This window comes from Entelurus aequoreus, linkage group LG07, assembly GCF_033978785.1.
Source record: "Entelurus aequoreus isolate RoL-2023_Sb linkage group LG07, RoL_Eaeq_v1.1, whole genome shotgun sequence".
NCBI lineage: Eukaryota > Metazoa > Chordata > Actinopteri > Syngnathiformes > Syngnathidae > Entelurus > Entelurus aequoreus.
Window position 1 is genome coordinate 82736516 of NC_084737.1, and position 72089 is coordinate 82808604.

Sequence of the window (72089 nt, forward strand, 5' to 3'; positions counted from 1 at the left end):
ACCGATACCGATATCAACCGATATATGCAGTCGTGGAATTAACACATTATTATGCCTAATTTGGACAACCAGGTATGGTGAAGATAAGGTACTTTTAAAAAAAATTAGTAAAATAAGATAAATAAATAAAAAACATTTTCTTGAATAAAAAAGAAAGTACAACAATATAAAAACAGTTACATAGAAACTAGTAATGAATGAAAATGAGTCAAATGAAGTGTTAAAGGTTAGTACTATTAGTGGAGCAGCAGCACGCACAATCATGTGTGCTTACGGACTGTATCCCTTGCAGACTGTATTGATATATATTGATATATAATGTAGGAAGCAGAATATTAATAACAGAAAGAAACAACCCTTTTGTGTGAATGAGTGTAAATGGGGGAGGGAGGTTTTTTGGCTTGGTGCACTAATTGTAAGTGTATCTTGTGTTTTTTATGTGTTTTGAAAAAAACGATATCGATATTTTCCGATATTACATTTTAAAGCATTTATCGGCTGATAATATCGGACATCTCTAAATTGATTGTCTGCTCTATCCCCCAGTGAGCAATGCACAAGACTTACTTACAACAAGCACATATAAAGTAACGATACAGAATGCTGTATTTACACTTTTGTCACTCCGGTTTGGACTACACCTGCCAACATTCACCTTATTTAGTTTTGCAAATCATTTAGAACCCATTTCCTTTTCTACAAGCCACGACGTCAGCACAAAGCGCTCCATTTGCACCGTGTCAGCAGTGGGCAAAATGGCTTTAAGCTTGAATAGTCAGCATCGGTGTAGGTTCTATTGGAGAGGGGGGTGTTTATTCATTCAATTTTCTGTCCCTTATCGTTAGAAAAAAAAAAAAAAGCTGACGAAAGCCTGATAAAAGACACAAAAATAGATAGAAGCCCATCCAGTGGGCCAAGGTGCGGTGAAGGCCCAAAGGTGATGTTTAGTGCCGCATGAGCACACTGCCAACATCTAAACACACCTCCCAGAGATGTTTTTGGAGGAAGCCAGCAAGTGAATGTGTGGAGATGTGTTATTTTTATTCCCTCCATCGCTCCCTTCCTGTCTTCCCCAGAAGTGGAGTGAGACTATAAATATTAGCCGGTGTCTACCGGGGCCATCACAAGGAATTTACTGAAGTTGGCTCAACGGTCGCATGAGATTAAAGTGGGCAAATCTCCCAGTAACGTCACACTGAATTTTCCAGCCCATTAGAAGACTGAAAAAGTGTGCAGGGAAGGACGTTAGCGTGTAGGGATTTAGATTTTTTTTTTTTCCTTCCCCCAAAATGTTACATCTTAAAAGTAACTCTCATGGATACTCTTTAGTGCTTGTCTTCGCCTCCTGGTTGTCCATCATACTTCTTTTCAGCAATGGATGCACAGAAGCCTCCATATATCACATAAAAGGTACGTATTGCTGTTTTTTGTCTACAACAGGGGTCGGCAACCCAAAATGTTGAAAGAGCCATATTGGACCAACAATACAAAAACAAATGTGTCTGGAGCCGCAAAAAATTAAAAGCCATATTACATACAGATAGTGTGTCATGAGATATAAATTGAATTGAGATGACTCAAAGGAAACTAAATGAGCTCAAATATAGCTACAAATGAGGCATGATGATGCAATATGTACATATAGCTAGCCTAAATAGCATGTTAGCATCGATTAGCTTGCAGTCATGCAGTGACCAAATATGTCTGATTAGCACTCCACACAAGTCAATAACATCAACAAAACTCACCTTTGTGCATTCACGCACAACGTTAAAAGTGTGGTGGACAAAATGAGACAGAAAAAGAAGTGGCATAAAACACGTCCTAGAAAGTCGGAGAAAGTTATACATGTAAACAAACTAAGGTGAGTTCAAGGACCGTCAAAATTAGTAGGACAAAACGGCGCTCGCCAAATACTGGAATCAGTGAAGCATGTTTAATATAAACAGTGTGCTTTATAACAATTAGGGAGGTTTGTGTCATGTTTGTCCTCATACAGAAACCATATTAAAACAAAAAATATATTTTTTTTTCCCATCATCTTTTTCCATTTTTCATACATTTTTGAAAAAGCTTCAGAGAGCCACTAGGGCGGCGCTAAAGAGCCGCATGCGGGTTGCCGACCCCTGGTCTAGAATGATCAAATACATTCTACTACTTTTTCATCTTCCTGGTCATGAAAACTAACTTTACTTCTGTCATGATCTGTGGTTTGGATCATGTTTTATGCTATTTTCGGTTTAAGACTCCATAAGTTCCTGTCTTTGCGCACTCTTGTTTTGTCACCATGACGACCGATTAGTTGCACCTGTTTTCACGTTCGGACTCACACACCTGTTGTCAATCATGTCTGCGTTATTTAAGCCCATTGTTTTCAGTTAGTCTGCCTGGCGACATCACACTTTATCATCACTCTGCGTCATGCCATGTTCACAGTTCCATGCCAAGTAAGTTTTTGTTTCATGGTCATAGTTTTTTTGCCTTTGTGCAAGTCTTTTGTTTTCATTTAATGTCAGGACTAGGTCCTTGGGGTAGTGATGGGTTGATGAGGCGTCATGAAGCGTTTCGACACATTGCAAAACTGTATTGATACTGTGTTGATACTGTGTCACTAAATACTGACATCTGCTGGACATTAAAAATCCCTACAGGCAACCTATGGACCGACTCAACTGACCCTGATTTTATGACCTAGTACAGTGGTCCCCAACCACCGGGCCATGGCCCGGTACCGGTCTGCGGCCGTACAACAAATTTATTTGTTTATTTTATTTATTTTTTTAATTTTATTTTTTTATTAAATCAACATAAAAAACACAATACATACATTATGTATCAATATAAATCAATACAGTCTGCAGGGATGCAGTCCGTAAGCACACATGGTTGTATTTCTTTATGACAAAAAAAAAAAAAAATTACTACCCCTCGCCCCCCCGGTCCGTGGGACAAATTTTCAAGCATTGACCGGTCCGCAAGTACAAAAAGGTTGGGGACCACTGACCTAGTATATACAATAATATAAACCAAGTCATTGTATTTCATTTAGGATTATTTCATATCTTAATTTAAATAAAAATATATTTTTATCTTTTTTAGATACAGTCAATAAATAATGTGAACATGTATCGTGACCAGGATGGTAGAAGGTGGGGATTGAACCCTAGTAACCAGCAACCCTCCGATTGTTGGCACAGCCACTCTACCAACTTCGCCCCGCCGTAATTCCTGCTACTTTCTCTAGTAACAGCATTTCATGATTAATATCAATAAATTGACATTAATAATAAATGACAGAAAAATAAGCACACGTATGACTGAGGAGTCATAGTGTAACTTTGTGTGGTGTTTGAGTTGTCCGACTTTTTCTGAGGCCATAAACGCACCAGTGGCTTAGTGGTATGCGTGTTGTTGACGAACAGCGTTAGGGCCGCTTGTTGTCACTGTCACTCAAAGTTGCATTTCAAAATTACACAGAATAAATGTGTTTATTTTGTTTAGAATTCAGATGGGTTTGATCTGGTGCGCGGCATATATTTGCTGTGCGCAGAGGACGCTTGAGCAGTGCGCAATTGCGCAGGCACGCACTTTAGAGGGAACGTTGCTCACAGGGCACAGAGGAGGCGATACAGTTCACGTATCGGTCACGTGACTTTCTAAAAGCGGTACGCGCACCGACACAGGGTATCGCTCTATGAGCTCGACGCATCTGTGTTGCCGGACCCATCACTGTAGGTTTGTTTTCCCGGAAGGCAACGGAAAGTTGGCGCGGGCAAGACGTGAATGTGAGTACATTTTTTAATTAATCTATCAAAAAAGGAACAAACAAAAAGCGCTCACAGCGGAGGTGCAAAACTTGGCTAATAAAAACAAAAGACTTGCACAAAGGCAAAAAAAACTATGAACATGAAACAAAAACTTACTTGGCATGGAACTGTGAACATGGCATGAAGCAGAGTGGTGATAAAGTGTGATGTCGCCAGGCAGACTAACGGAAAACAATGGGCTTAAATAATACAGAGATGATTGACAACAGGTGTGTGAGTCCGAACGTGAAAACGGGTGCAACTAATCGGTCGTCATGGTGACAAAACAAGAGTGCACAAAGACAGGAACTTATGGAGTCTTAAACGGAAAATAACATAAAACATGATCCAAACCACAAATGAAACTATACGTAGAGAGCAAACAAAACATATTGGAGGAGGAAAAGAAAGTGAAATATGAGGAAAACAGTTATAATCATGCAAGCAACATTTTGATTGATAAAAGTGATTTTATTTATTTTTTAATAATTTGTAATTTTACAAAAAAAAATCTAAACATTAGGAAGAAGTTTGATCATCATAAGACACAACCTGCACTATAATATGGATTACATTTACTTTTTTTAAACCACAACGACATCCTCGGCTCAGATCAAATGTAAATTAAAAATGTTCTTAAAGTGGTAAAATTATAAGAAAACAATGTAGTTTTATAACAGTATATATGTACATTTACAACACTTAACATTTACTACAATTTCATTTTACCACAATAATAAAGACAGATAATTAGGAAAAAACTGTACATAAGCTTTGAATTTTAAAGTTATTATATTACATTATCTTAATTTTAGATGAAAAGTAAAGGTTACTTTTACAAAAAAACAATGTGTATAATTTTACCAGAAAAAATATGCAATTTCATTTGACAAAAGGAGATTTTGTAAAAATAAAAAAAAATATTGGTTTTACACAAATACATGTGTAATTTGACGTAAATTAAGTCATAATTAAATTGTAATATTATGGTTAAAAAAAATAATAATTTAACTATAATAAAGTTGTATGGCAAAGGTACACAAATATTACATGAATAGTCATAATATTATGGAGGGGGAAAAAAAACCTAGCAATTTCAGGAAAATAAAGTGGAAATATTGCGTGACATAAAATATGGTTATCCATACAGGTTTGCTTTTTGGGCGTTTGGAGTTCAGACCAAGGAATGTCGTTGAGTTTTGTGCAGCCCTTCGAGGCACTTGTGACTAAGGCAGTGGTTCTTAACCTTGTTGGAGGTATTGAACCCCACCAGTTTCATATGCGCATTCACCCAACCCTTCTTTAGTGAAAAATAAAATGTTTTTTTTCTTAATTTAATCTTAATTTACAAATATTAATCATGAAATTATGTTATTATATTAAAGAAATACTAATAAAGATATATTTTACAAACAGAAAGTTACAGGAATGTACACATGATCCCATGTTTACATCTCATTGTGCAACATGTGAATGTTTTAGTGGGAACTAAATGCGATATCGGAAAGGGGTACAAATTATTTCCAAAGCAGGACCCCCCACCCGGACATACAATACTAGTGCATAGCTCATGAAAAACAATATGTTGTGTTACAGTCATTGTAAATGGGCCAAAACACTTATTTTAGAAAATAATCCCATGGAAAAGACTGCTGTCATTTGATTATAGTACTAAAACATTAAACTTTGTATTTAGTCAGGTTTGGAACGGGTGTGCTGCTGGTGTGGCCACAGTGTGCACATCTAGTACCAATGATTGTCACACACACACACTAGGTGTGGTGAAATTTGTCCTACGCATTTGACCCATCACCCTTGTTCACCCCCTGGGAGGTGAGGGGACCCCCCAATTCCAACCCTTGATGCTGAGTGCCAAGCAGGGAGGTAATGGCTCCCATTTTTAAAGTCTTTGGTATGACTCGGCCGGGGTTTGAACTCACAATCGGTAGGTTAAAGTTAAGTTAAAGTTAAAGTGTGACAATCATTGGTACTTTAACTTTAACTTAACTTTAACCTACCGATCTCACGGCGGACACTAACCACTCATCATCGGCAGTCACTCGTAGTCGAGTATGACTGTCCTCAGAATGGATGGATTCCCATTCGGGAGGACGCCTGCAGCCACCACACGGTCCTTGGCAGAGAGGGGCCTTGATCCAGTGGCATGGGTCCATGACGACTGGAGACCACCCTCTGTTGCAGCCTTCATCCGCCTTCAGTGCCGTTGTGACATGCGGTGTCATCCTCCGCCACTTCCACCGTTGAGGTCTTTGAAATGCTATTCAACCCATAGCTGGGACCCTGACAGGTACTACCACCCTGGGTCAGAGTGGACCTGGGAGCAATGATGACTGAGGGGTAACTCCACCTTCCCCAAAACTCCAGGGGCCGTACTTATCAAGCTTCTTAGAATGACTCCTAAGAAGTCTGCTAAGAGTTGACTTAAGAGTAAATAAATTCTTGGCTGAAAGCTGCACTTAAAAGTTAGTTATCAAGCGTCTTACTCACACTTTCAGCGAAGTGTAGGACTGAATCTTAAGTGTCACACTCAGAGCTGAATTACGACATTACTATGTGCCGTAAACGCAATTTTAGGTGACGTCATTTCTGTGTCCATAGAAATGACCAATCACGGAAGGGAATCCGTTGTCTAAGAATAAAGAAATATCTTGGAAATATTTAAGTGGACAATGGGAGTGTATATTTTGACAATAAACTACAAAATAATACAAAACAAACTAGTCCCCGCCGGCACTCACGCTACCGCTCCCTCTCTTCTCTCGCCCACACACTCACTGACGTCACTCACCTCACGGCCACACACATACGCTACTGTCATAACATTTTCTTTCCAATTCATTAATTAGGCAACTAATTTGAAACTGGTGTGGGTGGCTCTATATATACTAGCCCACTGCAGACACATGCAGAAATCAACAAGGAATCGAAAAGTATTAAATCTGTGACGAAAATAATATCCGCTCTGTCTAAACGATACCGTTTGATCAGCTGCTCGTCATCAAAAAAAAAACAACATTGTTCCGTTCCCTGAACGTTCGCGCACGTCTCTCTCGCCTCAGTGCCATCCCCTGCTGGCAACTCCTAACCACTTAAGACACCTCTGAAGGTCTCTTAAATATCGTGGAGAGTAGGAGTGATTCTTAGACTTAAGAACGTTGATAAAAAGCTTTTATTCTTAAGTTTGAGAGTAGGACTACATTTCGCAAATTCTCAGGACTTAAGTGTAAAATGGCACTCTAAGAAGCTTGATAAGTATGGCCCCAGAACTCCCGAACTGAAGCCTCATCACCGGATGCAGTTTTGAGTCATACCCAGGACTAACCACTAGGCCACTGAGTAGGTCCACGCATATGGAAAATTAAAGGGAACATTGTTTGGGGGTATCCATAATACGTCGATAGGGAGAAGTTTTTATTTACACGATGAGTCGGGTGTGTCTTGACCTCCGCGGCGAACCCCTGAGGCCGAATCGCCGAACCCCTAGGGTTCGATCGAACCCAGGTTAAGAACCACTGGACTAAGGGCTATAAAAATAAGCTTTGATTGACTGATAGCAAATTAGGTTTCCCCTTTGGATTTTGGCATTAACATTCTGGCCTTTATTTGCTGCAGGAGCTCAGGATTGGAATTCAAATGTTGGCATATTTTTGGTCCAAATCCAACATTTACCTACAGCTGCTTTTAAATTGTGGAAGAGACAGAAGAGTCATTCTGTCGTATCGTTGCCAGGTCTGTGCACGTTTAAGGACAAGTACTACAAGCCCGGGGATTGGTACAGGATAGGCTGTGACAAGTGTTTCTGCCACGACTTTGGTGCTTACTGCTTTGCGTGAGTACATCCTTCACTTCAGGTCATATTCATTGATTGCACTTACGTAATCTAGTCTTGCCCAGGGCCATTCTGTCATTAAGCATGTTTCTCATACTTCTTTCTGCTCCGTCCTCCGACCGTGACCCACCTTGTTCCTGCCAGGCCGATGAAGCCCACCTCGTGGCCCAGGAAGTGCCGTCGAATCAGGACCGAGTGCGGTTACAAGGTGGTCTACAGAGAAAGTCCTCTGGTGGCGTGCCAAGCGTACAGCTGGATAGGATGAAGAACACATACTTTGTTCATACATTACATCAAGTATACATTGACAAGGCCGTCTTAAGGCTGATTTTTTTTTTTTTTTTTTACATACCATATAGGTAAAGTTACGGAGCCCCTAAAGCAGGGGTCACCAACGCGGTGCCCGCGGGCACCAGGTAGCCCGTAAGGACCAGATGAGTAGCCCGCTGGCCTGTTCTAAAAATAGCTCAAATAGCAGCACTTACCAGTGAGCTGCCTCTATTTTTTAAATTGTATTTATTTACTAGCAAGCTGGTCTCGCTTTGCTCGACATTTTTAATTCTAAGAGAGACAAAACTCAAATAGAATTTGAAAATCCAAGAAAATATTTTAAAGACTTGGTCTTCACTTGTTTAAATAAATTCATGATTTTTTTTACTTTGCTTCTTATAACTTTCAGAAAGACAATTTTAGAGAAAAAATACAACCTTAAAAATAATTTTAGGATTTTTAAACACATATACCTTTTTACCTTTTAAATTCCTTCCTCTTATTTCCTGACAATTTAAATCAATGTTCAAGTAAAAAAAAAATGTTTTATTGTAAAGAATAACAAATACATTTTAATTTTATTCTTCATTTTAGCTTCTGTTTTTTCGATGAAGAATATTTGTGAAATATTTCTTCAAATTTATCAAGATTAAAATTCAAAAAAATTATTCTGGCAAATCTAGAAAATCTGTAGAATCAAATTTAAATCTTATTTCAAAGTCTTTTGAATTGAAAAAAAAAATTTTGTTCTGGAAAATCTAGAAGAAATAATGATTTGTCTTTGTTAGAAATATAGCTTGGTCCAATTTGTTATATATTCTAACAAATTGCAGATTAGATTTTAACCTATTTAAAACATGTCATCCAAATTTTAAAATTAATCTTAATCAGGAAAAATTATTAATGATGTTCCATAAATTATTTTTTTAATTTTTTCAAAAAGATTCGAATTAGCTAGTTTTTCTCCTTTTTTTCGGTTGAATTTTGAATTTTAAAGAGTCGTAATTGAAGATAAACTATGTTTCAAAATTTAATTGTCATTTTTTTTCGTGTTTTCTCCTCTTTTAAACCGTTCAATTAAGTGTAAATATCATTCATTATTAATAATAACATAGAGTTAAAGGTAAATTGAGCAAATTGGCTATTTCTGACAATGTATTTAAGTGTGTATCAAACTGGTAGCCCTTCGCATTAATCACTACCCAAGAAGTAGCTCTTGCTTTCAAAAAGGTTGGTGACCCCTGCCCTAAAGGGACATGGCCAAAAAAAAATGATATATATATATATATATATATATATATATATATATATATATATATATATATATATATATATATATATATATATATATATATATATATATATATTTTATTTTATTTATTTTTTTTTATTTTTATTTTTTTTTTTAGACATGTATGTCGTGCGCATGAGAAACTTTTCATAAAGTTATAAAAAAAAAATGTATAATTTTAGGAGATACAAGTCTAAAAAAAAAAAAAAATTATAAAAAAAAAAAATTCCCCCATGTCCCTTTAGGGGCTCCGTATAAAATCATGCTACTTTATTAATAATGTGTTTGTAGTATAATTTGTTCTGTTTAAAGGCTGCAATTTAATCTCCCCATGATGAGCATCAATAAACCAAACCATTTGGTGCAAACAAGAACCAGCACTTATTTTATAAACTTGCTACATGTACACAACATTCAAGGGAATAAATGCATAATTTTATAAGGGGGGTAAAGACTTTTTTTTTCTAATTGTATCAAGCTTGAAAATGAGGAGAATTGGCGATTTTTCAGAAGGTTGTAATATTCAAGGAGATAATAATGTATTTTGCAATATATTTTCATTTTTTTTACATTGTAATTTTACACCCACATCATTTCAAGACAATACATTTGTGATTGAAAACTTGTAATTAAAAAGTGATACAATTATTAAATATCAAGTAGGATTCAAATAAAAAGTCACACTAAAAAAATAAATATAAATCATCCATCCATCCATTCATCTTCTTCCGCTTATCCGAGGTCGGGTCGCGGGGGCAGCAGCCTAAGTAGGGAAGCCCAGACTTCCCTCTCCCCAGCCACTTCGTCCAGCTCCTCCCGGGGGATCCCGAGGCGTTCCCAGGCCAGCCGGGAGACATAGTCTTCCCAACGTGTCCTGGGTCTTCCCCGTGGCCTAATCAATAAATATAAATCTCGGGTCCAGAAGATGTGACGGTTACCTGTGTGATTAGGGGTCCTAGGAACTTGGACATAATCTGTTCGGGGAGAATGTATTCTTTTACCTTAAAAGAAATCAATCAGAAACTACACTTTTTGTCCATCACAAAACATGTAAATACTGTACAAATGTATTTAAAGTAACATTTTGCATAGTTATGTCATGTACAGTCGCGGTCAAAAGTTTACACACACTTGGTTTCACTGCAATAAGGTACTTTTGGTAGCCATCCACAAGCTTCTGCTGCAAATTTTTGACCACTCTTCTTGACAAAATTGGTGCAGTTCAGCTAAATGTGTTGCTTTTCTGACATGGACTTGTTTCTTCAGCATTGTCCACACCTTTAAGTCAGGACTTTGGGAAGGCCATTCTAAAACCTCCATTCTAGCCTGATTTAGCCATTCCTTTGCCACTTTTGACGTGTGTTTGGGGTCATTGTCCTGTTGGAACACCCAACTGCACCCAAGACCCAACCTCCGGGCTGATGATTTTAGCTTGTCCTGGAGAATTTGGAGGTAATCCTCCTTTTTCATTGTCCAATTTACTCTCTGTAAAGCACCAGTTGCATTGGCAGCAAAACAGGCCCAGAGCATAATGCTACCACCACCATGCTTGGCGGTAGGAATGGTGTTCCTGGGATTTTGCTGGGTATTGTGGCCAAACAGCTCCATTTTTGTGTCATCTGACCACAGAACTTTCCTGTCAATGTGATGTCAAGAAACTCAAGACAGCCATGACTTTATGTTCTTTACGAATGTAAGTAAACTTTTGACCACGACTGTAAGTAGAACACGTAATTCAAAAACTTACCTTAGGGGTTGTTTTCCTGAAAATGAATTTTTAACTTTGATTGCCATAGCTAAAATGTTATTTGGTTTATCATCATTTATACACATGTCAAACATACACACATCAAAAGACTTTATCAGTATTGGAGGTCATTTATTGAAAAATGCCTTCAAAACATAACTTTAGCATTGTGTCAGAACATATTCTTCCAACAAGTGAATAATAAGTGAACATGTGAATCCCTATTTTAAGGTTAGTGCAGGTAAATAACTGTAGCCCTACTGTATACATCATGAAGTGTCTGATTTGACACATCTGCAAGTTGAATAATAGCTGCACAAACTTTCACACTATTTCACTTTTGTCAGGCCAAAACATTTTTATATGAGTGGAAATATTGATGGGAAAAAATAATAATAATAATGCACTATAATTACCGTATTTTTCGGACTATAAGTCGCTTTTTTTTCATAGTTTGGCCGGGGGTGCGACTTATACTCAGGAGCGACTTATGTGTGAAATGATGAACACATTAGCGTAAAATGTCAAATAATATTGTTTAGCTCATTGACGTAAGAGACTAGACGTATAAGATTTCATGGGATTTAGCGATTAGGAGTGACAGATTGTTTGGTAAACGTATAGCATGTTCTATATCAGGGGTGTCCAAACTTTTTCCAATGAGGGCCGCATTCTGAAAAATCAAAGCAAGCAGGGGCCATTTTTATATTTTTTATTTTAAAAACCAAATACAATATATGTATAAAAAATATACATTTAGGCCTCCACTCAGGCTTGATCCCGGGGACCCCAAAGGGTTTTGGTCAAAAAAATATTAAAAATGTGTCATTATTCAGTATTATTATTTGTATTATTATTCAAGTTTTAAATCTCTAGATCAACATTAGGTCTATCCTGTGAGGAACTCGCATGGCTGCTGTTTGTGTGTCCCCAAGATGCAAGAACCCGGAGGAGGATGTGCAGGTAAGATGATTTTAATTAACATAAAGAGAAAATAAAGCGGTCTTGCAGAATTGTTCCAAACATAGAAGTCTGTCATCGAGCCCTGAGGAGCGCTCGAGAGAAAACATAAATAGACATATGTTGATTGGCAGCAGGTGTGGACCGGCTGCCAATCAACGGCAGGTGAGGAGAAAACAGGAAATATAACAAAATAAGAGCACTGACAGGAAGTAATACAAAAACCAGGAAACAAACTGAAATGAAGTGACCGATCGTCACATATCTGTCAATATAACGCTTTTAAAGATTTAAGTCGTATGCTCTTGTTGTCAAAGAAAACCCTGTTTTTTTATGGAAAAAATACTAAATATGCAATATTTTCACACAGTAAAATTTTTAAGTGGAATATTTGAGATTATATAATTAATTGGAGCCTTAAAAAATCATAACACTCATAACAACATTGATTTTAATTCATTATTATTTTTTGAGCAATGACACTTAAAAACAAATCACACTAAAATGATTGGGGATCCAAATAATTATAGTGTTAAATTAATTCTATTTTTTTTACTGTTTACTTTTAACACAATAATCTCGAGATCTATCCGTCGATTATACGTTTTATTGTTGTTTATGTTTTTCGTTTGTTCGTTTTAAGCCCTTCTTTATAAAAAAAAAAAACAGCTCATTTTTTTATATGGCAAACACAAAATATGCAACATTTTCCCCCCAAATACCTCAGATGTGACGTAATTGGAGCCTTGAATAGGTCAATAATTCATAATGACATTGAAGAAAGAAACAGCCTGCATGGCAGCTTTGTGTTATTACAGTAAACATTGCGACATTTTCTTCTTACATTTCACCTGTTTGCTCTTTTATACCACTTATCATGTTTTTAATTGTTTTCAATCGTATTTTTAAAATGTGCCGTGGGGCCGTTAAAAAATGACCTGCGGGCCACAAATGGCCCCCGGGCCGCACTTTGGACACCCCTGTTCTATATGTTATAGTTATTTGAATGACTCTTACCATAATATGTTACGTTAACATACCAGTTGGTTATTTATGCCTCGTATAACGTACACTTATTCAGCCTGTTGTTCACTATTCTTTAGACATTTTAAATTGCTTTCAAATGTCTATTCTTGCTGTTGGCTTCTAGCAAATACATTTCCCCCAAAAAATGCGACTTATACTCCAGTGCGACTTATATATGATTTTTTCCTTCTATATTATGCATTTGCGACTTATACTCCGGAGCGATTTATACTCCGAAAAATACGGTAATAGAAAACTGATTGTTAGTATTAGAGCCGCAATATAAAAGGAAAGGAAAGAAAAAGTGTCAGAATGAGGGGAAAACATGTACCAAATCAATCCAACAAAAAGGTATTTGATAACATGTTTTAACAGTGTTGCCCTCAATATGCTGTAAATTTGGTGGTGTAAAACATATAAAAAAAATTGTTTAAGTTTTATAGATTTTATAGATGAAGAAAAAAAATACATTTTGGGAAGTTACTTACAAGAAATAAATGTTATTGAATTAGTTAATGTTAGTGATATTAAAGGCCTACTGAAATGATTTTTTTTTTATTTAAACGGGGATAGCAGATCCATTCTATGTGTCATACTTGATCATTTCGCGATATTGCCATATTTTTGCTGAAAGGATTTAGTAGAGAACATCGACGGTAAAGTTCGCAACTTTTGGTCGCTGATAAAAAAAGCCTTGCCTGTAGCGGAAGTAGCGTGACGTCACCGGAGGAAGGACTCCTCACATTTCCACATTGTTTACACCAGCAGCGAGAGCCATTCGGACCGAGAAAGCGATGATTACCCCATTAGTTTGAGCCAGGATGAAAGATTTGTGGATGAGGAACGTGAGAGTGAAGGACTAGAGTGCAGTGCAGGACGCATCTTTTTTCGCTCTGACCGTAACTTAGGTACAAGCTGGCTCATTGGATTCCACACTCTCTCCTTTTTCTATTGTGGATCACGGATTTGTATTTCAAACCACCTGGGATACTATATCCTCTTGAAAATGTGAGTCGAGAACGCCAAATGGACATTCACAGTGACTTTTATCTCCAGGACAATACATCGGCGAAGCACTTTAGCTACGGAGCTAACGTGATAGCATCGTGCTAAACTGCAGATAGAAACAAAATAAATAAACCCCTGACTGGAAGGATAGACAGAAGATCAACAATACTATTAAACCATGGACATGTAACTACACGGTTAATACTTTCCAGCCTGGTGAAGCTTAACAATGCTGTTGCTAACGACGCCATTGAAGCTAACTTAGCAACGGGACCTCACAGAGCTATGCTGAAAACATTAGCTATCCACCTACGCCAGCCAGCCCTCATCAACACCCGTGCTCACCTGCGTTCCAGCGATCGACGGTGCGACGAAGGACTTCACCCGATCATCGATGCGGTCGGCGGCTAGCGTCGGATAGCGCGTCTGCTATCCAATTCAAAGTCCTCCTGGTTGTGTTGCTGCAGCCAGCCGCTAATACACCGATCCCACCTACAGCTTTCTTCTTTGCAGTCTTCATTGTTCATTAAACAAATTGTAAAAGATTCACCAACACAGATGTCCAGAATACTGTGGAATTTTGAGATGAAAACAGAGCTTTTTGTATTGGATACAATGTGTCCGAATACTTCCGTTTAACTATTGACGTCACGCGCATATGTCATCATACATAGACCTTTTCAACCGGAAGTTTAGCAGGAAATTTAAAATGTCACTTTATAAGTTAACCCGGCCGTATTGGCATGTGTTGCAATGTTAAGATGTCATCATTGATATATAAACTATCAGACTGCGTGGTCGCTAGTAGTGGCTTTCAGTAGGCCTTTAAAGGGCCTCTTCCAAGGACAATATACAGTTTTTAATAAAGCGTGTCAATAGCATGCATGTTATTTGTTGTAGTGCGTTGCTCCGCACACAACACTGTAATAGAAATAAAGCACCTCCCAATTTCTTGGGTTTTTTTTCAATGAAGTCATGAAAAACGATTGAAACGGTGTTACTAAACTGGGTCAGACTTCACGTGGATTTGTGTACATTTGCATCTTAAGCCCTCTAGTAAGTCGGTTACTAGTGCAAAACATAACATTTGGTCTATGGTTACCGTTACAATCCGCTATTATGAGTAACCTGCAGAGGCCTTAAGGAGGTCACATCAGGAGGTGAGCCAAGGGTGAAGGAGGCACCGTGCAGCGGTGGCTCTCCTCTCCGGATAATAATCCAACATGTGCAGTAACAAGTCCGAGAAAGTGGAGGCTTCGTCCAAGAGGAAGTGGTATTTTTCCACCAGAATGTCGTAGAGTCTCCAGATCCTTAACGGTCCGACGTGCTGGAGGTCACCTCGGGTGAGACAAGTAAACGTGAACCACAATGATGGTCCTCAAGTAGGGGTGTAACGCTACACAAACATGTCGGTTCCGTGCGTACCTCGGTTTAGAGGTCACGGTTCGGTTCATTTTCGGTACAGTAAGAAAACAACAAAATAAACATTTTTTTGGTTATTTATTTACCAAATTTGTAAACAATGGCTTTATCCTTTTAACATTGGGAACACTATAATAATTCTGCCTACGTTAATCAACATTAAACTGCCTCAACTTGTTGCTCAGATTAAATACAATGACCAAACTTTTCTTCTACATATAAAAAGTGCAACATTAAACAGTTTCAAGTCAACTCATCGTGCTTATTTTATTACAGCATTTGGGAAGCCTGTAGTTGATTTTTATTATGTAAATATTATATTTTTATCAACATGTGACAGCAGGGACCCTGCCATTCAAAACTAGGCTGCTCCATTACTAATGATTCATGTAACTATAGCTGAAAAAATACAGTACTATTGCTATAAGTACAATAGCAATAGGAGAGACTATTCATCCCTGAACACCATGGAGTTCATGTAGGCTTAATGATGCACTTACATTATTATATCAACTATCAGAGACAGAAACTCTGCATTTAACATAATGTCCTTTTTTGCTGCTTCAACACAGCTCAATCAACACAGAAAAAGGTCAAGTGAAATAACAGACAGACAGGGCTTTGCTGTCCGTAACACACACACATGCACACACACACACACACACCGCAAAATGAGCTAACGTTACGCTAAAAGCGAATTAGCCTTCACCTCAAGCCAGGACTGCGAGCGAGCTGAGCTGCCGTTTATATTTCTAGAAGGTCAACGGGCTCATAGTGATGTTACTAGTAGTTGACTGGGAGGTGTTTATTATCATTTGGGGAGAGTCCGCAGCCTGATGATTACCTGCTAAGCACTGACGACATGCGCTCTGAATACGCACTGCTGATTGTCTGTTACCGCTATGTTTGTAACCAATCAGGTGGTTGCGTGGGTGGGACAATACTGGGTGCTGTGTAGAGGACTGACAGACAGGCAGAAGGAAGCGGAGCAGCTTGTTAAGACTTTAGCTTAGGCGGCTACTTTATATGTTCCTGTGGAAACTCGTTCGGTACACCTCCGAACCGAACCGAACCGAACCGATCCCCCCCTTACCGAAACGGTTCAATACAAATACACGTACCGTTACACCCCTATCCTCAAGTCATTTAATTCTTTGTAAATCTCCTTTTTGGTGGCATGCCACGGCTTGAAAAAGTATTCATACACATTGTGTCACGTTACGACCACAAACTTAAATATATTATGTGACATATAAACACAAACTGGACAGAAAATTGTGGGGTGCAAAAGGATTCACCTTAGAGGGAAGTGCACTTTTTGGGGGGATTTTGCCTATCATTCACAATCCTCATATAAGAACACGCATGATTTTCTTTTTTCATGCAATCTAAGTTGTGAAATACGGCAAGTATGAGGTGGCTAAAAAGTTCAAAAACCACCAACAATACTGTACTTACAGCTCGTGACCTGAATATTAACCAAGTATTAGCAATATTTTTATTATAAGCGTTAGCGTAGACAAACTATTTTTAGCTACGCCGTGATCACAGAGCGCTAACTAGCTTATGCTGCTACATTGATCACAGAGAGCTAACTAGCTTATGCTGCTACATTGACACACTGAGCTGCTGCATCGCCTCCGAGTTGGTGAAAGTTAATACCAGATTATAAATCGTGCCTCTCACGTGGACAGTCGAAGGATGTTGCAATAAACTGAGAAGTTGGTCAACACTGACATTCAATTTAGACCCAATTCTTCATCTCAACGGTAAGATATAAACATCCCAGTAAGAGCAGACATTGTACAGTAAGTGATTGTTTTATTATGTTTGTTGTTTGTATTTCTTGTTTAGCAATTAGCAATACTGCTACACAGGCCTGGCCCTAACCAATCTGGCGCCCTGGGCAAGAATTTAGGTGAAAAAAACTGATTTATAGTCCGAAAAAGACGGTAGTCCTTGTTGTCGTTCATGAAGTCTGTCATGAGTAGTGTTGTTGTTGTTGTTGAAGAAGGAAAAAGCAAACATTGTGATGCACCTGTGAAATGAATATGCCGCCGTCTGCTTAAAATGATTAAAATACGTAAATAATATTACATACTATTGTGAATGTGTTACTACAGTACATTACATATATACTTACAGCATGTACCGTATTTTTCCGACTATAAGTCGCAGTTTTTTTCATAGTTTGGCCGGGGGTGCGACTTATACTCAGGAGCGTCAAATATCAAATAATATTATTTAGCTCATTCACGTAAGAGACTAGAGCAGGGGTAAGGAACCTATGGCTCGAGAGCCAGATGTGGCTCTTTTGATGGCTCTCAGATCAATCTTAGCTGACATTGCTTAACACGATAAGTAATGAATAATTCCACTGCTAATCACAGTGTTAAAAATAACATTCAAAATATAAAACATTCTCATGCATTTTAATCCGTTCATCCGCTTTCTACCGCACCAGTTCAAGAAGTCGCATTAACGGTGAGAAGTATTTTAATTATCATTGGTTAGCTTCAGAATAACAATGTTATTAAAAATAATAAGAGACGTATTATACTCTAAAAATGTTGGTCTTACTTAAAAATGCACGCGTTTAAGTTGTATTCAGTGTTAAAAAACATTATATGGCTCTCACGGAAATGCATTCTAAAATATTTGGCTTTCATAGCTCTCTCAGCCAAAAAGGTTGGTGACCCCTGCACTAGACGTATAAGATTTCCTGGGATTTAGCAGTGGCGTGCAGTCACTAGAGGCAGGGGAGGCGGGGCCTCACCTGCCATCATGGGAAGAAAAAAAATGTAAATAGGGAAAAAAAAATATTAAATTGTTATATGTATCCAGTGATTATACTAAAGTTATTTTCCATTTAACTTCACAAGTTGTACATTATTTTTATTTTTATTTTCACATTTGCCGTTCAAATACTGAGAAGAGACGGTGTGGTGATCAGCAGCCAGTTGAGGCACGTCACTGTGTTGTGCCTCAACATGGATTGTGCACAATGACTCGGCTAACTGCTGGCCTGCTGTGCAGTGACACTGTATTGCTATATGAATTATGTCAGCTAACTAAACTATGCCATAGTTGAGTTAGCTGAGGTATATAATGTACAGTGTATTTTGTCAAAAACTGTATGTGTGTAACGTATTTCTTGTACTGAGCATTCATAAAACCTGCTGCAAAAGACGTACTGGCTGAGGCTCGCAGTAATCTGGCTTCCTGGTGGTAGAGGGCGGTAGTGATCCCAGAGATCATTCCTCTGCCGCAGAAGAAGAAAAAAAAAAAAAGTTTGACGCAAAGGCTGGCTGCGTGGATGTCAAGCAAGAAAGGTAAGACCATAATAATGTTTTTTTTTATTAAATGTGCTTTTTTGTGTGCTACAGTTGTGTAAAGAATGCTGGTATGAGCTTTTAAACATAACCCGTTAACTGCTGCCAATCACATGGTGAATAAGATACTATTTAGGGTTCATATGTTTGTAAATCTGACTGTGATGATGTAGTGCCTCACCAGACATTAACCTCACCGCACGCCACTGGGATTTAGCGATTAGGAGTGACAGATTGTTTGGTAAACGTATAGCATGTTCTATATGTTATAGTTATTTGAATGACTCTTACCATAATATGTTACGTTAACATACTCAGCCTGTTGTTCACTATTCTTTACACATTTTAAATTGCCTTTCAAATGTCTATTCTTGCTGTTGGCTTTTAGCAAATACATTTCCCCCAAAAATGCGACTTATACTCCAGTACGACTTATATATGTTATTTTCCTTCTTTATTATGCATTTTCGGCCGGTGCGACTTATACTCCGGAGCGACTTATAGTCCGAAAAGTACGGTATATAAAACATTTATGGAGGTTTTTGGATGTTGTTAGAGCGCTTTACAGGCGGAACTGTGCAACCCCCATTATCTTTATTGTTAGCGGACTTTTGCCAACGTTTATTTACGAGTTATAGTCATACCAAAGACTACAAAAAAAATGGGAGCCATTACCTCTGGGCTTGGCACTCAGCATCAAGGGTTGGAATTGGGGGTTAAATCACCAAATGATTCCCGAGTGCGGCCCACGCTGCTGCTCACTGCTCCCCCCCAGGGGGTGAACAAGGTGATGGGTCAAACGCAGAGGACAAAAACCTACGTGTTCTTGTCCTTCATAAGGATGGTGATTGGTAGGAAAATTAAAAAAATAACGTGCAGTTCTCGTTTAAGTTTGCAGCACATGTCGATGTGTCAAAAACACAATTGTCTGCCTGTTTGTAGAAGTCAAGTCAAGTCAAGCTACTGGACAACAAAAAAATGAGGAACACACTCTTACCTCTGTGGCTGAAGTACTGTGACGAATATTTCCCAGAAAAAACTACAGTTGGTGGTATTTTACCCAGCAGCTCCATGATCTGGGCTATATGATCTGAACATACAAAGAATACGTTATTTTAAGCATTACAAATAGTCTCATTCAGTCCAGTGTTGGTAACCTACTACATACTGTACCTTCTTCCAGGGAGAAGGAGGCGCCGGCTTTGGGTTCAAACAGAGAGTCTCCAGTAAGCAACTCAAAGGCCTGAGTGAACACAGTAGAACATTACTTAGATACTTACTTTATGTCCATACAAAAAAAAAGCGGTCACATAGAATAAGAAGACGGAGCAACTTGCAAACTTAGCGACTTTGACGCTACATTTAGCAAGTATTCAGACTTGGACTTTCCCAAGCCGATAATGATCAGTCCAATATCAGCAAAAAAAATTCAATAAAAAACCGCAGTATTACAGTAAATAGACAGACAGACAGACATGAGCTTCATTTTGTCCATTCTTAACATGTACAAGACCCATAAGAACTGAAATTACATTTTGGGCACAATCCCGCTAAGAGCAGACATACGTTACAGGGGGACAAGACGGGACCGCCAACGGATCAGCCACTTACAGCGCTCCTTAAAAAGGTGGGAAAAAGGTGACATTGGGAAAGGGGGAAGAGCAAAAAAAATATCAGTCTGAGGCTGGACCCTCAGGAGTGGTCCAGACTGAGTACGAGGAAAAAACCTCACATAGCATGGCACACATAAACATGGTTACATGTAATCACAACAACTCGCAACAGAGGAGGGGGGAGTTGGGACCCTGGAGGCCGGCCGCCGCTATAAAGCGCTACTCAGCCCCCACAACCCCGGAGGAATTAAGCAGTGGTGAAGGCGTTGATTTGGGGAGGGGCGTGTGCGTGCATGTATGCCCAATTAACTTGGGTGAGATGTTGAAATGTCTTTGTGGACTGAGGCCGATCTCAAAAGTTCGACCCAGGTGCTTTTTGAAAAAAAGGAAGGTCAAAAGCGTCCATCTTTGAGGAGTCCTCGGGGGAGTTCTTCAGAACAGCCCGTTCCTGATAGCATCGAGGCCATTCAGGGGAGTCAAATCGTAGATTAAGATGTTTTTCTTCGAGCAGTCAAAACAATGACATTCCTGCTCTGTGTCCGTGTGCTGGCTCTCTCAATTACAATGTAATTATTCTTTCTCGGCAAACTGTGATCCCACAGCCCGACCCAATCCTTCCATTGCGATGAACAGCCTTTGGGCTCCTTGAGTGGCTGCCATCGTCTTCCGAATTTGACGATACACCAGAGCAACGCCCAGCCCAATCAGCAAATGCCCCGCGATCATGGTTCCAAATAGGTAGATGTCTTCCACGTCCTCGATGGAAAGGACTGAGAGGCACATGAGTCTCCAAGTATTCCAGGAATCTCTCACGTACCCCGCAGCAATGGTTCCATCGGGGCAGCCAGGCTCCCCAGAACCTCTTTTCCTTGTCGAAAAGACTGTGCCAATTGCGTCGAGAGTCCAGCTGATCATATTCATTTTGATGTTTAGATTTGAGGACAGCGCAAGAAAGGAGGCTTCAAGGAGGCTCAGACAAAGACAAGGACACAAGAAAGCAAGCAGGGAAGGAGGGAGCGGAGAAAAATGTGAGCGCCCTCACCAAGAGGCAAGACAGAAAGACATCGGCTTGCATCTAAAATCTCTGATATAAGACTCCGATACAAGCAGTCCTGTGTGTAGCGTGTTTACTTGTGCAAAGCTCAACAGCCACTTAACATGTACATGTCCTTTCGATGTTGGTCGTTTCTTGTATTTCAGTGAAGTCATTTACAAAATGTAAACATAAGCACACAAGCTAGACAAACTTTGCACAATTGAACAATATTAGTTTATAAAACATGACTGTCAATATAGAAGTTTCAAATAATTATGTTTACATATTTCTTAGAGACACAAAGTTTCCAGGGACGAAGTGTATAAGAAAGTATCTAGTAACAAACGTATCCGCATCATTACCTTAACTAAATGATTCATTGTAGCCATCATGTGACAGTATAGAAAACAATAACTATTCCATTTCAATTCAAATACAGTATCAAACCCCGTTTCCATATGAGTTGGGAAATGGTGTTAGATGTAAATATAAACGGAATACAATGATTTGCAAATCCTTTTCAAGCCATATTCAGTTGAATATGCTACAAAGACAACATATTTCATGTTCAAACTCATAAACATGTTTTTTGTGCAAATAATCATTAACTTTACAATTTGATGGCAGCAACACGTGACAAAGAAGTTGGGAAAGGTGGCAATAAATACTGATAACGTTGAGGAATGCTCATCAAACACTTATTTGGAACATCCCACAGGTGTGCAGGCTAATTGGGAACAGGTGGGTGCCATGATTGGCTATAAAAGTAGATTCCATGAAATGCTCAGTCATTCACAAACAAGGATGGGGCGAGGGTCACCACTTTGTCAACAAATGCCTGAGCAAATTGTTGAACAGTTTAAGAACAACCTTTCTCAAGCAGCTATTGCAAGGAATTTAGGGATTTCACCATCTACGCTCCGTAATATCATCAAAGGGTTCAGAGAATGTGGAGAAATCACTGCACGTAAGCAGCTAAGCCCGTGACCTTCCATCCCTCAGGCTGTACTGCATCAACAAGCCACATCAGTGTGTAAAGGATATCACCACATGGGCTCAGGAACACTTCAGAAACCCACTGTCAGTAACTACAGTTGGTCGCTACATCTGTAAGTGCAAGTTAAAACTCTCCTATGCAAGGCAAAAACCGTTTATCAACAACACCCAGAAACGCCATCGGCTTCGCTGGGCCTGAGCTCATCTAAGATGGACTGATACAAAGTGGAAAAGTGTTCTGTGGTCAGACGAGTCCACATTTCAAATTGTTTTTGGAAACTGTGGATGTCGTGTCCTCCGGACCAAAGAGGAAAAGAACCATCCGGATTGTTATAGGTGCAAAGTGTAAAAGGCAGCATGTGTGATGGTATGGGGGTGTATTAGTGGCCAAGACATGGGTAACTTACACATCTGTGAAGGCGCCATTCATGCTGAAAGGTACATACAGAACCATCCGGATTGTTATAGGTTGATACATAACATTGTTGTCTGTCTAATTTCACTTGGTCAAGCTTCTTCTAACATTCCACACTACAAAATAATAAAGGTATGTATTATGATTTGTGCTGATATTGTATCGGATTCATATCGAAAGGGAAAAAAGGAAAAAAAGTATGGGGACACCCCAAGCTTATTAGTGCATTGCCATCGTAAGAGTGGACCACGATGAAAGTGAGTGGTCAGCAATTTAAATTCACTTAGCCCACAAAAGCTAAAAACATTGATGAGGGCCTCAACTTAAGAAGTATATTTTTTTCCTCCATTGTTCAGATTTTTCCTCCCAAATAGGTATTAACGATGAATGCATGATAGTTAAAAAAAACCCGAACCACTCAAAAAGTTTTAGGTATGAAGTGTCGGCACACTTGCTGAAGCTTGCTGGAGTACAAACAAGCCAGAGAGTCCTACAAATGTCCAACAATGTCTCATCACACTGAATTTAAAAAAGTAAAACAAATACTGTATATAGTTTGTACATTTAAAGTACTGTATTTTCCGCACTATAAGGCACACCTAAAAACCTCCAATTTTCTCAAAAGCTGACAGTGCGCCTTTTAATCCGGTGCGCCTTATATATGGACCAATATTGAGCCACAACAGGTCTCGCAACTACGGTAAGCAGCCGCCGACTTCATTTCCCCCCGTAGAAGAAGAATCGCACGGTGCATGCTGGGATATATGACTGCGCGAGGCGTGCCGTTTCATTTCTATTTGTGTGTTTATGTAATGCCTGGGCTGATATATCAGTCTCAACTGTGGTCCGAGCTTTCAGGAAGGCAGGATCTGTCACTGAACTGCGAGACAACAGCAGCGACACTGACTCCATTAATGACCACTTCGACGAGACGGAGTTGGATGCCGTATTCGCCCAACTGTTTAATTCGGACACTGAAGAAGAAGAATTGGAGGGATTCGTGGATGAGGAATAACTTCATAAAGTGAGCTTTGCATGTTTATTTTGTGTGTTGTGTTGTGTGACATTAACATTTGAGCAACGTTGAGTTATTGATATATTGTTATTGCTCTGCACTATTTCGAGTGTTACTCTATTGTGATTGCACTAACGTTTGAATTACCATAACGGTATCAGACTGTTTTTTATGTGTTTATTGAATCGAGGAAAAGTTCCCCTCCACTATGTGATATAAATGTTGCACTACATGTTATACCTTGCTGTTGTTAAAAGATAAACGAAACACCACGTCACTGACTTTACCTCGGGGAAAATAATAAAACAGCTGTTTATTCATTTTGGGAGTGAACGGAGTTGTCAGAACGCTGGTTTGTAATCTATTAATAAAGTTTGACTGACCTATCTGACTGTTTTGTTGACATTCCCTTTAGCGCAGCTCCAGCTAATGGATACATATACCCCAGCCTCTACTGTAACGTCTATTCTATGCACCTTATAGAATAGAATCGATAGAATAGAATAGAAAATACTTAATTGATCCCTAGGGGAAATTCAGCACCACAGTTTGCTCACAATAGACAGTAATAATAATAAATAATATAATATACTGTATATCAGGGGTCCCCAAACTTTTTGACTCGGGTTGAAACAATTTGGTCGGGGGCCGGGCTGTGTTTATAATATATATATATATATATATATATATATATATATATATATATATATATATATATATTAGATATATATTAGATATATATAGCGCACTTTCCGCGCGCACGATGATGTCACGTTATCGCTGAGAAAATGCATTTTTAGACAATATGATTTACCTGAGCGGCTAGGAGACACCGTGAGTAGCAAGCGGTACAAAGTAGATAAGAAAAATAATATTTTTTTTTTTTTTTAATTTTTTATACTTGGGACTTCCTGCGGGCCTGATTTTGGACGCTGGCGGGCCGGATCCGGCCTACGGGCCGTAGTTTGGGGACCCCTGCTGTATATTATATATTATATATATAACATATAAATAATATAAATATATTCTACATGTACTCTACATTTCAGTGCATTATAATGCGGTGCGCCTTATAATGCGGTGCGCCTTGTATATGAACAAAGTTTTAAAATAGGCCATTCATTGAAGGTGCGCCTTATAATGCGGTGCGCCTTATATATGAACACAGTTTTAAAATAGGCCATTCATTGAAGGTGCGCCTTATAATGCGGTGCGCCTTATATATGAACAAAGTTTTAAAATAGGCCATTCATTGAAGGTGCACCTTATAATGCGGTGCGCCTTATATATGAACAAAGTTTTAAAATAGGCCATTCATTGAAGGTGCGCCTTATAATGCGGTGCGCCTTATATATGAACAAAGTTTTAAAATAGGCCATTCATTGAAGGTGCGCCTTATAATGCCGTGCCCCTTATATATGAACAAAGTTTTAAAATAGGCCATTCATTGAATGTGCGCCTTATAATCCGGTGCGCCTTATAGTGCGGAAAATACGGTACTATCTTTAATGAAAACATTTCCCCTAGTGACAACATTCAGTTGGTTTCTCACCATGCAGGCGACGCTCCAGATGTCTGCTGGCGGGCCGTACTTGGACCCAAGTAGGACCTCCAATGAACGGTACTGACGAGTCTGGATCTCCCCACAGAAATGTTTGTACTGTTCAAAAAAGTGTATCAAACAACATTACATTCACAGTCATCTTGAATGTTCTCAAGAAATATTTATACACACACTGAAATACTTCAAGCAAGTTCAATTAAAATGTATAAAATACATAAGTAAACAGACATGAAGCATTAAATACTGTTCTGGCTTCTTAAAGGGGTCATATTATGATTTTTTTTTTCAACATTAAAAACACTATCTTGTGGTCTACATAACATGTAATGGTGGTTCTTTGGTCCAAATTTTGCATAGAATATGTTTTACAGAGCATCTTCAAGCCGTTTTCTGAACGTCTCTTCAGGATCCGTCGTTCTGTGGGCAGTTTTATTTACGTGGCTCACCTTTGACGGCGTCTTCTCTTCATCAGCCATGTTGTAAGTACTGTATTTTTCCGACTATAAGTCACAGTTTTTTTCATAGTTTGGCCGGGGGTGCGACTTATACTCAGGAGCGACTTATGTGGGAAATTATTAACACATTAGCGTAAAGCAGGGGTCACCAACCTTTTTGAAAGCAAGAGCTACTTCTTGGGTAGTGATTAATGCGAAGGGCTACCAGTTTGATACACACTTAAATAAATTGGCAGAAATAGCCAATTTGCTCAATTTACCTTTAACTCTATGTTATTATTAATAATTAATGATATTTACACTTAATTGAACGGTTTAAAAGAGGAGAAAACACGAAAAAAATGACAATTAAATTTTGAAACATAGTTTATCTTCAATTTCAACTCTTTAAAATTCAACAGAAAAAAAGAAGAGAAAAACTAACTAATTCGAACCTTTTTGAAAAAATTTAAAAAATAATTTATGGAACATCATAAGCAATTTTTCCTGATTAAGATTAATTTTTGAATTTTGATGACATGTTTTAAATAGGTTGAAATCCAATCTGCACTTTGTTAGAATATATAACAAATTGGACCAAGCTATATTTCTAACAAAGACAAATCATTATTTCTTCTAGATTTTTCAGAACAAAAATTTTAAAAGAAATTCAAAAGACTTTCAAAAAACATTTAAATTGGATTCTACAGATTTTCTAGATTTGCCAGAATATTTTTTTTGAATTTTAATCATAATAAGTTTGAAGAAATATTTCACAAATATTCTTCGTTGAAAAAACAGAAGCTAAAATGAAGAATTAAATTAAAATGTATTTATTAGTCTTTACAATAAAAAAAATAAATGTACTTCAACATTGATTTAAATTGTCAGGAAAGAAGAGGAAGGAATTTAAAAGGTAAAAAGGTATATGTGTTTAAAAATCCTAAAATCATTTTTAAGGTTGTATTTTTTCTCTAAAATTGTCTTTCTGAAAGTTATAAGAAGCAAAGTAAAACAATTAATGAATTTATTCAAACAAGTGAAGACCAAGTCTTTAAAATATTTTCTTGGATTTTCAAATTCTATTTGAGTTTTGTCTCTCTTAGAATTAAAAATGTCGAGCAAAGCGAGACCAGCTTGCTAGTAAATAAATACAATTTAAAAAATAGAGTCAGCTCACTGGTAAGTGCTGCTATTTGAGCTATTTTTAGAACAGGCCGGCGGGCGACTCATTTGGTCCTTACGGGACCCCTGGCGTAAAACATCAAATAATATTATTGATGTCATTCACGTAAGAGACTAGACGTATAAGATTTCATGGGATTTAGCGATTAGGAGTGACAGATTGTTTGGTAAACGTATAGCATGTTCTATATGTTATAGTTATTTGAATGACTCTTACCATAATATGTTACGTTAACATAGCAGTTGGTTATTTATGCCTCATATAACGTACACTTATTCAGCCTGTTGTTCACTATTCTTTAGACATTTTAAATTGCCTTTCAAATGTCTATTCTTGCTGTTGGCTTTTACCAAATACATTTCCCCAAAAAATGCGAGTTATACTCCAGTGCGACTTATATATGTTTTTTTCCCGTCTTTATTATGCATTTTCGGCCGGTGCGACTTATACTCCGGAGCAACTTATACTCCGAAAAATACGGTAATAGTGCTTCCATGTGGAGTCTACAGACAGATGTAAGTTTGAACTATAAGCTATTTTGTATTGCCAATGGCAACAGTGGAGGATGCATGTGCATGTACGAGCCAGTCTGCCTCACAACAAGAGGATCGCGGAAAAATAAAAATGATTGACTGCAGCGTCGGACTACGATGGCGGACGCTAGCAAAGCACTTTGGGTACATTTCTGCCATATATGAATCATCCGCTGATGTCACCAATGGGGAAAATTCCAAACAGCTCGTTTACCAGAATTATGTAAATATCTTCGCAATGATTTGATTTACATTTTTCGGGACTTTTGCAGATCCCAAATACACAACGGCAAGAAGTAACCATAGGTAAGAAAAATGTAGTTTTAAGAGCCCTGTTATTTGTATTTGAGTGTTTAAATCTAGATTTGAATGGTGAAAGACGTTAATGTGTCTTGTATTCATGTTAGCATTCAAGCTAGTTAGTGATTAGTGTGCTAGCTTGCATCTCCAGGAAAAGAGCATCATTACTGGTCCAAGACTTTATAGAAGTGTGGTTATTAATTTGACATATCGTAAAATCATGAAGGCAGCTTTCAAAGTTTGACATTGGTTTATCATTAATACTGGCCTACTGTATCCCATTTCTCTATAGAATCTCCTCTCTGGTCAACAAAAGCACCATGAAGATTCTAGCGGGAACTCTCATTCAACCCTTTTTCGATTACGCATGCACCTCCTGGTACCCTAGCACCTCCAAAACCCTCAAATCTAGACTCCAAACATCCCAGAACAAGCTAGTCAGATTACTTCTAGACCTCCACCCCAGATCACACCTCACTCCTACCCACTTCTCCAAAGTGGGCTGGCTCAAGGTGGAGGACAGAGTAAAACAACTTGCACTGAGCCTGGTCTATAAAATCCGCTACACCTCCCTGATACCGAAGTACATGTCAAACTACTTCCTTAACGTAAATGACCGCCATAACCACAACACCAGGGGGAGCTCCACTAACCACGTTAAACCCAGATTCCGATCTAACAAAGGTTTTAACTCATTCTCTTTCTATGCCACATCAATGTGGAATGCACTCCCAACAGGTATAAAAGAAAGGGCATCTCTATCCTCCTTCAAAACAGCACTAAAAGAACACCTCCAGGCAACTTCAACCCTAAACTAACACCCTCCCTTCCACATCCTACCTCCCCGGATTGTAAATAATTAAATGTAGATACTTATTCTTATGCTTTCTGATCTCTCTCTCTATGTCCACTACTTGCTGTACATATCCTACCAAGTCAGTCCTACACTGTTCCAATGTCCATTTCTCTGATGATGCAATTGTTGATGACTGAAGTGTTGATATCAACCCCCCCTCCACATCCCACACCCCGGATTGTAAATAATGTCTATAATTCTATGTATATACTCTGATGATTATCTTGTGTGATGACTGTATTATGATGATAGTATATATCTGTATCATGAATCAATTTAAGTGGACCCCGACTTAAACAAGTTGAAAAACGTATTGGGGTGTTACTATTTAGTGGTCAATTGTACGGAATATGTACTGCACTGTGCAATCTACTAATAAAAGTCTCAATCAATCAATCAATCAATCCCCAACATGATACCAAAAAACATTGTTCGTGCCTCCGACTTTAGTAATTAATTCTTATTTACCTAAAAAAATCTGGCTTTGTAGTTGAAAGATTCAAAATGAAGCCATATTACATGGTAATAGCATTTAAAAAACTACTGACCACCCAACAGGAACTCCCCAGGTCAGCAATCTTCACTGTAGCTTCAGTGAACACGTAGGGAGTAGCCTCTTCTTTTTCTAGGAGGCAAATCATTGGAAAATACAGTTTTTAAAAATGTCTAAAATACTAAATACATTACAACAAATTAACTTGTATTGCTTGATTACTTTGCAGCAATAAAAAAACAAATTTGCCTTCGGGCTGAGCCTCATCCTCAGTCGGTAGCCTGGACACACTGCTGCCACCCACTGGTTGATCGTTGGACTGCTGGTTCATGCACAGCAGAATGTTCTCTGGCTTGATGTCTGTGTGGATTATTTTACACTGACTGTGAAGGTAATCCAAACCTTGCAGCACCTGGACCAAAAAAAGTCATAAAATGGACATATTAGCAGTAACATTATACGATATTCATAATATTTACCTGAATGAGTATTTGTTTGACACAAGGCTGAAAGAGTCGCCGATTCTTAAAGTGCATCTGCAAGCTCCTGAGGTCTGGTCCCAGTAGCTCCAATACAAGACATATGTCTAAGCAGCATCCATTTAGGCGGGATTCTCAAACTGTGGTACGTGTACCACTCGTGGTACGCCAAATAATTACTTGAATAAAGTGCAGTGTCTTATTTTCCTGTATTCAAATACAGTGTGACTGTTCAAACTGTGTCTAATGTCACAATGGCCAAAATATTAATTATACTTGTTAAATTACCTATGACCTACTCAGTGGTCTAGTGGTTAGAGTGTCCGCCCTGAGGTTGGTAGGTTGTGAGTTCAAACCCCAGCCGAGTCATACCATAGACCAGGGGTCACCAACCTTTTTGAAAGCAAGAGCTACTTCTTGGGTAGTGATTAATGCGAAGGGGTACCAGTTTGATACACACTTCAATAAATTGCCAGAAATAGCCAATTTGCTCAATTTACCTTTAACTCTATGTTATTATTAATAATGAATGATATTTACACTTAATTGAACGGTTTAAAAGAGGAGAAAACACGAAAAAAATGACAATTAAATTTTGAAACATAGTTTATCTTCAATTTCGACTCTTTAAAATTCAAAATTCAGCCCCTAAAAAGAAGAGGAAAACTAGCTAATTCGAATCTTTTTGAAAAAAATTTAAAAAATAATTTATGGAACATCATTGGTAATTTTTCCTGATTAAGATTAATTTTAGAATTTTGATGACATGTTTTAAATAGGTTAAAATCCAATCTGCACTTTGTTAGAATATATAACAAATTGGACCAAGCTATATTTCTAACAAAGACAAATCATTATTTCTTCTAGATTTTCCAGAACAAAAATTTTAAAAGAAATTCAAAAGACTTTGAAATAAGATTTAAATTTGATTCTACAGATTTTCTAGATTTGCCAGAATAATTTTTATGAATTTTAATCATAACAAGTTTGAAGAAATATTTCACAAATATTCTTCGTCGAAAAAACAGAAGCTAAAATGAAGAATTAAATTAAAATGTATTTATTATTCTTTACAATAAAAAAAAAAAATGTACTTGAACATTGATTTAAATTGTCAGGAAAGAAGAGGAAGGAATTTAAAAGGTAAAAAGGTATATGTGTTTAAAAATCCTAAAATCATTTTTAAGGTTGTATTTTTTTCTCTAAAATTGTCTTTCTGAAAGTTATAAGAAGCAAAGTAAAAAAAATAATGCATTTATTTCAACAAGTGAAGACCAAGTCTTTAAAATATTTTCTTGGAATTTCAAATTCTATTTGAGTTTTGTCTCTCTTAGAATTAAAAATGTCGAGCAAAGCGAGACCAGCTTGCTAGTAAATAAATACAATTTAAAAAATAGAGTCAGCTCACTGGTAAGTGCTGCTATTTGAGCTATTTTTAGAACAGGCCAGCGGGCTACTCATCTGGTACTTACGGGCTACCTGGTGCCCGCGGGCACCGCGTTGGTGACCCCTGCCATAGACTTTAAAAATGGGAGCCATTACCTCCCTGCTTGGCACTCTGCATCGAGGGTTGGAATTGGGGGTTAAATCTAGGGGATGGGTCAAATGCAGAGGACAAATTTCACCACACCTAGTGTGGTACTTTAACTAAATAAAACCTCTGCCTTGTTTTTAATGAATACTTAGGCCTACTATGTGACTGTATTTTAATTCTGATCATTATGGTGGTACTTGGAGAACCAAGTTTGAGAACCACTGCATTAAGGTATCATGTATTGCACTTTGTATGTACTGTGAATGCACCCATACTTAGGGGTGTAACGGTACGTGTATTTGTATTGAACAGTTTCGGTACGGGGGTTCCGGTTCGGTTCGGAGGTGTACCGAACGAGTTTCCACACGGACATATTAAGTAGCGTAACGCACGTTGTGTAAACAATGCACACCAAGGCACAACACGCGGCATGCTAGCAGCTAACGGGCTATGATAGACTGACCATACGTCCTCTTTTGACCGGACATGTCCTCTTTTGCGGAGCTGTCAGGGCAGAGTTTCTTAAATGCCTCAAATGTCCGGAATTTTGAGTTAGGGTTGCGTTTATTTTCAATGTACGTTCAGGCTTAAGAAGGGGTTAAAAACAAAACAAATTGTGCGAGCAGCAGCATTGGTGAGGGAGCTGCAGAGACAGAGAGAGCGAGAGAGTTATGATAAACGCGCATGCGTCGCCAGGCTCTGCTTTTTATCCATAGATTTATCACATTTAATTTGTTATTATCTATAGCAGGGGTGTCAAAAGTGTGCCCCGGAGGCCATTTGCGGCACACAGCTAATGTTTTAAAGGCCCACGGCACATTCTAAAAATACTATTAAAATGAAAGCTGCAAGCAGCGATGGACGGGACCGACTTTGAGGGCTCATAAAATCCAAACCGGAACAGTTTTTAAAACTCTTTCATCAACTTTTAATCAGAAGGGTTCAATCTCTCTCCTGTGCTAATTTGAAGCCGACACGACAAACGCGCTCAGAGGAGATAATGTTTGAAAAAAGGTGACTGTTTTTATTCCACTTTTGTTTTGAAGGGGGAATTGCAAACTTCCTGTTGATTTTCGCTGGGGGTTGTCAGTGTATGAAATATAGGTCTAAGTGAGACCTACATAGAGGTTTTTGTTTCATGTCTCTATGACATTCCTACTGGGAGTTAGAGGCAGTTTCGTCTGTGTTTTATTCCTAGGGGGCGCTAGAGCGCAATTTTGAGTTTTGGGGTTTGTTTTTTTTATTAGATCGCAATTTTTGCCAGTCCTGATGTGTGTGTCCAATTTGGTGAGTTTTGAAGCATGTTAAGGGGGTCAAATTACAGCTCAAAGAGGCGGCGGTATAATAATAAAACGCTAGAAATACAATAGGGTACTCTGTCCCTAATAAACAAAAACATAACAAAAGTGAAATAAAAAAGCTTAAAGGTTAAATGTAATTTAGAAAAAGTTGCATTGTTGACTAATAAAACAAAGCTGTTTTATTTTCTTTCAAACTGTCATTGCTCAAAACATAATATTGAATCAAAATCAATGTTATTATGAATTATTGACCTACCCAAGGTTCCCATTACTTCACATCAAATATTACACTAAGAAAAATATTTTTGGTGGAAGATTTTGCAAATTTGGTAAATAAATAACCCACAAATGTATATTTTGTTGTTATCTTACTGTACCGAAAATGAACCGAACCGTGACCTCTAAACCAGGGGTCACCAACGCGGTGCCCGCGGGCACCAGGTAGCCCGTAAGGACCAGATGAGTAGCCCGCTGGCCTGTTCTAAAAATAGCTCAAATAGCAGCACTTACCAGTGAGCTGCCTCTATTTTTAAAATGTTATTTATTTACTAGCAAGCTGGTCTCGCCTTGCTCGACATTTTTAATTCTAAGAGAGACAAAACTCAAATAGAATTTGAAAATCCAAGAAAATATTTTAAAGACTTGGTCTTCACTTCTTTAAATAAATTCATTTATTTTTTTACTTTGCTTTTTATAACTTTCAGAAAAACAATTTTAGAGAAAAAAATACAACCTTAAAAATGATTTTAGGATTTTTAAACACATATACCTTTTTACCTTTTGAATTCCTTCCTCTTCTTTACTGACCATTTAAATCAATGTTCAAGTAAAAAAAATGTTTTTATTGTAAAGAATAATAAATACATTTTAATTTAATTCTTCATTTTAGCTTCTGTTTTTTCGACGAAGAATATTTGTAAAATATTTCTTCAAACTTATTATGATTAAAATTCAAAAAAATTATTCTGGAAAATCTGTAGAATCAAAATTAAATCTTATTTCAAAGTCTTTTGAATTTCTTTTAAAATTTTTGTTCTGGAAAATCTAGAAGAAATAATGATTTGTCTTAGTTAGAAATATAGCTTGGTCCAATTTGTTATATATTCTAACAAAGTGCAGATTGGATTTTAACCTATTTAAAACATGTAATCAAAATTCTAAAATTAATCTTAATCAGGAAAAATTAGTAAAGATGTTCCATAAATAATTTTTTTAATTTTTTCAAAAAGATTCGGATTTGCTAGTTTTTCTCTTCTTTTTTTCGGTTGAATTTTGAATTTTAAAGAGTCGAAATTGAAGATAAACTATGTTTCAAAATTTAATTGTCATTTTTTTCGTGTTTTCTCCTCTTTTAAACCGTTCAATTAAGTGTAAATATCATTAATTATTAATAATAACATAGAGTTAAAGGTAAATTGAGCAAATTGTCTATTTCTGGCAATTTATTTAAGTGTGTATCAAACTGGTAGCCCTTCGCATTAATCACTACCCAAGAAGTAGCTCTTGCTTTCAAAAAGGTTGGTGACCCCTGCTCTAAACCGAGGTACGTACCGAACCGATTTTTTTGTGTACCGTTACACCCCTACCCATACTGGATACATACACATGGTACAAACTTAGGCGTATTCTAGAGGTTTCATTGTATATTAATGACTGGGTTACTAGTCATCCTCCTTAAATGATCTACATATTTCCATCCATCTCTCTGAAAGGATACGAACTCCATTGACTCCGGCCAGCTTGAACTCATCCTGCAGCTGAACTATCTTCTCACTGTGCGGATGCCTTCTGGAGGACCCAGCGGTCTGTAAAGTAGAGAAGGAAATATTACAAGTGCAAAAGAGCTGACATAAAAACAAAAAGGTTTCTACTGACACATCTTAAGAGGGCAAGTTCATCCTGTCCCGCCTGAGCGAAACCAGCTCCGCTCTTCAGAACCTTCACAGCAACGCGACGACCAAAACTGCAACCAACACATCACATCTCGCAATAAGCTTGCATCATGACAATATAGTCCAGGGGTCAGCAACCTTTTTGAAAGCAAGAGCTACTTCTTGGGTAGTGATTAATGTGAAGGGCTACCAGTTTGATACACACTTAAATAAATTGCCAGAAATAGCCAATTTGCTCAATTTACCTTTAACTCTATGTTATTATTAATAATTAATGATATTTACACTTAATTGAACGGTTTAAAAGAGGAGAAAACACGAAAAAAATTACAATTAAATTTTGAAAAATAGCTTCTCTTCAATTTCGACTCTTTAAAATTCAAAATTCAACCGAAAAAAAGAAGAGAAAAACTAGCTAATTCGAATCTTTTTGAAAAAATTAAAAAAAGAATTTATGGAACATCATTACTAATTTTTCCTGATTAAGATTAATTTTAGAATTTTGATGACATGTTTTAAATAGGTTAAAATCCAATCTACACTTTGTTAGAATATATAACAAATTGGAACAAGCTATATTTCTAACAAAGACAAATCATTATTTCTTCTAGATTTTTCAGAACAAAAATTTTAAAAGAAATTCAAAAGACTTTGAAATAAGATTTAAATTTGATTCTACAGATTTTCGAGATTTGCCGGAATAATTTTTTTGAATTTTAATCATAAGTTTGAAGAAATATTTCACAAATATTCTTTGTCGAAAAAACAGAAGCTAAAATAAAGAATTAAATTAAAATGTATTTATTATTCTTTACAATAAAATAAATACATTTACTTGAACATTGATTTAAATTGTCAGGAAAGAAGAGGAAGGAATTTAAAAGGTAAAAAGGTATATGTGTTTAAAAATCCTAAAATCATTTTTAAGGTTGTATTTTTTCTCTAAAATTGTCTTTCTGAAAGTTATAAGAAGCACAGTAAAAAAATTAATGAATTTATTTCAACAAGTGAAGACCAAGTCTTTAAAATATTTTCTTGGATTTTCAAATTTTATTTGAGTTTTGTCTCTCTTAGAATTAAAAATGTTGGGCAAAGCGAGACCAGCTTGCTGGTAAATAAATAAAATTTAAAAAATAGAGGCAGCTCACTGGTAAGTGCTGCTATTTGAGCTATTTTTAGAACAGGCCAGCGGGCTACTCATCTGGTCCTTACGGGCTACCTGGTGCCCGCGGGCACCGCGTTGGTGACCCCTGATATAGACAATATAAAACATATGGAGGCTACTTAACCCACAGGAATCAATACGAGAAGCTAGGGGAACACACGTCTACAATGCTAAATATATCCTGTGGTGTACCACGGGGTTCAATACTGAGACCAAAACTGTTCAATCTTTATATACATGACATTTGTAATATTATTCGCAGACGATATAACTGCATTTTTTTCAGGAGAGAACACACAGACGCAAATACAAATAATAACAGAACCAAAGACATTGTTTGTGTCAGGCTTGTCCCTGACAGTTTGGTCAAGTTTTAGTTTTCCTCTGCGTTTGTCTTTGTTTCCTGTCAGCACTCTTATTTTGGTTGTACCTCAGCTGTGGCTGATTGGCACCGGGCCAAACCTGGTGTCAATCAGCCAGCTGCTATTTGAACCTGCCTTCCCATCCAGTCTGTGCTGGATTATTGTCATTCCTACCTGTCGAGTAGATATCGTTACAGCTACTACCTGTCGTGCTACTACTTGTCCTTGTACCTGTCGTCGTAGCGGTAAGCTGCTCCTGTTAGCTATTTGTAGTTTGCTTTCTCCTAGCTCTTTTGTTTTGTGTTTTCTTGTTAGCCATTAGCTGTTTCCAGTTTTTCTGTTTGCTGGATCCTGTTTTCAGTTTTGGCTATTCCTAGTTCCTGGTTTGTGTTTTTACCTTTTATTTTATGAACATTAAATCATGTTTTCCTGGACAATGCCTGCCGCCATCTCTGCATCTTGGGGTTCGTCACCAAAAAACTGTGACAGTTTGGCAAAAACAGACTATCTTTGAATCTCAGTTCAACTAAAATAATGCTAGTCATGCAGTAACAGTAGAAGAGAAAGTCAAACACAAATACAAATAGACGGTGTAGACCAGGGGTGTCCAAAGTGTGGCCCGGGGGCCATTTGCGGCCCGCAGCTCATTTTTAATTGGCCCGCGACACCGGCAAAATACAATTTGTGCTTAGGAAAAATGGAACCAGACCAAATTCCCCCAAAATGGGACCTGAAAACCAAAATTGCTGTTAACCTGTGCGTCTTTTACATGGTGTTTGATGAACATACACTACCGTTCAAAAGTTTGGGGTCACCCAAACAATTTAGTGGAACAGCCTTCATTTCTAAGAACAAGAATAGACTGTCGAGTTTCAGATGAAAGTTCTCTTTTTCTGGCCATTTTGAGCGTTTAATTGACCCCACAAATTTGATGCTCCAGAAACTCAATCTGCGCAAAGGAAGGTCAGTTTTGTAGCTTCTGTAACGAGCTAAAGTGTTTTCAGATGTGTGAACATGATTGCACAAGGGTTTTCTAATCATCAATTAGCCTTCTGAGCCAATGCGCAAACACATTGTACCATTAGAACACTGGAGTGATAGTTGCTGGAAATGGGCCTCTATACACCTATGTAGATATTGCACCAAAAAGCAGACATTTGCAGCTAGAATAGTCATTTAGCACATTAGCAGTGTATTTCTTTAAAGTTAAGACTACCGTATTTCCTTGAATTGGCGCAGGGAATATAGTATTCGCACGTCTAGAATTACTGCCGGGTCAAACTCGTTTCTCAAAATAATTAACGCATGCTTGGCCTTATCGCCGGTTTATTATTTTAATTTTATTATCGCATGTCTATAATTTTCACTGGGTCAAACTCGTTTCGCAAAATATTTAGCATATGGCTAGAACTTCCACCGGGTCAAATTCGTTACGTCACGAGTGACGCATCTGTCCTCATTTTCAAAATGGAGGAAGCTGCTTTCAGTAGTTTACAATCGCACAAAGGAAAAAAGATAAAGAGTTATTCAGTAGGATTTAAGGTCCAAGCTATTGAATACCGGTACAGTATGCTAAAGAGAACAGTAAGCAGCTATGTTTTATTAATATACCGTAGCTGCGTGTGTGAAATACTGTATAAGTCATTAAATGACTCCCGCCTCCTGGTGGTAGAGGGCGCTGCCGCGCTAGTGATCCTTCTTGCGACTTCCGGTACTGCAGAAGAAGTGAACACACGCAGCCTCTGCCTGAACTTTTAACAAGGAGGATTACATACCGGTATCTAAAATAAAACAGTTTTCTAAACTGGACTTTCAATGGAAGCAGGAGGTAATAATTAAAGGAATATCTCCATCGAGACAGAGACTTTTAAAACGGAAGAAAGAAAATAAGGAAGACTTCTATAAACAAGTTATCGATGCTTTTGGTCAGAAGGAGCTGCAGATGGACTCCATTTATAAGTACAGGTAAGACCATAATAACGTTTTTTTTTAATTAAATGTGCTTTTCATGATGGTATGCTGACATCACACTCAAAGCGCACGCCTAAATTTTATGGATTCCTTTTGGTAAACGCCGGAGTGAGAAGAGGTTTTAAAATAATTACCGCATGCACGGCCATCCCGCCGGTTTCCGGGAAACGCAGGAGTGACAGGAGGTTTTAAATTAATTAACGCCCCTGCGGCTATTCAAGGAAATACGGCAGTTTAAAGTTATCTTCATTGAAAAGTACAGTACTTTTCCTTCAAAAATAAGGACGTTTCAATGTGACCCCAAACTTTGGAACGGTAGTGTGTATACACATTTCTTGCCAGATATGGTAAGATTTAGAGTTTGTTAAAGCTAAATATTAATAATAATAAGTATTGATAAAGACTAATTATAAAATGAATAATTGATTGAACTACATTGTACTAGTTTTTTGTTACGTTTCGTTTTATGTATGCACTCCGCGATGCAGAGACGGCAGGCAAGTGCACAAAAGAATGGTAATGTTAAGATTTTGAGTGTGCTAAGCCTTATAATGTAATAATCATACTTAATATTGATAAAGAATTAAATAATGAGAATAATTGATTCAACTACATTGTATTAGTTTTTGTTACGTTAGGCACTCCGGGGTGCAGAGATGGCAGGCAAGTGCAGAAAATAAGTCTTCTTTACCAGAGAAAGGCAGGTGCACAAATGGAAAAGAGACCTATGAAGCGCAAAGGTACAGCGTTGAAGTACAAAGCAAAATAATCCAGTCCTCAAAAGCATCCTGATTGGCAACCAGGGACAGGTGACGGCGCCAGCACTCAGCTGGCAAATGGAGGAAAAAAGGATGTGGAACAAAAAATAAGAGCCTTGGACAGGAAATCATGCAAAATAAAAAAAAACTAATAACTGGCATGTAAGAGGTTTTCGAGGCTTGAATGTACAAAAAAGTACAAAGTGGCCCCTAGAGCCTTCAACTTTTCTGTATGCGGCCCTTGCTGGAAAAAGTTTGGACACCCCTGGTGTAGACATTGAAAGAGTAAATGAAAACACATTTCCACGTGTAATAATAGATGATAAAATGAACTGGAAATCTCGTAAAAAATATACAACAGACGGTGACAAGAAATACATCAATAATGAATAACCTCAAAATACGAATCGGACAAAAAAAATCACTCCATATTCTCTACTACTCGCTAGTATTACCATATCTTTGTTATTGTGTAGAAATATGGGGAAAAAACCGCAAAAGTACATCTCAATCACTAATCGCAGTGTTTCCCACACATTCATTTATTTGTGGCGGCCCGCCACGAAATAATTACGTCCGCCACAAATTAAAAAAAATTTAAAAAAATGTTTGTCCTGTCCAGCTTCTCAGGCAAATCATATAGTTGATGTAGATGCCCGTATAGGCTGTTCACATGTACTTTATAAAAGAGAAGTGTAGGATACTTCTCTTGTTGCCTTATTTGTATTTGACCACTACTGTTTTGTGTTTATTTGTTACTGACTGTGGCAGGACACCTCTGCCTCTGTTTCACTTTATGTTGCTGGTAAATAATATGCTTGTAGTAGTAGGCTAAAGTTAAATTATTTAGTATGCACTAATTAAAGGGGCAGAGCTTTAAGAGACATTTTAGCTTTTATATTTTATAAGATGTATTTTTTGTAAGAACCACAATTAATAAATATATTTCAGTGAATAACTTATTGTTCAAATCTGTATATAAATATGTACATAAAGTGTTGTAATTATATTGTAAAATGGATGGATGGATGGACGTTTAAAACAAAACTGTTATTATTAATTAGTAAGTATACATTTTTTTAGCCTTTTTAGAGAAAATCATATCATTGTAGTCAATTGTGCAAATTACTCGATGATGTCATGGTGACCACGCCCATAGCCACGCCTCCACCGCCACAGGTATCTTGGCAGTTTATGGGAAACACTGGATCGTGTTACAAAAGAGGTCAGTTAGAATAGTACATATTGTTGGATATAAAGAACCTTTCAAACCCTTTATTTATTGAAAATATTCAACGATATTGTGAATTTGCAAACTGCCAAAATGATGTATAAAGCAAACTAAAACCTGCTACACTGCAAAAAGTGAAATCTAAGTAAGATGAAATATCTCAAATAAGGGTGATATTTGCTTGTTTTCTGTCTGATAAGATCATTCTTCTCACTAAGCAGGTTTTATGTTAGAGTGTTTTACTTGTTTTAAGGGTTTTGGTCCTAAATGATCTCAGTAAGATATTGTTGCTGAGATTTGATGAGCTATATTGAGTAAAACATGCTTGAAACTAGAATATCAAGTGTTGCAAAGCTGTGTCATCAACACTCACACGTATAAAACTACTTTTTTAAAGTAATCATTTCTTATTTCAAGCATGTAAAAAAATAAAAAATCTTGACTTTGACACAATTGTGTCTCATAATTAAAACAGATGACAGCCAAATGGACTTTGCTGTTTTATTTTCAATGAAACAATATAAAACACATACTCATATAGTAGTACACTTGTTATTAGTGAGAATATACTTATTTTAAGGTATTTTTGGGTTCATTGAGGTTAGCTAATTTGACTTGTTTTGGAAAGTCTTGACAAGCCAAATGTTCTTGTTCTATTGGCAGATAATTTTGCTTAGTTCTAGTAAAATACCCCTCATTTTTGTATTTTTTTTCTTGTTTTTGAACACTGACTTTTTGCAGTGTACCCAAGAACATACAACAGTTATTCTCAACAAAAGAGGAGAAATACAACCTTAGAAAAAGTTTTAACTTAAAAAATTAGTATGCACAACCAACACTTAAAACCTTTAGTATATCAGTATGTGGAATTGAATTATGGAATGGATTGAGTAAATAAATGTACTAATATGATCCGGTTTAAGGAACTGTTCAAACTCAAATAATTTACAAAGTACAATATTGAACATTTAGAATTGATTGATAATCTTATTCATCTCAATATATAATACAACTTACTTTACAGGGTGTTATTTATTTATGTTGAATCGGAGTTTATTGGGAACAAATTGGGAACGGAAGTGAACAAAAGTGTTAGCAATTGCTCTGTAATGGAAAAGGTGTAGGATCAATTAAGCTGTGCTTCTTCGTACTCCTTTTCGAACATGTTGAATAGAGAAACGAGAAATTGTGATGTATCGTGTTGTATGCATGTTCGCGATAAACTCAAACCATAAACCAGTTATAAGTTATTTCCATCTACTGTCGCTGCGGGTTGAGTTATCATCGGGAGTTCCTACACTGCAAAAACTGAAATCTAAGTAAGATTAAATACACTACCGTTCAAAAGTTTGGGGTCACATTGAAATGTCCTTATTTTCAATGAAGATAACTTTAAACTAGTCTTAACTTTAAAGAAATTGTCATTCCTACCACATTGCTAATGTGCTAAATGACTATTCTAGCTGCAAATGTCTGCTTTTTGGTGCAATATCTACATAGGTGTATAGAGGCCCATTTCCAGCAACTATCACTCCAGTGTTCTAATGGTACAATGTGTTTGCTCATTGGCTCAGAAGGCTAATTGATGATTAGAAAACCCTTGTGCAATCATGTTCACACATCTGAAAACACTTTAGCTCGTTACAGAAGCTACAAAACTGACCTTCCTTTGAGCACATTGACTTTCTGGAGCATCACATTTGTGGGGTCAATTAAACGCTCAAAATGGCCAGAAAAAGAGAACTTTCATCTGAAACTCCACAGTCTATTCTTGTTCTTAGAAATGAAGGCTATTCCGCAAAATTTTTTGGGTGACCCCAAACTTTTGAACGGTAGTGTATATATTTTAAACAATTTTGTCAATTGTAATTAATTATTTAGACCCATCCATCCATCCATCCATTTTCTACCGCTTATTCCCTTCGGGGTCGCGGGGGCGCTGGAGCCTATCTCAGCTACAATCGGGCGGAAGGCGGGGTACACCCTGGACAAGTCGCCACCTCATCGCAGGGCCAACACAGATAGACAGACAACATTCCCACTCACATTCACATACTAGGGCCAATTTTTTTTTAGTGTTGCCAATCAACCTATCCCCAGCTGCATATAAAAATTACTAAGGTGGTATTATTTAGACCACCTTAGTAATTTTTATATATATATATATAATTTAATTGCCAATTTATTTTTTTTATCATTTCTGATTTTATTTCGATGTACTTTATTATGCAAGGTATATAAAATTATTGTGTGTAGTCAAGTCAAACTTTATTTATAAAGCACATTAAAACAACATAAGTTGACCAACGCACTGCACGGGGCACATAACACAATAAAAACAGTAAAATAATTTAAACAGTGAATAACACAATTTACAGTGACATCAAATTTTTGTTAAAAACTGATGAGGTAAAGGATATGATACTTGCACATTGCTGTAATATAATATTTTTAATTTGTATTTACAGCAGAAATGACGGGTCGTATCAAGTGATGGTTGCTTTTACAAACGGTGTAGCTCAGGTTTCTTTGCCTCGCCAAAGCATTTTCATTAGGATCATTTTCATTGCAATACCCCAAAACATGATCGTTAAGAAGTGAGGCTTTACCTGAGATCCAGACAGAGCCACACGGTGGAGAAATAACCCCAGCCGAGCTTCGAGAGCACCTTGTACCTTCTATTAAATGTGTCGCCTATCTGCACGGGGTGATAACCACCTGAGGACATTAAAGCAAAATAAATAAAAGGGAGGGAAAAGCTATGAGGCTTAAATCCATCTTGCTTGCCGTATTTTTCGGACTATAAGTCGCAGTTTTTTTCATAGTTTGGCCGGGGGTGCGACTTATACTCAGGAGCGACTTATGTGTGAAATGATTAGCGTAAAATATCAAATAATATTATTTAGCTCATTCACGTAAGAGACTATACGTATAAGATGTCATGGGATTTAGCGATTACACTGCAAAAACAGAAATCTAAGTAAGATTAAACATTTCAAATAAGGGTGATATTTGCTTATTTTCTGTCTGATAAGATAATTCTTCTCACTAAGCAGATTTTATGTTAGAGTGTTTTACTTGTTTTAGGGGTTTTGGTCCTAAATGATGTCAGTAAGATATTACAGCTGAGATTTGATGAGCTATATTGAGTAAAACATGCTTGAAACTAGAATATCAAGTGTTGCAAAGCTGTGTCATCAACACTCACAAGTAGAAAACTACTTTTTTAAAGTCATCATTTCTTATTTGAAGCATGAAGAAAAATCATGATTTTGACACAATTGTGTCTCATAATTAAAACAGATGACAGCCAAATGGACTTTGCTGTTTTATTTCCAATGAAACAATAGAAAACACGTGCTCATATAGTAGTACAGTTGGCACAGTACAGTAAACTGACAGTTAATATTTAAACATTTAACATTTCTAACAATTTTGAACAGAAATAGTTCATGCACATTCAGATGAATTCTTCAAAATGACAATTAAAAAATGTTTGGCTGGCGCCGGGCTGTATATATGCGCACTAATTGACTGAAAGAGCACGCACTTGGCGCGATGATGTCATGTTGTTGATGGAAAAATGCATTTTTAGACAATATGATTTGCCTGAGCGGCTAGGAGACCCCGAGAGTAACAAGTAGCCTTGTTGCCTTTCCGTTAACAACAATAAACTAGCTTTTAGTCTAAGTTTTCCGGTTTCAAGAAATGTAATGCCAAGTGCATATCATTATGTCAAGATAATGGCACTAGCATTTATTTAATTTAAGAATATTTTTCAACATTTTGAGCAAAAAGGGCTCATATATATTTTTTTCTATCAAGAAAAGTGCACTTGTTATTAGTGAGAATATACTTATTTTAAGCTATTTTTGGGTTCATTGAAGTTAGCTAATTAGGGTCCGCATGTACCCTGTAAGGGTACAAAGGACACTATTGAAATTGTAAGGTTTTATTATTATTATTATACCGGCCGCCTCTTCGAGCTGCAATTTGACCCACTTAACATGCTTTAAAACTCACAAAATTTGACACACACATCAGGACCTGCGAAAATTGCCATCTAATAAAAATACCAAACCCCAAAAATCAAAATTGCGCTCTAGCGCCCCCTAGGAAAAATCAAAAACAAACTGCCTGTAACTCCCACTAGGAAGGTCGTAGAGACATGAAACCTGTATGTAGGTCTCACTTAGACCTACAATTCATAATTCAACATCCTCGGGCAAAAACCAACAGGAAGTTGGCAATTTCCCATTTAAGACAAAAATGTACTAAAAACACACATTTTTGCCTCTTTGAGCTGTAATTTGACCCCCTTAAAATACTTCAAAACTCACCAAACTTCTCACACACATCAGGACCGGTGGAAATTGTGATCTAAAAAAAACCGAACCCCAAAACTCGAAATTGCGCTCTAGCGCAATTTTTGAATAAAACAGAGACAAAACTGCTTCTCAGAGGAAAACTCAGACAAAACTGCTTGTAACTTCCGGTAGGAACGTCTTAGAGACATGAAACAAATACCTCTATGTAGGTCTCACCTAGACCTGCATTTCATAGATTGACATCCTTCAGCAAAAATCAACAGGAAGTTTACAATCCCTCCTTCAAAACAAATTTTTTGTTAAAACCGGTCATCAAACATCAAACATTATCTCCTCTGAGCGCGTTTGTTGTTTCGGCTTCAAACTACTACAGAAGAGACATTGAACCCTTCTGATTAAAAGTTGACGACGGCGTTTAGATTCGTGCTACCGTTTTGATTTTACGAGCCTTCAAAGAACCGCTGCTCTGATGCTGCTCCGCTGCGGTCAATGACAACGTGAAATGGAATTGTTTCTTTTTTGTCCTCAAAATTCTACACACAATACCCTATAATGACAATGTGAATTGGATCCGCTGCTGTGATTTTACGCGCCTTCAAAGAAAACAACCACTGTGCCGCAGCACCTAGGAAAAAAAGACAGACAGAACTGCCTCTAACTCCCAGTACGAATATCGTAGAGACACGAAACAAAAACCTCTATGTAGGTCTCACTCAGGACTACCACTGGACAAAAGTATTGGGACACCTAGGACTAGCACCAGCCAAAATGCGGACCCGACCAACGCTGCTTGCAGCTTTAATTTTACTAGTTTTGGAAAGTCTTGACAAGCCACATTTTCTTGTTCTATTGGCAGATAATTTTGCTTAGTACAAGTAAAATACCCCTCATTTTTGTATTTTATTTCCTTGTTTTTGAACACTGACTTTTTGCAGTGTAGGAGTGACAGATTGTTTGGTAAACGTATAGCATGTTCTATATGTTATAGTTATTTAAATGACTCTTACCATAATATGTTACATTAACATACCAGTTGGTTATTTATGCCTCATATAAAGTACACTTATTCAGCCTGTTGTTCACTATTCTTTAGACATTTTAAATTGCCTTTCAAATGTCTATTCTTGGTGTTGGCTTTTATCAAATAAATGTCCCCAAAAAATGCGACTAATGCGACTTATATATGTTTTTATCCTTCTTTATTATGCATTTTCGGCCGGTGCGACTTATACTCCGGAGCGACTTATACTCCGAAAAATACGGTAATTGTCATCAAAATCATGTCTAAAAGATAAATATATAAAAATGTAGAAGATTAAGACAGAGAGAGATTATTAGTGTCATTTGTAAATGAGTAGGAGTATGAAACACTGTCATACCATAACAATATCCTCTTGGGTCTTCAGCTTCCTTCAGCTCCAGCTGCTCCAGGCTTGCCAGGGCCTCGGAAGTGTGGGATAACCCACATTTACTCCTATTACACGCACACACACACACAATTACACACATTGGTGATGAAAACAACAACATCAAGGCCAAACAATCCTGATTTGGATCAGCACCTTCGTACACATCGCCTACATTTGCATGAAGGAAAATGAGGACAAATGCCATCTTTACAGTCAAGCTGTCACAAAATGACGCAGAAAACCACAAAATAGTTCAAGATGTCTTCTTTTCCCGAATGTCAAAAGACACCCAACACTCACTAACGCATTGATCCTGATAAAAGACCATCCCTCTTTTTCAAGGCCTGTCCCTGTGAAGTACTTGTAGAAACAAAGAAAATGAAAGCTGCAAGCAGCGATGGACGGGACCGACTTTGACGGCTCATAAAACCCAAACTGGAGCAGTAATTAAAACTCTTTCATCAACTTTTAATCAGAAGGGTTCAATCTCTCTCCTGTGCTAGTTTGAAGCCGACACGACAAACGCGCTCAGAGGAGATAATGTTTAAAAAAAGGTAACTGTTTTTACTAAACTTTTGTTTTGAAGGGAGAATTGCAAACTTCCTGTTGATTTTTGCTGGGGGTTGTTAATATATGAAATCTAGGTCTAAGTGAGACCTACATAGAGGTTTTTGTTTCATGTCTCTACGACATTCCTACTGAAAGTTACAGGCAGTTTGGTCTGTGTTTTCTTCCTAGGAGCAGTTTTGTCTGTGTTTTATTCCTAGGGGGCGCTAAAGCGCAATTTTGAGTTTTGCGGTTTGTTTTTTTTATTAGATTGCAATTTTCGCCAGTCCTGATGTGTGTGTCCAGTTTGGTGAGTTTTGAAGCATGTTAAGGGGGTCAAATTACAGCTCAAAGAGGCAAAGGTGACTGTTTTTACTAAACTTTTGTTTTGAAGGGGGAATTGCCGACTTCCTGTTGATTTTTGCTGAAGGATGTTCGTGTATGAAATCTAGGTCTAAGTGAGACCTACATAGAGGTTTTTGTTTCATGTCTCTACGACATTCCTACTGGAAGTTACAGGCAGTTTTGTCTGTGTTTTCTTCCTAGGGGGCGCTAGAGTGCAATTTTGAGTTTGTTTTTTTGATTGGACCGCAATTTTTGCCAGTCCTGATGTGTGTGTCAAATTTGGTGAGTTTTGAAGCATGTTAAGGGGGTCAAATTACAGCTCAAAGAGGCGGCGGTATAATAATAAAGAATAAAACCTTAGAAATACAATAGGGTCCTCTGTCCCAAAGGGACATTCGGTCCCTAAAACTAGGCCTGTCAAACTATTAAAATATGTATAGTGGCTACTCAATTTGTTTATAGTTAACTCAAAATTAATCACAGATAAATATCATTTTTCGTTATTAATAAGTGTACCCTAGACATACAATTTTAAAGTTTTGAATACCACGACTGGACAATTAGTTTGCTTTAATTAATTGTTTTTAAACGTTATGCTTTTTTTAAACAACTCAACACAGAAAGGATATAAACACGCTTTTATAAAGATTTTTTTTTTTTTTTTTAAACTGCAGTGCGTTGGTGTCTTGCCGGGTTTTGTATTATTACAACATTTGCATTCCTGCTGTAGGAGCACTTGCACTCAGAGGGGACGAGCTAGACTTCCGTGTTTAGATACCAGTTTCACACATTGATAGTGCAAAATGGTGATTGTTATGATCATGCTTTGTCAAATGTGATATTAATACCTAAATAAATGCTTATGATATTATTATACACCTGTACATTACATGTTGTACAAGTTAATGGTATTCCTATCCTGCATGGGATCAATAAAGTACTTTCTATTCTATTCTATTCTATTTTAACCTTCTTTATTTATCAATAAAATGTAATAATCAGCCTGCTAAACATTCTGTAATTGCGGACTATCAGTCAGAACGGGTTATAATAGAATATACACTTTATTTCAATCTGCTATAAAACATTTGTTTAGGTAGAAATATCCCAGATTACTAATAAATACTTAATATATAAAACAAAACGGAGGTTTAGTATATATAACATATTTCCAACAAATATGCAGATTTTATCATGCTATTGTATTACCATTAGGGGTGTCAAATTGTTGCAATAATTCCAATTATTATTATTATTATGGGGCGGCATGGCGTAGTGGGTAGAGCGCCCGTGTCAGAAACCTGAGGGTTGCAGGTTCGCTCCCCGCCTCTTACCATGCCGTTGTGTCCTTGGGCAGGACACTTCACCCTTGCCCCCGGTGCCGCTCACACCGGTGAATGAATGATGAATGAATGATAAGTGGTGGTCGGAGGGGCCGTAGGCGCAAATTGGCAGCCACGCTTCCGTCAGTCTACCCCAGGGCAGCTGTGGCTACGAAAGTAGCTTACCACCACCAGGTGTGAATGAATGATGGGTTTTTAACATGTAAAGCGACTTTGGGTACTTAGAAAAGCGCTATATAAATCCCAGGTATTAATTAATTAGTCATATTTAGCACGTTTAAATTAATTATTCCAACTCTTAATCTCTTTGTTTTGTTTTAGTGAGTAAAACATACTGCATCTGTTTAAGTCACGACATGTATTTGGTTATAGTTCTACCTTGATGATAATGTCATGCATTTAAATGAAAATACCTCAAATTGAGGGATTTTCTCAGCAATTAATTACAAATCATAATTAATTGGTGGCTAATTTTTTTAATTGCTTGACAGCTCTAACATTATTACTGTTTAGTAACAGAATTAGTAGCAATAGTTTAGTTTAGTAGTAGTAATGTAAGTCAGCGTTAATTACAAAAAAGGCACATTAGGTTAATTAACAAATTACATAACATTTGTGGACAAAATTCTTTGTTTTGACTTTTGAATTATTGAAACAAAAATATAAAAAAAATAATCGGGCTATGTTTAGGTCAAATAAACAGAAAAGGGAAAATACTTTTGTTACGTTTTATTATATTTGGGTCAATACGGTACTTTCTAGAATTATTGTTCGTATGGCGAGTAGTTTTACTGAATTTTAGCTGTTTTAAACAGCTGTTAACGTCTCTTATTACACCTGTATGAATGTTGAAATGTTACTTAAAACATTACCAGAGTTCAGAGCCAAAATATTGTAATTGACTTTATGAGGTTTCCTTTGTGAGAAAGTGTTTTGTAAAATAAACAAGTTGAAAGTCAAACGGCATTAGAGCAGATTGTATTTGACTTCCACTGTGGTGTTAGCAATAAAATGTCATGTCTAGACAGGTCCGATAATGGCTTTTTTACCGATATCCGATGTTCCGATATTGTCCAACTCTTAATTACCGATACCGATATCAACCGATACCGATATATACAGTCGTGGAATTAACACATTATTATGCCTAATTTTGTTGTGACGCCCCGCTGGATGCATTAAACAATGTAACAAAATAAATCAACTCAAGTTACGGAAAAAAATGCCATATTTATTATTGAAGTCACAAAGTGCATTATTTTTTTTAACATGCCTCAAAACAGCAGCTTGGAATTTGGGAAATGCTCTCCCTGAGAGAGCATGAGGAGGTTGGGGTAGCGGGGGGTGTATATTGTAGCGTCCGGGAAGAGTTAGTGCTGCAAGGGGTTCTGGGTATTTGTTCTATAGTGTTTATGTTGTGTTACGGTGCGGATTTTCTCTCGAAATGAGTTTGTCATTCTTTTCTGGTGTGGGTTCACAGTGTGGCGCATATTTGTAACAGTGTTAAACTTGTTTATACGGCCACCCTCAGTGTGACCTGTATGGCTGTTGACCAAGTATGCTTGGCATTCACTTGTGTGTGTGAGAGGCCGTAGATATTATGTGACTGGGCCAGCACGCAAAGGCAGTGCCTTTAAGGTTTATTGGCGCTCTGTACTTCTCCCTACGGCCGTGTACACAGCGGCCTTTTAAAAAGTCATATATTTTACTTTTTGAAACTGATACCGCAAATTTTGAAACCGATACCGATAATTTCCGATATTACATTTTAAGTAATATTATCGGACATCTCTACTTAAAATCCTTTCATTTTTTCAAAAATCGACAGCGCGCCTAATGTACGCCATAATTCCATTTGTGCTTACTGACCTCAAAGCAATTTAATTTGGTACATGGTGTAATGATAAGTGTGGCCAGTAGATGGCAGTCCCACATAAGAGATATGTGTAGACTGCAATACGATGGCAGTGAACAACACCAAAACTTTAAATGTTCCATTGAGAATATAGAACATTACACGGCGCTCTGTACTTCTCCCTACGTCCGTGTACACAGCGGCCTTTTAAAAAGTCATACATTTTACTTTTTGAAACCGATACCGATAATTATGAAACCGATACCGATAATTTCCGATATTACATTTTAAAGCATTTATCGGTCGATATTATCGGACATCCCTGGTAATGTCCAATGCTGCTCCGCTTGTACAACTTGCAGTTTTCTGATTGAAAACTTCCTTGGCAGAGGTAATTAACACGCAGTCCATCTCCTCACACGTGCTGACTGAGCATCGTCTACATACAAACTGTATTCCGTGTCAAATATTAAGAGACAGGGGTCGAGTTGCTCTGATGAACCACCGACCTAAATAAATCAAAAAGTTCTCACAGACTCTGACTGGTCATGGAAACTATTTCCATCTGGGCTAGTAATCATTTTGCAGCACCTTGCAGCCTGACAACTTGCTCATGTATTGTATAAAATGCCAAGATAAGATAAGGTGGACACTCCCACCAGAAGTTGAATCATGCAACATTTTGCATGTGTATCACTAATTACATACACTGCAAAAAGTGAAATCTATGTAAGATGAAATATCTCAAATAAGGCTGATATTTGCTTATTTTCTGTCTGATAAGATCATTCTTCTCACTAAGCAGATTTTATGTTAGAGTGTTTTACTTGTTTTAAGTGTTTTGCTCCTAAATGATCTCAGTAAGATATTACAGCTGAGATTTGATGAGCTATATTGAGTAAAACATGCTTGAAACTAGAATATCAAGTGTTGCAAAGCTGTGTCATCAACACTCACAAGTAGAAAACTAATTGTTTTATAGCAGGGGTGTCCAAAGTGCGGCCTGGGGGCCATTTGCGGCCCGCAGCTAATTGTTTACCGGCCCGCCACACATTCTGTAAATGCTATTGCAAAAATAAAAATAAAAACATTAAAAAAAGTAGAATGAGGTGACATCTAACTAGAAAAAGTTGCAATGTTGACACAAAGCTGCCATGCAGGCTGTTTTTTTTCTTCTTTTGTCTATCTTTATTTTCCTTTTTTTGCCATTGCTCAAAAAAAAATAAAAAAAAAATGTTATAATGAATTATTGACCTATTCAAGGCTCCAATTATTTCACTTTAAAATGTTTTATGTGGAAAATATTGCATACATTGTGTGGTTGCCATGCAAAAACATCGTTTTCTTTGACAAAAGAGCATAAAACGAACAAAATGATAGTTCAAACGTAAAATGGACAGATATATCTGAAGTTGATCTTGTAACTTAAGTGTTGAAAGTAAAAAAAACATAATACAAATGTATTACTTTGAGTGGGGCACCTTTTGTATCCTAAATATATTTAATGGGATTTTATTTATCTTTTTACTGTGATTACTCAAAAATAACAATGAATTAATATCAATGGTGTCCTGCATTATTGATGTTTTTAAGGCTCTAATTACTTCACATCAAACATTGCTTTCTGAATGTTTTGGGCAGTGGAGGAAATACTGCATATTTTAATTTTATTATAAAAAACAAAGTTGTCTTGACAGAAAAGGCCTAAAAACTTTTTGTTTTTTTACATTTTATATCAACCTAAAGTTGATATACTGTACAGATTTACTGTAACTGTTAAATAAATAAAAAAATAATAATAATTTGACTTGTTTTTAACATTTTAATGACTTAGACCTTTATGGTCCCCGGGAGCCCTAAATGTAAAAAAAAAAACAAAATCCATATATTTTGTTATGATTTGAAAATGAAAACTATCAAAATGGCCCCCGCAGGCTTTAATTTTTCCGTGTGCGGCCCTCAGGGGAAAAAGTTTGGACACCCCTGTTTTAAAGTAATCATTTCTTACTTCAAGCATGAAAATAAAAATGATGTAATGCATATCATTATGTCGAGATAATGGCACTAGCATTTACTTCATTTAATAATATTTTTCAACATACTGAGCAAAAAAGTCTTTTTTTTTCTACCAAGAAAAATACACTTGTTGTTAGTGAGAATATACTTATTTGAAGGTATTTTTGGGGTTCATTGAGGTTAGCTAATTTGACTTGTTTTAGAAAGTCTTGACAAGCCGAATGTTCTTGTTCTATTGGCAGATCATTTTGCTTAGTTCAAATAAAATACCTCTAATTTTTGTATTTTTTTTTCTGCTTTTTGAACTTTTTGCAGTGTAACAAAGAAACATGGAAAAAAAATGCACTACCTCGGTGTGTAAAATAATGCTTCCTCTTAATTGCAACCAAATAGACTTTTAAAGATGCATTTAGGAGCAAAAGTTGTGCATGAAGCTGAAAAAAAGACAAAGTAGCCAAGTTGCTGCAGTCTTAAGAGACAACAAAAGGCCGACACTCACGTGTGACGCTGCAGAGGGGCGGCGAAGAGCGGACGGCGACTCCTCTCCATCATGAGCGGCGATAGGCAAGCGTCCGCGATGCTGAAAGACGGATATCCTGCAACGTAAGGAGGGCGCTGCATTTAGCAAGTACGTGTGTTGGTAGGCGGCGGCAAAGTACATTCACGAGTGTACCGCGTTCCTGTCTCTCTACTGAGAGATGCAGCAGCAGCGGCGGGGAAGCCCAACTAAAAAAGAGCAGAACAGCTGACAAGGAGTGTGACCTCAACACTGCCGGGGTCGCAGGGTATCCTGTGAGAGTGGCCTCCCCCGTCCTTGCAAGACACAAGCAGCACAATTAGGCCCCCATTAATGAAGCTCCAATAAGATCACAATCTGACCATTTAAATCAGCACTACTGTACATTCTTGCACATGCAATACAAATATGTAATAGGGTTACAACATACCTTTCAAATAATCCTTACAAACAGCAATAAAAGACTATTTTCGGAGCGGGAGGTAATAAAGTCACCAACACAGAGGTGAACAAATACAAACCCCGTTTCCATATGAGTTGGGAAATGGTGTTAGATGTAAATATAAACAGAATACAATGATTTGCAAATCCTTTTCAAGCCATATTCAGTTGAATATGCTACAAAGACAACATATTTCATGTTACAACTCATAAACATTTTTTTTTGTGCAAATAATCATTAACTTTAGAATTTGATGGCTGCAACACACGACAAAGAAGTTGGGAAAGGTGGCAATAAATACTGATAAAGTTGAGGAATGCTCATCAAACACTTATTTGGAACATCCCACAGGTGAACAGGCTAATTGGGAACAGGTGGGTGCCATGATTGGCTATAAAAGTAGATTCCATGAAATGCTCAGTCATTCACAAACAAGGATGGGGCGAGGGTCACCACTTTGTCAACAAATGCCTGAGCAAATTGTTGAACGGTTTAAGAACAACCTTTCTCAAGCAGCTATTGCAAGGAATTTAGGGATTTCACCATCTACGCTCCGTAATATCATCAAAGGGTTCAGAGAATGTGGAGAAATCACTGCAGGTAAGCAGCTAAGCCCGTGACCTTCCATCCCTCAGGCTGTACTGCATCAACAAGCCACATCAGTGTGTAAAGGATATCACCACATGGGCTCAGGAACACTTCAGAAACCCACTGTCAGTAACTACAGTTGGTCGCTACATCTGTAAGTGCAAGTTAAAACTCTCCTATGCAAGGCGAAAACCGTTTATCAACAACACCCAGAAACGCCGTCGGCTTCGCTGGGCCTGAGCTCATCTAAGATGGACTGATACAAAGTGGAAAAGTGTTCTGTGGTCTGACGAGTCCACATTTCAAATTGTTTTTGGAAACTGTGGACGTCGTGTCCTCCGGACCAAAGAGGAAAAGAACCATCCGGATTGTTCTAGGCGCAAAGTGTAAAAGGCAGCATGTGTGATGGTATGGGGGTGTATTAGTGGCCAAGACATGGGTAACTTACACATCTGTGAAGGCACCATTAATGCTGAAAGGTACATACAGCTTTTGGAGCAACATATGTTGCCATCCAAGCAACGTTACCATGGACGCCCCTGCTTATTTCAGCAAGACAATGCCAAGCCACGTGTTACATCAATGTGGCTTCATAGTAAAAGAGTGCGGGTACTAGACTGGCCTGCCTGTAGTCCAGACATTGAAAATGTGTGGCACCTGCAATAGCAGAAGGGAGACCCCCGGACTGTTGAACAACTTAAGCTGTACATCAAGCAAGAATGGGAAAGAATTCCACTTCAAAAATGTGTCTCCTCACTTCCCAAACCAAAACTGAGTGTTGTTCAAAGGAAAGGCCATGTAACACAGTGGTGAACATGCCCTTTCCCAACTACTTTGGCACGTGTTGCAGCCATGAAATTCTAAGTTAATTATTATTTGCACAAAAAAAAAAAGTTTATGAGTTTGAACATCAAAAAGGATTTGCAAATCCTTGTATTCTGTTTATATTTACATCCAACACAATTTCCCAACTCATATGGAAACGGGGTTTGTACTTAGTATTACTGTATTTTCCGGACCATAAGGCGCACTGCCGATGAACGGGTCTAGCCAGGTCTATTTTCATACAAAAGGCGCACCGGATTATAGGGCACATTAAAGGGGTCATATTATGATTTTTTTTTTCTAAATGTAAAAGACTTCCTTGTGGTCTACATAACATGTAATGCTGGTTCTTTGCTCAGAATGTTGCATGGATGATGTTTTACACATCATCTTCAAGCCGCTTTCTGACAGTCGTTTTTTGTGGGCGGTCTTATTTACGTGGCTCACCTTCGACAGCGTCTTCTCCCCGTCATCTTTGTTGTAGCGGTGTAGCGTGCAAGGACGGGAGTGGAAGAAGTGTCAAAAGATGGCGCTAACTGTTTTAATGACATTCACACTTTACTTCAATCAATAACGGAGCAGCATCTCCTCATCCGTGGCTCACTAGTGCAACAACAACAACGCCGGAAATGTGTCCCGTGAAAAAGCGTCCGACCGAAACTCTCTAATAACTAAAGTTCCTTGGGTGAATAATGTCAACTCACTACACCGGTATGTTTTAGCGCTTTCATGGCGAGTTTACTGACAAATATAAGTACGAACTTTACACTACTTTATATTAGAAATGGCAACAGCGGAGGATGAATGTCCCATAACAAGAAGATAGAGAAAAAGAAGAAGCTTATCCACTACGGTGTCGACACGGACTCATGCAGATCCCAAATACAGATCAGCAGGTACCAAAAGGTAAGAAAAGTTGCTTTTGCCTAGTATTGCAAAACAAAACGCCAGATAATATGTCTTACCTTACACACACACCATAATAATACTCCTATGTTGAAGCACAGTACAATCCATCAAGCGGTGTGGCTTCATAGCTTACCAAAGTCCTACTAAAACATTTTCATCGATTTTTGAGCGTCGTGTGTAATGTTCTATATTTTCACTGGAACATATAAAATGTTGGTGTTGTTTACTTGAGTCATATTGCAGTCTACACGTATCTCTTGTGTGTGACTGCCATCCACTGGTCACACTTGTCATTTCTCCATGTGCCAAATACAATAGATTTGAGGTTGGTAAGCACAAACAAAATGATTCCGTACATTAGGCGCACTGAGTTATAAGGCGCACTGTCGAGTTTTGAGAAAATGAAATGATTTTAAGTGCGCCTTGTAGTCCGAAAAATACGTATAAGCTGTATCGTAACTTCATTTCAAAGTATGCACAATCCCCTGCCTGGTAACACATTGTTATAAATTGTGTGTGTGGCCTTCACTCTCGTGCACAGCTGTCCGCAGTCAGATGACGTATCCTATGTTGTATATTTAGACAGGCTCAAGTACTAGTCTTACCAAGGACTTGCATCATGAGGCTATGGTTACAGCATCTTAGGTGCAACATTATACAACATCATGTTTGCCTTACTCGATATTTTGCACTGTGAAGACACTTGGGGACAACCAAATGTTTGAGCAGGTTAGTCTTCACATGAAGACTTTCTGGGTTTTTTATGACTAACTCAATTTCCAGTTGTATTTATTTCGAATACATTCCTTGAGTTGTTAAATAGATTTGGCACCACCTGTTTGACCTGGCTCATCATCACATTATAACGCATAGGGATGTGCTGATATGAAATTTCATATCACAGTTATCTTTACACCAACATTATCACCGCTATTTTTATCGGGTGTATTAAAATATTAAAAATGAAGTGCATGAAATTATTTGGGCTTGATTTTTAAGAGAAATAAAAACAGGACGAGGAAAATAATCAACATTTTATTGTATTTGGGTCAATACAGTAGTTCTAAATTTATTGTATATATGGTGAGTAGTTTTACTTGATTTTAGCTTGATTAAACAGCTGGTAACATCTTTTTTTACATGAACATGACAGTTGGGAATGTCAAAATGATACTTAAAGCATTACCTGTGTAGCGAAAAAAAGTGCAGTACAAAATATTGTAATTCATTATATAATTTCTGGTATTTAGATTAGATTTATATTTTTGGTCCCCTTGGGGGAATTCATTTTCACTGCCATACATTTGAACAACAGACATTACACATCACAAAAACAAAAATAACAAAAAGACATCATACATGACCAACACACATTTACAGGCTTGTCAGACAGGTTATTATGACTAGGGATGTCCGATAATGGCTTTTTGCCGATATCCGATATGCCGATATTGTCCAACTCTTTAATTACCGATACCGATATCAACCGATACCGATATCAACCGATATATACAGTCGTGGAATTAACACATTATGCCTAATTTGGACAACCAGGTATGGTGAAGATAAGGTACTTTAAAAAAAAAAAATGAATCAAATAAAATAAGATAAATAAATTAAAAACATTTTCTTGAATAAAAAAGAAAGTAAAACAATATGAAAACAGTTACATAGAAACTAATAATTAATGAAAATGAGTCAAATTAACTGTTAAAGGTTAGTACTATTAGTGGAGCAGCAGCACGCACAATCATGTGTGCTTACGGACTGTATCCCTTGCAGACTGTATTGATATATATTGATATATAATGTAGGAAGCAGAATATTAATAACAGAAAGAAACAACCCTTTTGTGTGAATGAGTGTAAATGGGGGAGGGAGGTTTTTTGGGTTGGTGCACTAATTGTAAGTGTATCTTGTGTTTTTTATGTGGATTTAATAAAAAATAAAAATAAAAAGTTTAAAAACCCGATACTAATAATAAAAAAACCGATACCGATAATTTCCGATATTACATTTTAACGCATTTATCGGCCGATAATATCGGCAGGCCGATATTATCGGACATCTCTAATTATGACTAATTGATGTAATTATTGTTGTTTATTTCCAGTTTAATGCAGTATTTCTAATACATTCCTTTAGTTCAGGGGTGTCCAAAGTGCAGCCCGGGGGCCATTTGCGGCCCGCAGCTAATTGTTTACCGGCCCGCCACACATTCTGCAAAAATTGCAAAATTGATAGTATTGCAAAAATAAAAAATAAAAAAACATTTAAAAAAGTGTAATGAGGTGAAATCTAACAAGAAAAAGTTGCAATGTTGACACAAAAGCTGCAATGCAGGCTGTTTTTTTTTCTCGTTTGTCTTTCTTTCTTTTTCTTTTTTTTGCCATTTCTCCAAAAAAAACCATAAAAAAATCTATGTTATAATGAATTATTGACCTATTCAAGGCTTCAATTACTTCAAAGATTTCACTTTAAAATGTTTTATGTGGAAAAAATATTGCATAAATTGTGTGGTTGCCATATAAAAACATTTAAGTTTTCTTTGACAAAAGAGCATAAAAACAAACCAAATAATAGTTCATACGTAAAATGGACAGATATATCTGAAGTTGATCTCGTAACTTAAGTGTTGAAAGTAAAAAAAAAACTAATAAAAATGTGTCACTTTATGAGTGGGGCACCTTTTGGATCCCAAATATATTTAGTGGGATTTTATTAATATTTTCACTGATTTCTCAAAAATATTAAAGAATTAAAATCAATGGTGTCCTGCATTATTGATCTTTTAGAGCTCTAATTACTAAATACTGCATATTTCCAGTTTTGCTATACTTTTCATCAACCTGAAGTTGATATAGAGATTTACTGTAAGCGTTAAATAAAAAATAATAATGATAATTTTACTTATTTTTAACATTTTAATGACTGAGACCCTTTATGGTCCCCGGGAGTCCTAAAGGTTAAAAAAAAAAAATCCATATATTTTGTTATGGTTTGAAAATGAAAAATATCAAAATGGCCCCCGCATGCTTACATTTTTCCGTGTGCGGCCCTCAGTGGAAAAAGTTTGGACACCCCTGCTTTAGTTAGTGAATAGATTTGGCACTACTTGTTTGAACATAGTTCATCAACACATTATAGTGCACAGGAATGGGAGAATATGAACATTTCATATCATGTTTATCATTACCAAACATATCAGTTGTCATTATTATCGCAGTATCTTGAAATAATTAATATGAAGTCTATGAATTTATTAGGGCTTTGTTTTCACGTAAAATAACAAAAAAAAGGATGAGGTAAATAGTAAACGTTTTTAATTTTTTTTTTAATCAATATTGTTGTATGTGCTCAAAAAGTACGTATAGCTATTAGGTCTTTTTAAGTAAATAAAATAAATAGACACAGGGATAGAAAACGCACTATTATGCATTTTTAACGTTTCTTATGCCTCACTGGTTTTAGTCTTAATGTTTTATGGCCAAGCTTTTATCGTTTTAAATAGGACTGCGAACTGTAAAACTTTAAGACAGGGGTGTCCAAACTTTTTCCACTGAGGGCCGCATTCTGAAAAATCAAAGCAAGCGGGGGCCATTTTGATATTTTTTATTTTAAAAACCAATACAATATATGTATAAAAAATATACATTTAGGCCTCCACTCAGACTTGATCCCGGGGACCCCAAAAGGTTTTGGTCAAAAAAAAAATTACAAATGTGTCATTATTTAGTATTATTATTATTATTATTATCATTCAAAGTTTAAATCTCTAGAGCAGGGGTCACCAACCTTTTTGAAAGCAAGAGCTACTTCTTGGGTAGTGATTAATGCGAAGGGCTACCAGTTTGATACACACTTCAATAAATTGCCAGAAATAGCCAACATGCTCAATTTACCTTTAACTCTATGTTATTATTAATAATATATGATATTTACACTTAATTGAACGGTTTAAAAGAGGAGAAAACACGAAAAAAATGACAATTAAATTTTGAAACATAGTTTATCTTCAATTTCGACTCTTTAAAATTCAAAATTCAACCGAAAAAAAGAAGAGAAAAACTAGCTAATTCGAATCTTTTTGAAAAAATTAAAAACATACATTCTACACACAATACCCTATAACGACAACGTGAAATGGAATTGTTTCTTTTTTGTCCTCGAAATTCTACACACAAGACCCTATAATGACAATGTGAAATGGAATTAGGACCACTAAAGTTGCTCCGCTGCTGTGATTTTACGCGCCTTCAAAGAAAACAACCACTGTGCCGCAACACCTCGGAAAAAAACACAGACACAACTTCCTCTAACTCCCAGTACGAATATCGTAGAGACACGAAACAAAAACCTCTATGTAGGTCTCACTCAGGACTACCACTGGACAAAAGTATTGGGACACCTAGGACTAGCACCAGCCAAAATGCGGACCCGACCAACGCTGCTTGCAGCTTTAATTCCATGAGAGTTTTGCAGTGGCACAGGCACGTCCGTGTGCTATATATAGACACTTAAACATGCAAAACGTTTCCCTGGCTCGTTAGTGCGTGCTGATTTTAGAAATAATGTACGCTTCACTGCACATTTGATACGTCACCATGTTGCTGAACATGGTATAATTCTATCAGTGTTGGGTTTCGGCAGCACAGGCGTGCATTCGCTCTTTAATAATGTTCCCAGGGCTCCGTGTACGTGCAGGCTGCTTTGAAACATAATGTACATGTCATTGTACGTCTAAAGCAGGGGTGGGCAATTCATTTTTACCGGGGGGCCGCATGAGCAACCCGAGCACTGCTGGAGGGCCACACCAACAATATTTCAATTAAATTTTGCTTAAATTATTTTTGATATACCGTAAGAAAAAGAAAAAAAAAAAAAATCATTTCATTTAACCTAACTTAACTTTATACAAAAGCAGATTTTAACACTGTCTTACACAACACTTCCTGGTGTATAATACAATGCAAAAATGTCAATTTCTGTCACTTTATCCTGCATCCTCTTTAAAAGTCCAACATTTTTCCCCCGTCAGATTTGGACAACCATCTGTTGTCACACCTGCCAGCTTGTCCCATTCCAGTCCTAACATGTCCAAACACGCATTTACCTCTGCGAACAAGTCATTGCCTGTGGTTGTCTCTTTAATTGACTGCATGGCTGCCAGCTCCTCCATGATTTGAAAGTCTGCAGTTATCCCACGTAAGAAGATGAGCAGCTGGGCGGTGTCACGTACATCGCAGCTCTCATCCAAAGCCAGCGGAAAACAGTCAAAAGTCGGCCGTTCTGTTCTTCAGCTGAAGCTCCAAGTTTCCAGCGATGGTCTCAACCCGCCTCGTTACAGTGCGTCGGGAGAGTGACACGGAAGAAATACAAATAACGCTTTTCAAAACAAAAGCAGCACCGTTGTATTGCACACTCGACATAGATACTTTTTTATCGCATTTTTGGGGGAAATTTATTTGATAAAAGCCAACAGCAAGAATAGACATTTGAAAGGCAATTTAAAATGTCTAAAGAATAGTGAACAACAGGCTGAATAAGTGTACGTTATATGAGGCATAAATAACCAACTGATATGTTAATGTAACATATTATGGTAAGAGTCATTCAAATAACTATAACATATAGAACATGCTATACGTTTACCAAACAATCTGTCACTCCTAATCGCTAAATCCCATGAAATCTTATACGTCTAGTCTCTTACGTCAATGACATCAATAATATTATTGGATATTTTACGCTAATGTGTTAATCATTTCACTGAGTATAAGTCGCACCCCCGGCCAAACTATGAAAAAAACTGCCACTTATAGTCCGAAAAATACGGTACTCACCGTGTATTGTCAACATTTGAGGTTCAAGTTTGACACACAATAAGACAAATTATGTAGCTTATTAGCTTGCTCTTCTTCTTCTCTTTCCTCATAGGGAGAGGAGTTGCTGCCTCTAGTGGCCAAATGTGTGAAATACACTTTCACACGCTGAAAACATGTCAAATATGAAGAAAAAGACACGGTGTTAATAAGTTAAACAGCAGTGACTTATAATCTTTGCAATCTTTGTTAGAACTGGGAACACTTTATTGCGTCACATTCAGCCTTTGTTAGGTTTTTGAAGACTTAAAGTCAGAATGATTTAGCAACAGAGTGTATCTACTGTACAAGAATCCACGGTCACAACAGTTAAAGAGCCACGTTGCATCCACGCTACAGGAAGCACTAAAATGTTTATGTACAAATTCAATGCTTGCAACATCCTTAAGCAGTACCGAATATTTAAAACAAATAAAAATAACAATTACAGTGAATTTGACTTTTTTTTAAGTCACAGCAATATAACACACGGTAAAAAAAAAAAAAAATGCATTTTTTTTTTCCTTAAAAAGAAAAAAAGTACCAAATGACATGGAAGGGCGACTAAATCAAAATACGCTTACAAACATAAGCAATTAAATAAATACAAACAACAAATAAATTAAATTTTTAAACGCTAAAGAGCCAAAGGTACCTTCATCAAGCTATCGTAAAACGACGTCACAATCGGCTCATTTTCAAGCCAGCTGTTTTTGCCCAACATTTAAACCACATTTGCAGCAAGAATGAGTATTTTGCACAGAACTTGACTGTGACAAGGAGGGGAAATAAATGCAGTGTACTTTGGCACGGAGGTGCTTTGTGCTAAATGCTAACAGCAACAAGAAAAAGCGGTGTTCTATAAAAACAACACGTAATAACTAGAGATGTCCGATAATATCGGCCTGCCTAAATTATCAGCCGATAAATGCTTTAAAATGGAATATCGGAAATTATCGGTATTGTTTTTTTTTATTATCTGTATCGTTTTTTTTGTTGTTTTTTTTTAAAATTAAATCCACATAAAAAACACAAGATACACTTACAATTAGTGCACCAACACAAAAAACCTCCCTCCCCCATTTACACTCATTCACACAAAAGGGTTGTTTCTTTCTGTTATTAATATTCTGCTTCCTACATTATATATCAATATATATCAATACAGTCTGCAAGGGATACAGTCCGTAAGCACACATGATTGTGCTGGTCCACTAATAGTACTAACCTTTAACAGCTAATTTTACTCATTTTCATTCATTACTAATTTCTATGTAACTGTTTTTATATTGTTTTACTTTCTTTTTTATTCAAGAAAATATTTTAAATGTATTTATCTTATTTTATTTTATAAATTTTTTAAAAAAAAGGACCTTATCTTCACCATACCTGGTTGTCCAAATTAGGCATAATAATGTGTTAATTCCACGACTGTATATATCGGTATCGGTTGATATCAATCAATCAATCAATATTTATTTATATAGCCCTAAATCACAAGTGTCTCAAAGAGCTGTATCGGTATCGGTTGATATTGGTATCGGTAATTAAAGAGTTGGACAATATCGGAATATCGGGAAAAAGCCATTATCGTACATCTTATCGGCCTGCCGATATTATCGGCCGATAAATGCGTTAATTATCGGTATCGTTTTTTTCATTATCGGTATCGTTTTTATTTTTTTACTTATTTTTTTTCAATTAAATCCACATAAAAAACACAAGATACACTTACAATTAGTGCACCAACACAAAAAACCTCCCTCCCCCATTTACACTCATTCACACAAAAGGGTTGTTTCTTTCTGTTATTAATATTCTGCTTCCTACATTACATATCAATATATATCAATACAGTCTGCAAGGGATACAGTCCGTAAGCACACATGATTGTGCGTGCTGCTGCTCCACTAATAGTACTAACCTTTAACAGCTAATTTTACTCATTTTCATTCATTACTAATTTCTATGTAACTGTTTTTATATTGTTTTACTTTCTTTTTTATTCAAGAAAATGTTTTTGAATTTATTTATCTTATTTTATTTTATTTTTTTTTAAAAGGACCTTATCTTCACCATACCTGGTTGTCCAAATTAGGCATAATAATGTGTTAATTCCAGGACTGTATATATCGGTATCGGTCGATATCGGTATCGGTAATTAAAGAGTTGCACAATATCGGAATATCGGATATCGGCAAAAAGCCATTATCGGACATCCCTAGTAATAACCGTTCACAAATAAAAACATTGGTTTTTTTAAGACGACCCTTCAAGCCCGTTGTTATGATTTCCAACATAAACCTGAAAAAACAATGAATAATAAAAATAGCTTTTAAAGAACTCAATCTTGTTTGGACCTTTTTTTTAACAGGGCGGGGGGGAAGACTGATGAGTTTAACAGATCTCACACGGGACGGATTGTTTTTTGGGGGGATTCCGAGCTAAACAATGAATCTGATGGATAAATGATATGAGAATGTTGTGGTTCTGCATTTGAGTAAGAATGATTGAAAGCTGATTGTTAAGTTCCAGTTCCTTGTAAGACTTTAGTAACATTGCGGGAGCCCCTCAAGTCACTTCATCTTCCTCCTCGTCAACCTAAACTCCCACCGTAGTTGCTCCTTTCAGGACTGTTTGCAGGAATGTTCAGCGTTGTCGTCCATCCAGATCCACCGAGCAGTCGTCCCTTGGACAAAACGGGTCGTCTTGTTTGTGCGCCACAAAAAAATGCCTTCTTTTTTTTTTCTATTTTTGTGTATAAATGGTTCTGTCTTTTTTTAAGGAGGCCGGGGTCTTTTTTCTCTCTCCCTTCAACGTCTTTGTGGCGACAGGGAGAAGGTATGGCGACGCATGTGAGGTCATAGGTCAGTGACTTTGTTTTCCACGGCGGCGGCGATCTGTTGCAGCCGGTAGCCCAGCTGCATCTTCTGGGCGGTGCAGTCGTCCTCCAGGGCGGTGATGATCTGACGGTGGACAGAAATTCTTATTTGAAAATGGAAAATAAAAGAAATAGTACATCACTTTAAATGTTAGTTGGTTTTTTTTCTGTTATAGTGCGAGTCAAGCATGTGATACAACCGAAAATCACACTAAAAAATGTACAAACAAAAACTATACAAATAGACATGTCTGATAATATCGGGCTGCCGGTATAATCGGCCGATAAATGCTTTAAAATGTAATATCGGAAATTATCCGTATCGGTTCCAAAAAGTAAAATGTATGACTTATGAAAACGCCGCTGTGTACACGGACGTAGGGAGAAGTACAAAGCGCCAATAAACCTTAATATCTACATAATATCTACGGCTTTTCACACACACAAGTGAATGCAAGGCATACTGGGTCAACAGCCATACAGGTCACACTGAGGGTAGCCGTATAAACAAGTTTAACACTGTTACAAATATGCGCCACACTGTGAATCCACACCAAACAAGAATGACAAACACATTTCGGGAGAACATCCGCACCGTAACACAACATAAACACAACAGAACAAATACCCAGAACCCCTTGCAGCACCCCCCAACCCCGCCCACCTATGAAGCCGCACCGCTTGATGGATTGTCGGCGCATTTATAATAGGAGTATTATTATGGTGTGTGTATAAGGTAAGACATTATCTGGTGTTTTGTTTCGCAATATTATGCAAAAGCAACTTTTCTTACCTTCTGGTACATGCTGATCTGTATTTGGGATCTGCATAAATTCTGAAAAGTTGCGCGCGTTCGCCTTTGTAGTCCATGCCAACACCGTAGTGGATAAGCTTCTTCTTTTTCTCTATCTTCTTGTTATGTGACATTCATCCTCCACTGTTGCCATTTCTAATATAAAGTAGTGTAAAGTTCTTACTTATATCTGTCAGTAAACTCGCCATGAAAGCGCTAAAACATACCGGTGTAGTGAGTTTACATTATTCACCCAAGGAACTTTAGTTATTAGAGAGTTCCGGTCGGACGCTTTTTCACGGGACACATTTTTCTTGTTTCCGGATGAGGAGATGCTGCTCCGTTATTGATTGAAGTAAAGTGTGAATGTCATTAAAACAGTTAGCGCCATCTTTTGACACTTCTTCCACTCCCGTCCTTGCACGCTACACCGCTACAACAAAGATGACGGGGAGAAGACGCTGTCGAAGGTGAGCCACGTGAATAAGACCCGCCCACAAAACGGCGCATGCTGAAGCGACTGTCAGAAAGCGGCTTGAAGATGATGTGTAAAACATCATCTATGCAACATTTTGAGCAAAGAACCAGCATTACATGTTATGTCTCGATTACTGTAACGTATTATTTTCGGGCCTCCCTATGTCTAGCATTAAAAGATTACAGATGGTACAAAATGCGGCTGCTAGACTTTTGACAAAAACAAGAAAGTTTGATCATATTACGCCTATACTGGCTCACTTGCACTGGCTTCCTGTGCACTTAAGATGCGACTTTAAGGTTTTACTACTTACGTATAAAATACTACACGGTCAAGCTCCTGCCTATCTTGACGATTGTATTGTACCATATGTCCCGGCAAGAAATCTGCGTTCAAAGAACTCCGGCTTATTAGTGATTCCCAGAGCCCAAAAAAAGTCTGCGGGCTATAGAGCGTTTTCTATTCGGGCTCCAATACTCTGGAATGCCCTCCCGGTAAAAGTTAGAGATGCTACCTCAGTAGAAGCATTTAAGTCTCATCTTAAAACTCATTTGTATACTCTAGCCTTTAAATAGACTCCCTTTTTAGACCAGTTGATCTGCCGTTTCTTTTCTTTTCTTTTCTACTCTGCTCCGGGGTGGACCGCTAGCCTGTCCATCAGATGGGGACATCTCTACGCTGCTGACCCGTCTCCACTCGGGATGGTTCCCGCTGGCCCCACCATGGACTGGACTTTCGCTGATGTGTTGGACTTTCACAATATTATATCAGACCCACTCGACACCGAGGATGTCGTTGTGGCTTGTACAGCCCTTTGAGACACTAGTGATTTAGGGCTATATAAATAAACATTGATTGATGATTGATTGATGTAGACCACAAGGAAGTCTTTTACATTCAGAAAACAATAATTAAAGCTGCAAGCAACGTTGGTCGGGCCCGCATATTTGGCAGGTGCTAGTTGCTGAAGGATGTCAATCTATGAAATCTAGGTCTAAGTGAGACCTACATAGAGGTTTTTGTTTCATGTCTCTAAGACGTTCCTACCGGAAGTTACGAGCAGTTTTGTCTGTTTTATTCCTAGGGGGCGCTATAGCGCAATTTTGAGTTTTGGGGTTCGGTTTTTTTATTTGATCGCAATTTCCGCCAGTCCTGATGTGTGTAAAACGTTTGGTGAGTTTTGAAGTATTTTAAGGGGGTCAAATTACAGCTCAAAGAGGCAAAAATTAGTGTTTTTATGAAACTTTTGTTTTGAAGGGGTGATTGCCAACTTCCTGTTGACTGAAGGATGTCAGTGTATGAAATCCAGCTCTAAGTCAGACCTACATAGAGGTTTTCGTTTCATGTCTCTACGATATTCGTACTGGGAGTTAGAGGAAGTTGTGTCTGTGTTTTTTTCCTAGGTGCTGCGGCACAGTGGTTCTTTTCTTTGAAGGCTCGTAAAATCAAAACCGTAGCACTTATCAAAACTCTTTGAGTATCCGTCAATCAGAAGGGTTCAATGTCTCTCCTGTAGTAGTTTGAAGCCGAAACGACAAACGCGCTCAGAGGAGATAATGTTTGATGTTTGGTGACCGCTTTTTACAAAAATTTTGTTTTGAAGGGGGGATATCAAACTTCCTGTTGATTTTTGCTGAAGGATGTCAATCTATGAAATGTAGGTCTAAGTGAGACCTACATAGAGGTTTTTGTTTCATGTCTCTAAGACGTACAAGCAGTTTTGTCTGTGTTTTCCTCTGAGGAGCAGTTTTGTCTCTGTTTTATTCAAAAATTGCGCTAGAGCAATTTTTTAGTTTTGGGGTTCGTTTTTTTTTATTAGATCGCAATTTCCACCAGTCCTGATGTGTGTGAAAAGTTTGGTGAGTTTTGAAGTATTTTAAGGGGGTCAAATTACAGCTCAAAGAGGCAAAAATTAGTGTTTTTAGTACACGTTTGTCTTGAAGGGGAAATTGCCAACTTCCTGTTGGTTTCTGCCCGAGGATGTTGAATTATGAAATGTAGGTCTACGTCAGACCTACATAGAGGTTTTTGTTTCATGTATCTAAGACGTTCCTATCGGAAGTTACAAGCAGTTTTGTCTGTGTTTTCCTCTGAGGAGCAGTTTTGTCTCTGTTTTATTCAAAAATTGCGCTAGAGCGCAATTTTGAGTTTTGGGGTTTGTTTTTTTTATTAGATCGCAACTTCCACCAGTCCTGATGTGTGTGAAAAGTTTGGTGAGTTTTGAAGTATTTTAAGGGGGTCAAATTACAGCTCAAAGAGGCAAAAATTAGTGTCAATTTTGTCTTGAAGGGGAAATTACCAACTTCCTGTTGGTTTTTGCCCGAGGATGTTGAATTATGAAATGTAGGTCTAAGTCAGACCTACATAGAGGTTTTTGTTTCATGTCTCTACGACCTTCCTAGTGGGAGTTACAGGCAGTTTGTTTTTGTTTTTTCCTAGGGGGCGTTAGAGCGCAATTTTGAGTTTTGGGGTTTTGTTTTTTTTATTCGATGGCAATTTTCGCAGGTCCTGATGTGTGTGTCAAATATGGTTGAGTTTTGAAGCATGTTAAGTGGGTCAAATTGCAGCTCGAAGAGGCGGCCGGTATAATAATAATAAACCTTACAATAACAATAGGTTCCTTTTGTCCCATTGCAAAAGGACTCCCTTTGGGATTCCTTTGACAATGGGTCGTGCGGACCCTAATAACATGACTCCTTTAATGTGCCCTATAATCCTGTGCACCTTATATATGAAAAAAGATAAAAAAATAGACCATTCATCGGCAGTGCGCCTTATAATCCGGTGCGCCCTATGGTCCGGAAAACACGGCAATTAAACATATTGTACTTTCCAAATGTACACTCATGCTTGCATCCGTTAAAATAACGTGTCACTCACTTGATCGTAGTACTTGTTGATGTACTTGTACAGCTCATGCAAAGCCACCAGGAAGTTGACCTCCCCTGCGTAGTTCTGTGTCAAAACAGAGAAGAAGCATCATGGAGGGGAAAGAGGCACATTGGTTATCATCCATTATTCATCCTCAAGTCTGGTATACGACTCAAAGGGGGGGGGGGGGGGGTAACAACAACAAAAAGCCCATGGATAATTCATGGGGGTTCTATGTAAGAAAAACATCTCGTGACGTAGCAAGGCGGAAAGGTAACGTACACGGGAGAGCTCCGCTAGAGCCGAGTTCATCTCCTGGTCACTGGCTGAGATGGTCTGACGGATGTCTGCGTAGTACCTGGAACACACATGCTCTGTTGTAGTCATTGTACATACATAACAGCCTGTTTCAATGTCGGGCTAAAACAGCCTTATGCCGGTCACACACTGTTGTGGGACGGCCACTACACCAGAGTGGCACCGTATTTTGCAGACTATAAGTCGCAGTTTTTTTCATAGTTTGGCCGGGGGTGCGACTTATACTCAGGAGCGACTTATGTGTGAAATGATTAACACATTAGCGTAAAATATCAAATAATATTATTTAGCTCATTCACGTAAGAGACTAGACCAGGGGTCACCAACGCGGTGCCCACGGGCACCAGGTAGCCCGTAAGGACCAGATGAGTAGCCCGCTGGCCTGTTCTAAAAATAGCTCAAATAGCAGCACTTACCAGTGAGCTGCCTCGATTTTTTAAATTGTATTTATTTACTAGCAAGCTGGTCTCGCTTTGCCTGACATTTTTAATTCTAAGAGAGACAAAACTCAAATAGAATTTGAAAATCCAAGAAAATATTTTAAAGACTTGGTCTTCACTTGTTTAAATAAATTCATTAATTGTTTTACTTTGCTTCTTATAACTTTCAGAAAGACAATTTTAGAGAAAAAATACAACCTTAAATATGATTTTAGGATTTTTAAACACATATACCTTTTTACCTTTTAAATTCCTTCCTCTTCTTTCCTGACAATTTAAATCAATGTTCAAGTAAATTTATTTTTTTTATTGTAAAGAATAATAAATACATTTTAATTTAATTCTTCATTTTAGCTTCTGTTTTTTCAACAAAGAATATTTGTGAAATATTTCTTCAAACTTATTATGATTAAAATTAAAAGAAATTATTCTGGCAAATCTAGAAAATCTGTAGAATCAAATTTGAATCTTATTTCAAAGTCTTTTGAATTTTTTTTTAAATTTTTGTTCTGGAAAATCTAGAAGAAATAATGATTTGTCTTTGTTAGAAATATAGCTTGGTCCAATTTGTTATATATTCTAACAAAGTGTAGATTGGAATTTTAACCTATTTAAAACATGTCATCAAAATTCTAAAATTAATCTTAATCAGGAAAAATGATTAATGATGTTCGTTCCATAAATTATTCTTTTAATTTTTTCAAAAAGATTCAAATTAGCTAGTTTTTCTCTTCTTTTTTTTCAGTTGAATTTTGAATTTTAAAGAGTCGAAATTGAAGATAAACTATGTTTCAAAATTTAATTGTAATTTTTTTCGTGTTTTCTCCTCTTTTAAACCGTTCAATTAAGTGTGAATATCATTAATTATTAATAATAACATAGAGTTAAAGGTAAATTGAGAAAATTGGCTATTTCTGGCAATTTATTTAAGTGTGTATCAAACTGGTAGCCCTTCACATTAATCACTACCCAAGAAGTAGCTCTTGCTTTCAAAAAGGTTGGTGACCCCTGGACTAGACGTATAAGATTTCATGGGATTTAGCGATTAGGAGTGACAGATTGTTTGGTAAACGTATAGCATGTTCTATATCAGTGTTTTTCAACCTTTTTTGAGTCAAGGCACATTTTTTTGCGTTAAAAAAATGCGGAGGCACACCACCAGCAGAAATCATTAAAACATGAAATTCAGTTGACAGTAAAAAGTTGTTGTCACAATTGTTGGATATGACTTTAAAGCATAACCAAGCATGCATCACTATAGCTCTTGTCTCAAAGTAGGTGTACTGTCACCACCTGTCACATCACACCCTGACTTATTTTGACTTGTTTGCTGTTTTTCTGTGTGTAGTGTTTTACTTCTTGTCTTGCGCTCCTATTTTGGTGGCTTTTTCTCTTTTTTTGGTATTTTCCTGTAGCAGTTTCATGTCTTCCTTTGAGCGATATTTCCTGCATGTACTTTGTTTTAGCAGTCAAGACTATTTAAGTTGTTTTTATCCTTCTTTGTGGGGACATTGTTGATTGTCATGTCATGTTCGGATGCACTTTGTCTTTGCTCCACAGTAAGTCTTTGCTGTTGTCCAGCATTCTGTTTTTCTTTACTTTGTAGCCAGTTCAGTTTTAGTTTTGTTCTGCATAGCCTTCCCTAAGCTTCAATGCCTTTTCTTAGGGGCACTCACCTTTTGTTTATTTTTGGTTTAAGCATTAGACACCTTTTTACCTGCACACTGCCTCCCGCTGTTTACGAAATCTACCACCACCAGGTGTGAATGAATGATGGGGTTTTAACATGTAAAGCAACTTTGGGTACTTAGAAAAGCGCTATATAAATCCCAGGTATTATTATTATTATCTACAAAGCAATTAGCTACTGGCTGCCACCTACTGATATGGAAGAGTATTACACGGTTACTCTGCCGAGCTCTAGACAGCACCGACACTCAACAACAACACATCATTTGCAGACTATAATTACTGCTTTGCAAAAAATATTTTTAACCCAAATAGGTGAAATTACATAATCTCCCACGGCACACCAGACTGTATCTCACGGCACACTAGTGTGCCGCGGCACAGTGGTTGAAAAACACTGGTTTACGCAATCGAGACTAAGTTGTGCGGACGCTATCCTTCTATGTGGAGACGTTGTTGATTGTCATGTCATGGACGGATGTCCTTTGTGGACGCCGTCTCTGCTCCACACGCTGTAAGTCTTTGCTGTCGTCCAGCATTTTGTGTTTTGTTTACTTTGCAGCCAGTTCAGTTTTAGTTTCGTTTTGCATAGCCATGCCTAAGCGTCAAAGCCTTTTCTGAGCGGCACTCGCCTTTTGTTTATTTTTGGTTTAAGCATTATATACCTTTTTTACCTGCACGCTGCCTCCCGCACCACACGCTGTAAGTCTTTGCTGTCGTCCAGCATTTTGTTTTTGTTTAATTTGCAGCCAGTTCAGTTTTAGTTTCGTTTTGCATAGCCATCCCTAAGCGTCAATGCCTTTTCTTAGCGGCACTCGCCTTTTGTTTATTTTTGGTTTAAGCATCAGATACCTTTTTTACCTGCACACCGCCTCCCGCACCACACGCTGTAAGTCTTTGCTGTCGTCCAGCATTTTGTTTTTGTTTAATTTGCAGCTAGTTCAGTTTTAGTTTCATTTTGCATAGCCATGCCTAAGCTTCAATACCTTTTCTTAGCGGCACTCGCCTTTTTTTAAATTTTATGTTTAAGATTTAGATACCTTTTTACCTGCACGCTGCCTCCCGCACCACACGCTGTAAGTCTTTGCTGTCGTCCAGCATTTTGTTTTTGTTTAATTTGCAGCCAGTTCAGTTTTAGTTTAGTTTTACATAGCCATACCTAAGCGTCAATGCCTTTTCTTAGCGGCACTCGCCTTTTGTTTATTTTTGGTTTAAGCATCATATACCTTTTTTACCTGCACAGTGCCTCCCGCACCACACGCTGTAAGTCTTTGCTGTCGTCCAGCATTTTGTTTTTGTTTAATTTGCAGCTAGTTCAGTTTTAGTTTCATTTTGCATAGCCATGCCTAAGCTTCAATACCTTTTCTTAGCGGCACTCGCCTTTTGTTTATTTTTGGTTCAAGAATTAGATACCTTTTTTACCTGCACACTGCCTCTCGCTGTCGTTTGCATATTGCGATCATGACACGACGTGTTCCCGACATCTACAAAGCAATTAGCTACCTGCTGCCACCTACTGATATGGAAGAGTATTACACGTTTACTCCGCCGAGCTCTAGACAGCACCGACACTCAACAACAACACATTATTTGCGGATTATAACTACTGGTGTGCAAAACATATTTTTAACCCAATTAGGTGACATTATATAATCTCTCACGGCACACCAGACTGTATGTCACGGCACACTAGTGTGCCGCGGCACAGTGGTTGGAAAACACTGGCTTATAAAGCAGACATGTTTGCTATCCAACAAAGCTTGAAGTCATCACCAGTGTCGTGTGCAGC

At 37.4% G+C, this 72089-nt stretch overlaps 2 protein-coding genes across 3 annotated transcripts in view; both read right to left on the reverse strand.

The window, feature by feature from the left end:
• Positions 1 to 14833: 14833 nt before the first annotated feature.
• si:ch211-220i18.4 (SRSF protein kinase 3) lies at positions 14834 to 55609 on the reverse strand. The gene is made up of 14 exons (XM_062054736.1): positions 55605 to 55609; positions 52362 to 52414; positions 52188 to 52284; positions 45554 to 45648; positions 42456 to 42564; positions 34343 to 34430; positions 34185 to 34272; positions 29633 to 29739; positions 29403 to 29565; positions 29209 to 29285; positions 25340 to 25447; positions 19886 to 19955; positions 19710 to 19802; positions 14834 to 15296 (listed from the first exon to the last, which is right to left on the reverse strand). Exons 1-14 carry the CDS (start codon positions 55607 to 55609, stop codon positions 15112 to 15114), a joined length of 1338 nt encoding a protein of 445 aa, XP_061910720.1. The 3' UTR covers positions 14834 to 15111.
• A 4897-nt stretch (positions 55610 to 60506) lies between these two features.
• plxnb1a (plexin b1a) overlaps positions 60507 to 72089 on the reverse strand; it is a 221369-nt gene continuing 209786 nt past the window's right edge. Inside the window, exons 37-39 of one of the 2 annotated variants that reach the window (XM_062054642.1) lie at positions 68136 to 68211; positions 67863 to 67937; positions 60507 to 63796 (exon numbers count right to left, since the gene is read on the reverse strand). In XM_062054642.1, coding sequence (XP_061910626.1) covers positions 63692 to 63796; positions 67863 to 67937; positions 68136 to 68211 — 256 coding nt within the window. In that variant the 3' untranslated portion in view covers positions 60507 to 63691. The remainder of the gene's footprint in view (positions 63797 to 67862; positions 67938 to 68135; positions 68212 to 72089) is intronic. The other variant, XM_062054643.1, reaches the window with a different exon arrangement.

Coding starts and splice junctions, on each gene's coding strand:
- si:ch211-220i18.4 (XM_062054736.1), bottom strand. Junction 29,566..29,632: donor TCAAACAAATACTCATTCAG/GTAAATATTATG, acceptor TTTTTGGTCCAG/GTGCTGCAAGGTTTGGATTA. Junction 29,286..29,402: donor GGATGAGGCTCAGCCCGAAG/GCAAATTTGTTT, acceptor TTTGCCTCCTAG/AAAAAGAAGAGGCTACTCCC.